General features: G+C 36.6%; 4 protein-coding genes across 6 annotated transcripts in view; 1 reads left to right on the forward strand and 3 right to left on the reverse strand.

Annotated features, from left to right (window-relative positions):
* Positions 1–4,926: 4,926 nt before the first annotated feature.
* LOC136800349 (uncharacterized) lies at positions 4,927–35,208 on the reverse strand. Of its 2 annotated transcripts, none has more exons than XM_067056984.1 (23): positions 35,028–35,208; positions 32,654–32,694; positions 31,595–31,756; positions 31,369–31,417; positions 29,553–29,635; positions 23,708–23,945; positions 22,711–22,799; positions 21,821–22,070; positions 21,568–21,629; positions 20,798–21,066; positions 19,694–19,837; positions 19,155–19,277; positions 18,483–18,659; positions 16,802–17,380; positions 16,102–16,133; positions 15,359–15,609; positions 13,325–13,451; positions 12,025–12,086; positions 10,526–11,582; positions 9,599–10,156; positions 8,809–8,901; positions 8,228–8,388; positions 4,927–5,830 (listed from the first exon to the last, which is right to left on the reverse strand). In XM_067056984.1, the coding sequence occupies exons 2-23, from the start codon at positions 32,684–32,686 to the stop codon at positions 5,315–5,317; spliced, it is 5,115 nt and encodes a 1,704-aa protein (XP_066913085.1). In that variant the 5' UTR covers positions 32,687–32,694; positions 35,028–35,208; the 3' UTR covers positions 4,927–5,314. The 2 variants fall into 2 exon arrangements, with proteins under 2 accessions (XP_066913085.1, XP_066913084.1); XM_067056983.1 differs by lacking the exon at positions 35,028–35,208 and adding an exon at positions 32,957–32,976.
* A 7,403-nt stretch (positions 35,209–42,611) lies between these two features.
* Positions 42,612–44,315, reverse strand: LOC136800409 (uncharacterized). The gene has a single exon (XM_067057067.1). It carries the CDS (start codon positions 44,313–44,315, stop codon positions 42,612–42,614), a length of 1,704 nt encoding a protein of 567 aa, XP_066913168.1.
* A 10,045-nt stretch (positions 44,316–54,360) lies between these two features.
* On the forward strand, positions 54,361–62,484 carry LOC136800351 (solute carrier family 38 member 10-like). Of its 2 annotated transcripts, none has more exons than XM_067056985.1 (12): positions 54,361–54,469; positions 54,917–55,034; positions 55,320–55,365; positions 55,757–55,850; positions 56,361–56,498; positions 56,934–57,055; positions 57,977–58,079; positions 58,917–59,016; positions 59,607–59,698; positions 60,286–60,403; positions 60,797–60,912; positions 61,937–62,484. In XM_067056985.1, exons 1-12 carry the CDS (start codon positions 54,380–54,382, stop codon positions 62,387–62,389), a joined length of 1,590 nt encoding a protein of 529 aa, XP_066913086.1. In that variant the 5' UTR covers positions 54,361–54,379; the 3' UTR covers positions 62,390–62,484. The 2 variants fall into 2 exon arrangements, with proteins under 2 accessions (XP_066913086.1, XP_066913087.1); XM_067056986.1 differs by having other exon boundaries at positions 60,797–60,832; positions 61,937–62,063.
* A 4,390-nt stretch (positions 62,485–66,874) lies between these two features.
* The window catches only part of LOC136800352 (uncharacterized), a 9,314-nt gene continuing 4,365 nt past the window's right edge, over positions 66,875–71,823 (reverse strand). Inside the window, exons 2-5 of the mRNA XM_067056987.1 lie at positions 70,027–70,160; positions 69,446–69,589; positions 68,956–69,189; positions 66,875–68,532 (exon numbers count right to left, since the gene is read on the reverse strand). Coding sequence (XP_066913088.1) covers positions 67,475–68,532; positions 68,956–69,189; positions 69,446–69,589; positions 70,027–70,160 — 1,570 coding nt within the window. The 3' untranslated portion in view covers positions 66,875–67,474. The remainder of the gene's footprint in view (positions 68,533–68,955; positions 69,190–69,445; positions 69,590–70,026; positions 70,161–71,823) is intronic.

The raw sequence follows: 71,823 nt of genomic DNA on the forward strand, positions 1-71,823 counted from the left end.
AAGAAATTCAAAATCCTTCATGTTCAAATTAGCTGGGAGACCCGTCTACTCTGTACGTGTGGTTTCGAAGTATAGCATTTAGATAAGACGAGTAATACCTTATTACATGAATATAAGTATGGAAAGTATTTAACGGGCTTGAAATTAAAACGGAAAAAATCAACACGGATTTTACTGCTTTTAATTAGAGGTTTTAATTTCACGTCTCCTAATATTCGTGTAATATAATAAGGTAATATAGAAATAACAGAGTAGCCGGGTATTTTTGTAGATGTCAAATCTAGTCGCAGAATTCTATTGGGTGTTAAACAATTGTTGAAATCACTCAAGAATATTTTAAATTTTTGAAAAATCGCTATTCTAGATATAAACTTTTTATTGTATCCTCTTTAGATCTAGAATGTTAAGTTTAGGCCAAAGTTTTATGAGTAGAACCAAACTACAATAGGACTACAATTCCGATTTTCAGGATCTAAGAGTGGGTTCTAGGGGATTATGAGGGATCTGAAAAAACGAAAGTGATCTGGTTTGGAAGAATAAAATTAAATATTTGAGAGGAAATGCTTCTTTAATATGTTATTTTCAAGTGTCTGTCAAATTTCTGTGGACTTTTCAAGACTGAGATCGTTTTTTGAGCCTAAATATGTTGAAATTCCCCCAATTTTTCATAATCAAACACAATAACACCCCTGTCTCAGTGCCCCGGTGGCATGATTTCAGTACATGATTTTTTTCAGTACATGGTTTCAGTACATGATTTTTTCCTACGTCACTGCAGTAATCAAATTTTTATTGCACTCATTTGTAATCATCCTAAATGGCTTGGGAATTCAAGAACTGTTTTTTATTGTCGCTGTCTTTATTCAATTTATATCTCAATTCACAAATGAGTGCAATAAAAATTTGATTACTGCAGTGACGTAGGAAAAAATCATGTACTGAAACCATGTACTGAAAAAAATCATGTACTGAAATCAGGCCACCGGGGCACTGAGACAGGGGTGTACAATATGGCCAAATTGGCCATGGCCAAATTGGCCATTAAGAGGTATTTTTGGCAATATATTGCTAAATAAGAAAAACTGCTCAAAAAAGCACAAATTTGGAAAAATACATGAAATATTTCAAATTAGCTGAATAGGGTGGGAATTAGGTTGAGATTTCAGGACAATTTTGAGGTTAATTTTTTTTCTGCATAAAAATTGATTCCCTTAACCCTATTAATAACCCAAAGCTTTTTTGGATTTTTGTATCCCCATAGGTCCGGTGTGACATAATTAAATAATAACCTAAAAATTAATTACTAAGAAAAGTGTGAATTATGACGTCGTCAAATTGTGACGTCATGAATTGTAAAATAGCCCTAACTCTATAAGTACATGTCGAATCTTTGTCAAATTTGGACCAAAGATGCATCTTAATGATGTTTAAGTTTCCAAATAAAAATTTTATTTTCTGACGTTATCAAATATTTCGATAATCTTTTTTTCAAAAAGTTGCATTTTAGTTAGATGCATCTTTGGTTCAAATTTGGGAAGATTGGATACAGTATGTGGCCCCCAAAACGGCCATCAAATTTGAAATTTCTCTCAAATCTAGAGGAAAAGAGTTTTTCAAAAATTTTTGCTGTATGAAAACCTTTAACATCTCTACTTTACTTCCTGGAAGTTCTTTTTCAAAATTTTCAATTTCAACAATATTTTTCAATCGCTTAAAGATAGGTAGCTTTTTTCTAATGGCCCCCAAAACGGAGGTTTGAAATTTTAGCGATTTCTCGAGATATCTTAAAGATATGAATACAAAATTTTGACCATAGCTTTGAAATATGATTTAGAGGGTTTTGGGCATAAATTTATTTGATAAAATTTTTACAGTATACCCCTGGTTGTCAAAATGCAGGTTTGGGGCCCCCAAAACGGAGGTGTAGTTAAAATCAAATTATTAAGCTCAGGGGTAATAGGGGGAAAAACTATGAACATATTTGTGTTTCCGCTTAAATTTACGACCCGATGGATGTAAAATTTATGATTTTTATGAAATATTTCAAGATTTTCGATATTGCAAAGTCCAAACTGAAAATTTAGAAATTTTCAAAATGACAATTTTGATTTAACAACATCTTAATCAAGTTTTTGAAAACAAATCTCTTTTGAAAATAGTTCCATTCATGTATGGAATAAGCTGTGAAAATTTTAGAAAAAAAGCTTAACTGAAACTGAAAATATTAAGCTTCAAAGATTCAGCGAAAAATTTTATATACAATGTTAATTTTTTGTTATAAACTATTAACTCAAGGTGATAGGAATAGAATTCCAAGATTTTTTGCTTTTTCTCATATTTAGAATTTTCGGTTTTGTCAATGCTGATTCTAGGGCTCCAAAATACTGGTTGACCTTCAAGATGCTATATCTTTTACCCATCCTCTAAAGTCACAGATGTATTTGCATTTTCTGAACGGCATTAGGTGTAGAAAGTTTCCTATACCCCGTTTTCATAACTTATTTTCAATATCCAAGGAGCTAGACTGAGCTATATGCAATTTTTATCTAATTTTGGTGTTAAAATATTTCCTTTGGACGCAAATATGTTATTTTCAATCAGTCTCAAACCAGCAAAAACATGCTCATTTTTAAGTATAACCATCATTCTTTCAAAATAAACAAAAATCGTTTAATTCTGATAAATCTACAAGTCAGAATCTTCATTTTAATGAAAACCTCCGTTTTGGGGGCCGTCTCCGTTTTGGGGGCCATATACTGTATGTATTTTTTATTTTTTTTGTATTACAATTTCTTTAATTATGGATTTTTTGGGTGATATTTAATTAGTTCACAAACTGATTCATAAACTTCAATGTATAGAGGTACTTTGAAGTTTTAAGTAGATCTCTGAATCTGGCTGCTATTGGTCGCAAAAACTTAGGGTAAACTGTTAGGTTTTTGAGACTTGCCCTAAGTCACTCGAGCTCCTCAATCTAAAGGGCTTTAAAAGATATATGACCGCCATCAAGAGTCGCCCATATTTTACATCAATATGGGAATTTTTTTCTTCACTTTTATCTTTTGAAAAAGAGCAACTAATGCTCGCAACATCCATCGTTTTCGAAATATAAACGTAGATAAACTCGTTATCTGGCACTTAGGTGCAGAAATTCTAATCCGACATGCTAAAGCTCTGAAGTTCCTGAACATTTTCAACAACTGAAAGATTTTGAGATTACGGAACCATGCCTCGTTTTAGGGGATTGGCGGGTCTAACTGAAATATGTTTAGGTTTACGTGCAAGGGAAGTTGAACGCAACTGGGGGTGCTCCCACATCAAAGACCGACTATCAATCAACAAAATTGGCTCCCTCTTTTGGGCTTTAGCGTGGGCGGCTGGGCGTGGACGGCTGACAATACACCACTAGATAAGTAAACTCGACAACAAACGAAATAGTGAGGTTTGTCACAAAAATACTTCAGATGGTGATAAAAGCATGAAATTTAGCACAGATGATCCTTAGAGGGTCTAAAACTTAATTTCAAACAGTAACACTAAATTTTCCTATGAATTCATGTATATAACATCAAATTTGGTTAATTTGTTCCAAAATTACGAGGTTTTATTAAGTTTTGACTGGAAAAGCTTGCGATAACGCCATCACAAAACTTTCAATCTTCATAACTTTTGATAGGAAGATTTTCAAGGCATGTTTTATACCTCAATTTTCATCAGCATTTCATGCTCTTTCCGCTAAAACCATCAGATTTTTAATATTTTCAAAAAAATAAATTTTTGCACAGCCACCTGATGACGTCATCTAGCAGGTGGCCAGCTTGCAAAATTTAGTGTTACTGTTTAAAATTAAAATTTAGACCCTCTAAGGATCATCTGTGCCAAATTTCATGCTTTTATCACCATCTGAAGTATTCTTACGTTCTTATGTGCTAACAGACCTCACTAAAAAACGAACGGACATACCAAAGATTCACTTTCCTTTCCAGTATATACTCGTGAAGCCACAACAACTTTCAATCTAATACGCTAGAAATCATTAAGCAACCATGCCACCATGCAACCTCATACTCATTTAGCAAAAAACTTTCCAGTACGCAGCTTTTCATTAAAAAATGATTACTTATCAGAGATTGTTTTGAAAAACAAAACTTCGTTTTCAAAGCACAAAACAAAAGCACAATGGACAACGCCTGTTAAAAAAATGCTTCCAATTATTCCGCCTTGTTGATTTGCTATAGATTTTGATAAATGAATACATATAAAAGCTATTGTATGCTAAAAAGTCACGTCAATAAAAAAACAACTAAGGGTCGTGGCAAATATATCTTGCAACCAACTGTGACCTTATTCAAAAGAATTTCTTAATTATCATTTTCTTTGAGTTTATAATAGATCTAATCACCCAATATCCAATCAAGAGGCGAATTTTTCATGCTAGCATTGCCTCGATAGTAGACGATCCTATCATTCCAAAACTCTACCGCCACGTCAAGCTATTCTTAATTGCAAGTAATCCTTTTAAGTGTTCAATTAAAAGTCTCCAGAAGTGAGGAATAAATGCCTATTAATGATTGAAAAAGACAAAGAGAATTTTCTTCTCGTTGATTAACTCGTGAGTACTCCATGCGAATGCTAATAGATTTATGCACTTTTTCCTCAATTAGGGGACGACTTTTTTAATAAGAACTAGCATGAAATACAGACACAGACTCAGCTGTTCACATTTGACTGATATTTTTAAGTTTAGAGTTCCTGAGATGTCGATAAAAAGTCTTGCTATCTGCAAACTGAATATCTAAAATTGGCCAGGATGAGATATACTTAAGTATTTTGGATATCTAAGGAGCAGGTTGTCCTAAATGTGTTCTAAAGTACCATTCCAAAATTTAAGCCAAATGTTCTTATGGAAAGGATGCGCAATCAGTCGGTTGGAAGCAACTAAAATACTTTCCATGTGAGACAAACTCAAAAACCAAATGATTCGTAATATGATAACAGTATAGAAGACTATCTAAATTTAAAAAGCCATGTATAAAACTGACTTTTGTAAACCCTGCACAAAGGGTTATATCCAACATCTTTGATGGGCAACCTCAAAGAAGTCAGTGTCTAGCGTCAAACGGCGCTAGATCACAAGTGTTCAAGGAAAAGTAGATCTCGATGCATTACACAGCTTTTGGGTAGTGCTACAATAGGGTATCAATTTCTAAAAAGTACACTTAAAAGATTTGGTCTCGAGGAACTTTCTCCATGGTTTATATATTAAGATCAGTGGACAAAACTGAAAAAAAAAATAATTATATCAAGATGTCCCCTAATTCGATTTGACGTCAACAACATCACTGAAATTGTTCTTTTGCAATGGAATGTCATCTTCAATGCAATGTCTTCCTGGAACATTTTCAAATTCCACAGCCTCTGTTTCAATATTAGAGGCCTCCTTTTCAGTATTTAAGACGTCGCTTTCAGTTCTCTCTTCTACAACGGGTTTTGAAGTCGTGATCGTCTCTGATTGGCATGAGTCCAGGAGTTTGGAAGAGCTAGATTCAACCTCTCTACTCAAAGTTGGCGTGCTATTCGGGAATTCCTCCAATGCAGTGTTATCTTTTCTCTCTTGTGACGTCATCTGAGCACGTGATACGTTTGGGACATGCGTAGAAGGAGTTCTATGTATTTGACGATTCGAAACTCGTTCAATGTTCAGGATTCGACTTTTAGCTCGAAGATACGCTGAATAACCGACAATTTTGAGAGCTGGACCTAAACGGATACCTTTGAATTCCATCAGCGCTTCGCGTGTTAACAAAAGAAATGATTTTCCATCGATTTCCTGCAGTGACAGAGAAAATTATGTATTCAAACTTCTTCCCCAATTCTAAGCTGGTTTGAACTTATAAAATTTCTAATTCTATAAAGTATCATTTTAGGATCAGCATGGTATAATGGACAGGTCCTAGATAGAAATTTAAAAGAGAAAAAAGGAAGGAGTTGATTGTATTTAGCGCCCCCTTCTCGCAAATCCACTGGAAACCCCTCTCACTGGAAGAATTGTCAAAAATATCGCCCCCAGTGGAAAATTATCCTCCAATTTTTGTCCCCACTGAAAGTGATCAAATAGACCAATCCTCGCTGCACAATATGACGCTTTTTTCCCATCCCCACTGAATTCTCTGACTTAAAAACAAAAGAATTGAAATCCTCGACCATAAAAATATGGGAATATCAATCCCTGTCGAGCTTCAGTCCGTTGTTTTTATCCCTATTAGCCTCCGTCTCAGAACGCGGTCAGAAAATTTTGCGGATAATTTCACAGCGAAAATGCATCCAGTGAAATGTGAGTAATGTATCATGATTCAAGTCGACTGACATAATTATACACATAATACAAGTTCTGCCTACGGATTCTCAAACTCGGCTATAATAAAACTATTACATGTTAGTAGCAGACCCGACTGACCAATGTTATGTAGCAGGTTGAAACATGAGTTTCTGCTGGAAAGATGCAGTTTGTTTTCAAGTTAAATCTTCAAAATAAAACAAACTGTGTGGGTTTCTTTACTTCCAAACAACCTACCAATAGTTTTGGAACACTCCATAATAAAGGAAGATGGCTCTTCTTGTGGATTGGCTTTCTGATACCCCATATAAACACGATGTGACATGAAAGTGAAGAGACATGATTTGTTGGTTTTTGTTTGATTTGTTGACTCATATATTTCATGGCAAATGGGATAGCAAATGACTTTGGCTTTGCTTGGCTCTACATATGATACCTCTAACTTTGAACACCTCCAGAATGTTGAAAAAAGCATTTTACGAGATAAGTTTCAATTATAATTTTCATGGAAATTTTTAATCAACAGATTTGGCTTGGCGTCAGTTTTGTTTGGTTGATGTTTGGTATCGTGATCATTAAAAGCAATGAAATGCCACACAGTCACTCTACACATGATGCCTCCAGCCATGATTGGTATCAGAGTGTCGGAAAAAAAACATTTTACGAGAAATTGTTGATAGAAACTATATTGACTTATTTTTACAATTTTGGCGGTGTGGGTTTAGTAAGGTTTAGTTGGTTGATAATGTTTACACTGTGGGATGGTTTTCAAAAAACTGTTATATTGATTGTTGTTTGTTGGAATTGATTACCAAAAAAAAGAGAACCTTTTTTTGATAAATACTTTATTTTTTTCATGAATCGAAAAAACCGTGTGGATAGTATGTCTTGTAGTAACCAATGCAGTGTCTGTTTTCAAATTTTGAAAGCTCTATACCTACTGAATTGAAGCTCTGACTAGCTCTAAAACTTTGAGCCATGTTTTTTTCTTTGTTGCTATTAAAGATAGATTTTTAAATTGTCGTAATGTAAATTTATGGTAAAGTTTTAGTTTTTGAGTTTAGTTCATCAGTAGTACATACAGTAGTATTTTTTCAGTAATCCTGTCTTGTAAATATAATAACATTTAACCAGACTTATTGCCCTCATTATATTCGAATTTGTATTTTTTTAGGACTGCTAAGTACATATTTTTAAACACCAAAACAAAGCAAACAACATGCCAGTTCTTTCTGGACAAATATATATGTATACTTTATTGTGTGCTTTGAGTTCTATTTTAATCAACCCTCTCAACTGCTGATCTTTCAACTATCATTTAGGAGTATAGAATGGGCTTCCATAGTACCATTTTCTCTAAGTATTTTGTGCAAATTTTCAACAAAGTAGACTTCTTGACTGTCCTTGTCCCTTATGTTAAAGTTGTTCTGATGGAGGACATTGCTATTTTTGGTAGCCTTCACATATCAATAAGGAGCTTTGGTATAAATGTTTTTTCTGATTGAAACTCTTAGGCCTTTCTAGAACAATAATCTTGCTCCAATCTTGAGAAACACTGGAAAAATAGGTTAGCATTCCCTGCCATAATTTCACAGATTTCCTCTGCTTTCTGCTTGAAAACGCTGTCGTATAGCCGAAAACGAAAGTGAAACTGTGAAAACGTCCGCAAATTCGGGCCCAGTCCTCTTCCGAGACGGAGGCTAATTGGCTGAAAAAATCCTACCGAGTCTGTGAGAAGGGGGTGTATTTTAGCGTTCCTTCTTTTTGGATATTTTCCTCCAGTTTTTATAAGTAAAAACGGCAAAGGGTACCCTCTGCAGCCATGCTACTGACCAAGAGTGAATATAACAAATTATCGTTCTCGTTCTCGAAAAAGAAAGACTAAATCACCTCGTCTTTCAGAATGTCGGCAAAAGAAGCACAATCCGTGACCGAGAGGAATTTGAGCAATTCACCGGACGTCCAATGTTCTGGGTTTTCCGGCAATTCCGGACATTTGGATAGTGGTTCATCGATGTAACTTTGTAGCTGGTTCTGAATTTGCTGTTGCTCTACGAATCAAACGAAAAAATATATATAAATTACAAACTGTTCATGAAAATTCCAGGGAAATATCGAGAAATATGAAACGACAATAATAACTACACGGTTCCCGTCGTCGCAAACATCAAAAGCCCTTGAGACTTATAACTAAATAGAGAGACGGCTACGGTTGCGGGCATGCGCGTCGTCACCAGAGGCGACATGTCGTTGTCTACTTTGGACTGTACGGGAAAAACACCAAAACGCCGTATAAGCAAAGTCGACATAATGTCGTACGTCAAATATCGAACTTGTTTACACCCGTCATTACTTGCCTTACTGGTCATTTCCCTCGCTGCTACTAACCGTAGAAGTAGAGAATTTCAGATACATAACCTCGCTAATGATGTTTGTTGAGGTGGAATAGAATCTACAATACATTGACTTACTTTTATAGAACGCATCTTTCAGGACACGGTTAGCCAAGGTGATAGGATTAGTGTTGTCTGCTGGTCGGAAACTTTTGTGTGGCAGTTTGCTCGCTGAAAACAGAAATAAATTAATAACCAATGTTCCATCCTTAACATTAACAAATGAACCCATATCTTACTATTCTAAGATTAGTAGCACGCCCCGTCCGTGGGCAAACATTTGTTCGAATAGTTTTGTTTAAGGATATTTTTAATGACAAAGATGACATAACTAGACAGGCCTGTAGCAGCCGGGAGGACAGCAATCTCATTTTAAGATTTCCTTGACTAGAGAATAATCTAGATACTCTCATTTGGAAATTTTTGGGTAATCGGTTCATGTCTCCCATATTATCCCTTTTGCACCATTAATGAAAATCCACAACAAATATATTTTTGATTTCAAATGCGTGTACACGCCCCAACTAAGAAAGAATGCCAATCTCAACTTGGCTTGGGCAAAAAAAATAGGACGGTAGGACGGTAAGGGTCATGGCGCTCCTAGGTCCACACCTAGAACTACCGGCCAAACAGGACCATAAAACATGAGCGATCTCAAATGACGTCATTGCCATTACAATGGGCTGACCAGTGGTCGAAGCAAGATTGTTCTCTGAGACGTCTTGCCGTCTTTTGGAGAATTATGCAGAATTTTGAGACGAAAAAGCCTCTTTAAATAATTCACTGAGACGGAAGAACAATGAACAATGGCTAATATGAAAATGCTTCCACGGGCCCTGAAAACAGACAAAAGATTCATGAAACTCACACGAGGGCGGTCGACCGCGTTTCTTCTTGTGCACTGGTACCAAGTCGTTGTTTTGCAAATGATTCTCATGGCTCATTTGTTGAAAGGTTCGTTTATTATTCTCGTTCTCTTTTTCCTCAACTCTTCCTCCTCTTTTAATGGAGTCATCATCCATACGCTCTATTTTGATAGGCTTATCACCTATCACGTGATCATTCTTTAGCTGTTCATTGGCTGCTGGATGTCGGACATTCGATGATGATGACGTCATTTGCGGACTTTGTACTGTGTTTTGAGACGTCCCTTGAATGCGAACCGTAGTGAAAGCACCATCCATTTTGTTGCTAGGCATAACTAAAACATTCTTGTTGCCTTGCAACAGTTGATGTGGTAATCCGATCGGTTTCCCATTTTTGATTGGCGGATTACCGGGATACAACATAACCGGTTGTCGGTGATTGGATGATTGACTGTGGACGGGCACGTAGAGTAATTTGTTGTTCGTGTTCGTCGTCTGGATGGGAATATACGTCATCGTCATGGTAACGGCCGTTGTCGTCGGAATGGATGACGAAGATCCTGCGATATGAGAAAAGTACTCTTAGGTTAGGTTGGAATAAGCGGAAAAATGATTCTTTAAATACATGTTTTTTTTTATAAGCAAGTGTCTCTCCCTATGTCAGGCTCGCATTATGCTTAGCATTCTATTGTTCTCAAACAATAGAGCCATTGTTTAGGTACCAAAAACTGAGCCTGCATATGCTTATAAACGTTATGCTTCTAAAAGAAAAAACATGTATCCAGAGATGGCAAGGATTTCATGAAAAAGTCCCTTTTGTGCTCTCTGTGCTGTTTCTACGTTTTCAGTTTTCGCAAATCAATTCCAAGAATAAAAATTGGAAGGGAATATTATTCAAAATTAAGTTACTAGAAAAAGATCGAACTGACCTGAGTGTTGCGGGCCCATTTTATCAGGCATAGTACGGAAGGCTTGAAGAACCGTCGGTTTTCCAGTGCCATTGTTCTTTTGGACGAAACGAGGCAAATTCAAAATGGTCTTTCCACCACAATGTTTCGCATTGACGGTGAAATTGGTGACTTGTACAGGACTTCGCACCCCTTGATGCGTGCGATAATCAAAGCGAGGCCTAACATCAGGTGAGGGGACCAAAGATGGCGGGCTATGTAACGCGATAGAGCGCGGTGGAAGGGCAGGTGGCGGTCGTAGAGCGGGTGGGCTGTGAAGCGGGCTTTTAGCCGAAGAAGGCGGTGCTTGTTGTTGGTGGTGGTGCGGGGTGTGAACAGATAAATGTTGTTGGTTGCTAGGGTTATAGTATTGAGTGTTGTGGCCCCCTTGCGCGGAGACGCCATCCCGTGCCGGTTTGAACTCTACGTATTTAACACGCGCGTTACCGTGTTGTACTTTATGGACGTGGATGTGATGTCCTTTATCTTTGGTCTGCACGATAGGTCCGTACTGAGAGCGTGACACGTCTTGCTCCTGTCGATCATCCATAGGTCGCTGGTCATAATGCATTGCTTGTTCCCGCTTCACCATAGTGCCGTGAGCCGAACTTTTTATGTTCGGCTGATCAATGTCTGAAACGAGATTCGATTTGGTAACATTTGCTAACATCTGAGTCACACCTGCAGCTGGTGGGCTAGTGATGTTTTTATGTTGAGGGTGATTCAATGTGGGTACATTTTGTTGATAAGGTGGACTCTGAACCGATGACGTCATCTTGTCTCTATTGGAGACCACCATGTAGGTGAGGTTGCCATGGTTTTGAGGGAGGAAAAATTGCGTCCCTTGAGGGAATCGTTGTTGTAAAGATGTTTGCACGACAATTTGCTGTTGTGGTGAGCTGGATGACATGTGAGGGGCGGAAGACATTGAGGGCGGAAGTTGGTATAACACTTGCACGTTGCTTGGCTGTCCGGGTTTCATGGCATGTCCGGGATTTAATTTGCCTGGTCTTTGAAGCGGTGAAGAATGATTGGTATGCTGAATGGAATATATTTTTTTTATATTTAAGTGTTTTTTTTTCATGGACAGAGAATGGTAAAATCTCATTGACATTAATAATAAGGGCGTGTGAGAAAGATTCAGAATTGATCGCGTCACCAAATAATATAAACTCCTTTTAACAGTAAAGTTAGACGAGAAAAATAATTTAGCGAGAAAGAACAATCACACAATCACACTTTTTCCTTTCATAGTTATGCCATTAAATTATACAGTGGAGTCTCCATAACTGGAACACAACTTTGTCCGAGTTATGGAGTAAGGTTTATTTGGCATTGTAAACTTAAGAGACTAGAACGCTTGTACGAGTTAAGGAGACATTCGAGTTATAAAGGTTCGATTTAAAGAGACTTCACTGTAGTAAGGGAAAAATATATATGAAATATAGAATTTAATTTGGGAAGTGTAACCAAGGCTTTACCTCGTCCATATAACCTATTGCGATATCCAGCTGTTTTTTCTTATGAAGAACATCATCTCGACCTAAAAAATGTGGGTGAATACATTACAGCCAATATACGCTTTTTTATAAGAATAGTGTACTTTGGATGAGGGTCAAGTATTCTTAAGAAAGTGCCAAAATTGAGGATGAAATATTCTTAACGTATTCTTAAACATGAGAAATTATCAATTTGAGAGTTTTGGATTTTTAAGTGAACATTTGGGTTAAAATTACATTTCTTCCTCAAAGCTTAAATTTATCTCTAACAAAGGAAGCAGTTTTTTCCGTTAACCAAATACAAGAAAAACCAAATACAAGAAAAAAAGCGAACGAAAACGAACGGGGGGGGGGGAGGGGGTCAAGTCGATCTGTGTACGTTCGCTTTTGCGGGGGATGCTTGTCACAAGCGTGACTTTTAACTTAGTCTATGAAGAATCTTTTTCTATCTATCTCCTAATTACATTTTTTCTTTGAATTGATAACCGAAGATAATTGTTACTCCCCTAAGCTCTAGTTTAGACGGCCCCCTTTTTGACCTGCCTATTCTAATTGTGAATTAAAGAATATAGCTAAACAATTGTGTATGTTATAATTGTTTAGCAATTATAAGATAATTAGAGAGCAAAAACTTAAGGTGCGATAAGATTAAAGAATAACGCTAAAATGGGGGGGGGTGGGTAAAAATTTTAAGATAAAAACGAACGTACAAAGGGGGGGGGTACTTCAAAACGAACGCTGACGAACAAGGGGGGAGGGGGGTCTGAAAATAGGGAAATTTGGACGAACTTACTTTTGAATGGCCCCTTAGATAAGGTGAATGGAGGAAACGTAAGAAAGTGAGGAAGATTCTGAGACCGTGAAAAATAGAAAACACCCGGAGCAGGGGGGCACTTAGGTAAGACTGGGTACGGAACGTGCCGCTGGTCAGGGTACCTTTGTTAGGCTCTGAAGATATCTTACAGAGTCAGAAATCTACTAATTTTCAAGATGTGTATCTGACAGGGTCAACTTTTGGTTATTTGGACAATTTTTCAGGGTAAAAGTTAGAAAATTTCTGTAAGGGTCACCATTTTACCCAAAATTCATATCTGACCGGTTTAACTTTTAGAAAAATTTTTCCAGCGGCACATCCCCGTGTGACGTCAAGGTCAGTGCTCCCCCATCCCGAGAGAAAACAGTCCCTGGCTCACAGTGTACAGGTTTTCTTCGATGCGAATTCTGACGCATCATAGTTTGGGTTAACTGTCAAAGCAAACAAAATTCTCCTTAATGTGCTTACCTCTGCAGTTTTCAGAACATTGGGTTGTTGTGTCCACAGAAAGAAACGTATTGCAACATTTTAAATATTTCGTTAATCGTCGAATGAAACGGAGCACTTTTAGTCGTGAATTAAATCGGAATAAGCCCTGGAAAATAAAGAAAACTTGGAGATCACATGACGGCCATTGAAAAGTAGCACATTCCACAGAAAACGTCGATTCATGTACGTTTAAATATCTTCGAGACAGATAACGACTTACTCCTTATCGGGGAAAACTTCGTCGGGGAAAAGTGACGAAATTTTGGACAAGCGACGAATATTTTCCCCGACGAAAATTTCCCCCGGCCTTAATGCGTTTACCAACTACCAGCAAGTGACGAATTTTTCCCCGACGAAAATTTTCACCGACGAAAATTTTCCCCGACGAAGTTTTCCCCGATAAGGTAAAACGCTAGATAGAGAGCTACTCCGTTCCTATTTGATTCAAAATAATCCACCATCTTTGATACGTAGACTATAGTTCGGTGTCGGCAATCTGATCGATCAAGCCTATCTTTCACCTCGTCGTTTCGGTTTTTGGCTTGACCGAAAAAATTGCCGGTACTGAACTGCGACCTACTTCCAGCAAAGATGTCGCATTATGCATTAGTTTTATTTTCAGACACACTGCACTGTACCTTTTTGATGACTTTATCTTTAGTTTTATTTTCGGACACACTGCACTGTATCTTTTTGATGACTTTATCTTTAGTTTTATTTTCGGACACACTGCACTGTACCTTTTTGATGACTTTATCTTTAGTTTTATTTTCGGACACACTGCACTGTACCTTTTTGATGACTTTATCTTTAGTTTTATTTTTTGACACACTGTACTGTACCTTTTTGATGACTTTATCTTTAGTTTTATTTTCGGACACACTGCACTGTACCTTTTGATGACTTTATCTTTAGTTTTATTTTCGGACACACTGCACTGTACCTTTTTGATGACTTTATCTTTAGTTTTATTTTCGGACACACTGCACTGTACCTTTTTGATAACTTTATCTTTAGTTTTATTTTCGGACACACTGCACTGTACCTTTTTGATGACTTTATCTTTAGTTTTATTTTCGGACACACTGCACTGTACCTTTTGATGACTTTATCTTTAGTTTTATTTTCGGACACACTGCACTGTATCTTTTTGATGACTTTATCTTTAGTTTTATTTTCGGACACACTGCACTGTACCTTTTTGATGACTTTATCTTTAGTTTTATTTTCGGACACACTGCACTGTACCTTTTTGATGACTTTATCTTTAGTTTTATTTTTTGACACACTGTACTGTACCTTTTTGATGACTTTATCTTTAGTTTTATTTTCGGACACACTGCACTGTACCTTTTTGATGACTTTATCTTTAGTTTTATTTTCGGACACACTGCACTGTACCTTTTTGATGACTTTATCTTTAGTTTTATTTTCAGACACACTGCACTGTACCTTTTTGATGACTTTATCTTTAGTTTTATTTTTTGACACCCTGTACTGTACCTTTTTGATGACTTTATCTTTAGTTTTATTTTCGGACACACTGCACTGTACCTTTTTGATGACTTTATCTTTAGTTTTATTCTCGGACACACTGTACTGTACCTTTTTGATGACTTTATCTTTAGTTTTATTCTCGGACACACTGTACTGTACCTTTTTGATGACTTTATCTTTAGTTTTATTCTCGGACACACTGTACTGTACCTTTTTGATGACTTTATCTTTGGTTTTATTTTCGGACACACTGTACTGTACCTTTTTGATGACTTTATCTTTAGTTTTATTTTCGGACACACTACACTGTACCTTTTTGATGACTTTATCTTTAGTTTTATTTTCGGACACACTGTATTGTACCTTTTTGATGACTTTATCTTTAGTTTTGTTTTCGGACACACTGCACTGTACCTTTTTGATGACTTTATCTTTAGTTTTATTTTCGGACACACTGTATTGTACCTTTTTGATGACTTTATCTTTAGTTTTATTTTCGGACACACTGCACTGTACCTTTTTGATGACTTTATCTTTAGTTTTGTTGAATAGTCGATTACCAAAAGCCACCTCCAGGATCTCCAGAAACTTGTCTTTGTTGATGGAAACTTCTATTAAGCGTTCGATTAAATATTTGAGAGCTTGGGGCGGTTTTTCTTGAGGCGTATGAGGGGCGATTTGTGAAATTTTATCTGGATTCAGAAGTAAACCCGGGTGACATGTTTTGTTGAAGAATATTTTGATTTCGAGGTTTGGATCTTCTTCATCTGGAAATGAAAAAGGATATCCTAGTAGTAACCTAATTTATACCTCATAGAAATCTAAACAACAACCTATCAGACCAATCAGTTCGAGTAACACGGCATTTCCATTTAATCATAGGAGCTCAAAGGTAAGAATTTCGAATCAGCAAAAAGAAACCAGGGATTTAGTGTCAAGTAACTAAAAGATATTCACGGTGAAAATTTATATTGAATTATTCACTTTCCTCTAACATTAAAGGTTTTATTTTTACATAAGTGTTCCCGTTTCATATCAGACACATATCTTATATCAAGACAGCGTCTGCCTATTGTTATATTATGCTATGTCTTTCTTTTCCTCTTTCTGATCAATCTTGCTCCACATCTGTGTCAGTTCAATGTGAAAAGCTTGTGAATCAAATTGATGAGTAAGCAAACGATATCACTCTTATTCAAAAACAAAACCGATAAAAACCGGATAGTATTAAAAAATAAACAAAAAGCAAAAAAGGTTACCTTTCATAGACCCAATGTCAAAGCCATCATCACTACAAAAAAAGATAATCCGATTTTAAGAAGAGTATGGTGAAAATATCATGGTTACTTCTCGATCTGCGATTATGATGTTCGATTGACAAATTCAGTCATCTTGGTAGAGGGGAGGTAGCGTAAAGTGAGACACCTTCAAATAAACTTGGCATGGAAATATTTGACTTTAGGAAGATTTAGTTTCCTGTTAGTTATAAACTAATATAAACTAAAAATATCTGTAGGGCAGGAGGAACACCGCCATCTTGAACCTTGTTTGGTCTTTCAGAGTATAGCCCATATCGTACGGAATCGAAGACGGTTTGAAATGAAACTTAAACTTTGATTTAAGCTTATGTTAAATGAAGATTTGAAGGCCTGGAAGATTGCTGTTTGTTGTAAGTATTCATTATTTTGTGACTCACAAATCATTTCAAGAGCCATACCCATACCTAACCTTATTTGCCGAAAAAACAATAGACTTTTTCATAAATGACGTTACGAACATCACTTGCCTCGTTTTGAAATTATTGTCATGATGATTTACTCCCAGTGGATTTTATTAAAACTACTTTATATTCATAAAAAATCATTTAATATCTCAAGGGACATAATCACCATGGTAATTGTTTGAATACGTGGCAAGTGATGTTCGTGACGTAATTTATGAAAAGGTCCATTGCGATACCTTAATGATTCTTCCAACACCTCACTCAAAACATCATATTGGGGTGGTTGTTGACTTTGACTTGAAGATGTTGATGCACTCGTTTTCCCTTTCATCATCTTACAATTAACACACCAGTTGCCTCGATGTGGGTATGCCACTATGCTACAATTGTTTGCCATCTTACGACCACGTGATAATGATTTGGTTGCCATGTCAACGCTATTACACAACGAAGCTTGTTTACATAAAATCATTGCAGCGCGAAACTCGTTGAAATTCGATAAACGTGGAATGGGCGGTGGGCACACGATTTGTTCAAAATGGAATGTGAAATTGACCAATGTAAAATCATTGCTATTCAAAGTTGCAGAAATGACGAAAACACCCGAACCCTCTGGTGCGTAACCGGTCGCGAAGATGTCTTGCGTGTTGTGAGGAACGTTGGGTCGTGTGACGAGCGACACGAAAGCTACCAATCGATCTGTACCTAATTGGACAGCAAAATTCTTCATGTTTAGAAACTCCACTGCATCTTTAACGTAAACAGCTCCAATATTTTTCTCTGGCGCCCTCTGTCGTAAAAATTTCAAACAATTTCTAATAGTGCAAAATATAACAACAGTCAAGGACAACAAAATGATTATTTTAGATCTCTTTTTTAGTTATTTTAAGCTGAAGATCACCACAGGCCTCAGTAGCTCACCCTACTAGATTACTGCCCTGTATCGCAAAGTACCGAGTTTATGTATCGGAGGATATCGAGGGCGACGGTAAGTGAAATCGATACAAAACAAAGTCGATAGTTGATGTATTGCTCTATGTCGCCTTTGCTCACCTAAATAGACGACGGTATCTTGGTGTTTTTACCGTCGTCGAGCAAAGTGGAATTTGCTTTGCTTTATACCGTCCCCCTCGATTTATCTCGAATACATAAACTCGCTAGTATGTACCCAACCCAGGAGCACTGTAACTGATGCCAAACTAATTTAGCTTACTTTATTTCTCTCCTCTTACCTGTTGAGACACAAAAACGTTTCCCTCCTTCAGCTACCTTAAGGGAACTAATTTTGGCGGGAACTAATTTTGGCGGGAACTTATTTTGACGAGCGGCAAAAATCCTGAAAATTTTTAATTTTGGCGAGAACTTATTTTGACGATTGATGAATTTTTTTAATTTTGGCAGGAACTAATTTTGGCGAATGACAGCGTAAATCTGTTCTATTTTGCCTTATTTGAGGCCTTATTTGTGAACTCAAGAAGTTATTTAGGCAAAATACCAAGAAATTTAATTTTGGGGAGAACTTATTTTGGCGAGTGAGCAAAATATTTAATTTTGGCGGAAACTAATTTTGGCGAATTTTGTCTAAATTCGCCAAATTCGCCAAAATTAGTTCCCGCCAAAATAAGTTCCCTTAAGCTATATTTTCTCGTGTTCTTTGACTTTTAGCAAATTGAATCCTTCCCTACTGGAAAGAAGAAAGATAAACTTAAAGTTTGGTAGGTCGTTTATCAAATTTGGTTCATTGAATCAAAAGTTTTGATAAAATGATTAAAACGTTACTTCCAGATATTGATCAAAAACGTCAAATATCGCCATATCATTTTTTTTGTTTAGAAACGACAATACTGATTTGAAATCATCAAGGAGGCGATGATAACTCATTCAAAGAAAAGCGAAACGGTTCCATGAAAAGGATACACGAATCGATCATTGACCAATTTCCGTGTGCTTGTTACACGAGGAAACAACTTATAGATGGAAGTGAACCAACGTGGCGATAACACACGATTCGTGTAAGCCTGGAAACTATCCACCAGGTCACCTTTCACTACGGAACATCTGTCTTCCGGATCGATCTCGTACTTGTTCAATAACCTGCGTTATGAGAGGAAGATAAGTTCTGCTTAAGTGGATTTTAGTAGTGTTTGCAAGGTAAGAAAGCCCAACGTATTTCAAACTAGCACTCAAAACCAGCGCTCTTCAACTCTCCGTTATAAAAGTTATAAAAGTTTGGGCACTTTGAACCGAAATAAAGCCGAAAAAATTATTTTGTACACCGTCAACCTGTTTCCTTTTCACTGCATGTTCATAAACACCGTCGTTTCGCATAAGATTCTACTTCCTGCACTAAAATCCCACTGACTTTTACGGCAACTTTCTGCTGTTTTTCCCGAGATAACCGGCATGAAATTGAAAAAGGTTTATTTCTAACGGTACGGAAAATCTAACGAAACAGCCTAACTTGCCGAAGCTTTCCTGCTTTTTTCCTGATAGAAAAGTGACAGTTGAATCTTATACAAAACGATAAACGGTAAACTTTAGGACACGTGCAGCTTAAAAGAAGCAAAAAGGAAGAGACTCGATCCTTACCACACGATGAACTGATCCAGATCACTTTTCTTTTGCTCCAAAGCGTTATGGAAACTTGGGCTGGCCGGTGATCCATGCAATATCTCAACTTCGGATGTCTCTTGTGAGTCGTTCATGACTTCCCTGAAATTTTCAGCAGATTTATAATATTCAATCATTTACCTCCGAGAATGTACTACTTAAGCCATTTTGAGTCATTTCTCTGCTGTTTCATACAGAGAACATGAAGTCAAAACAGAGAGTACGGTGGTCTTTAGTCAGTATAATCTTTATTAAGCTGTCGATAATGTTGTAACTTTACTTTTAAAGGATAGTTTTCAGAAAATCGTACGTTTAGAAAGCGATAATTTGATTGCAACGAAGAAACACAAGCCTGGATAAACTTCCCTTTAAGTCGTTCTTCAAGGAAAGTGGATTTCAAACACAAGCTTTTCATTGGCACAAGAAAAGAAAGTCGATTAATTTTCCCTAAAATCCCTTTAACATAATATAAGATATAAGAGTGAAACTGAGAAAATGAATATATTAAATATTCTCACATTGCATGACATGAAGAAGATGGTTTATCTTCGGACACAGGTTGTCCGACAGATGGTTTGGTTGGCGAATCACTGGCGGAATTTCCCGGACAAGTTTTTTGTTGGAATGTTTTGAAAGATGCTGCAGACGTTATCGTGTTAGGCCTGAAAAACAAAACAAACAGTTTTAATGCTCTTGTACAAAGTATCTTAAACAAAGAAACTCATTCTTTGTAGGGGGGGATGTTATTTTGCAAAAATGGCATAAATTCTTAACCCATTTGTCAAAAGTTGCCTTTGGGTATAAAAAGAAGAAAAAATTATGTTAAAACCCTGTGGTACCCTTTTCAAGGTTGCCACGGGCAGGGTGCCACCTTGGCTCCGCCAGCAAAATCGAAATTTCAAAAATTTTCAAAACATAGTGAAGTGACCCCTCATTTGAAAGGTATTTTCATGCTGGTTAAGAAAATCAATATAATGAGGTTGAATAACACTGTCACAAAAAGTAATTTCCAACAGTTGGCAAAATTTTGAGGATTTTGCTAAAAACGCAATTTTTTGATCGTTTTTCTTAAGTTACTTCTTGTGAGAGTGTCTTTCACCCTTACAATATTGATTTTCTTAATCAGCATGAAAATACCTTTCAAATGAGGGGTCACTTCGCTATGTTTTAAAAATTTTTGAAATTTCAATTTTGCTGGCGGAGCGGTGGTGGCACCCTACCCGTGGCAACCTTGAAAAAAGTTCCACAGGGTTTTTACATGAATTTTTCTTCTTTTTATACCCAATGGCAACTTTTGACAAATGGGCTTAAAAAATTAGTCCTAACATCCCCCCCTATTCTTTGCCACGGAAAGTCATGTGACATCCTTTTTCAAACAATAAGATTTAATAATTTCGAGGGTAAAATAAACACTATGGTTTAACTCACTAAAAGATTATGTTTACTGAAAACACATAATTAATCTTTAGTAAGTGTTCTGTTGTACCCCAGTTCTGACGTCATGCCGTGGCGAAGAATACAATTAGAAATTTCACTTCTTAAGTTTAGTTTAGTTCAGTCTACTCCATGATATCAATCGATCGATAGAAAATTAAAAAACGGGAAGAGTTAAGTAAACTTACTTGACATTTGGATTAAGGCCGACGGTCACCGTTTTATTACGGAAATCAACCGGCCCGTACGGCGTGTGAAGACATCCCTTGGTGCGCTCGCTCCAACAAATCGGATGCACTTCCGTTGAATTTTTATCGAAGAATTTCCTCTTGCTTGTACCATCGAAAACCAACATTGCGATGCGTCCGAAAATTTCCGCTACCGTTCCGACGCGCGTCGTTTCGCCGTCGACGGCCTCCATTTTATGTGCCAGACGGAAATTATTCACACGGCTCCTCTGTAAAATTCCAAGATATCAAGAAAAATTGTTATATTTAATTTGGAACAAAGCATAGTGTGAAATCTGGGGGGTCTGAAATCTTCCTTGGCATTCTTTTCAATCTGAAAGAAGCTTGTCGCCCAAGGTCTTCACGCTTTGTTTATTCATGGGAAATACTGAGTCATTTGATTGTTAACAAAGCAACCAAAAAGGCGCCAATCCCCCTTTTCTTGCCAGTCCCTACGAATAAGTGGCACCTTATGATCTTTGATGGGAGTTCTTTTGAAAGTGGTACCCGCAAAGAAGCCGTTGCAAGGTGGGTTAAAATAAACGTCTAACAAACGGCGCTACATCATCAAAAGTATTCGAGGAAAAGTAGATCTAGCGCTCTCGATGCATTTACACATACGACATTAAAATAAAACTCCGATCAAAAGAAGATTTTACTTGGCCGGTACTGAAAAACTGCCTCCAGGGTCTATAAAGCTCAGTGACTACAAAGTTTTCAGAGACACGAACCTTGCTGTTATTTTCAATCATGCTGTCTTTATTTCTGATCATCTCACCTTTCTCGTTTTGACCTGTTGAGAAAATAATTGCAGCTGTTCAAACGAATGATCGAAACTAAAGAGTTGAGTTGAGATGCCTGACAGTTGGAAAGAAAAACTATAATTCAAAGTTTTTAATTAAAGTTCACTTCTCACATCCATCAATTACAATTATTAAAAGTTTGTACGGTGCCGCAATAGCGGAATAACAGAAAAACTGGTACCTGTAAAAGTCAATTCCAGGCCTCTTGATTCACAGTAACCATGGAGATAAATGTCCGGACAATCAGCGTATCCGTATATTGTTTTGCTTGGAACATGCGGAAGAAAGTCGGTCGTCACCAAAAAGTAATACGGACCAAGGGATTTGGTGACCTTGGCCGGTACAATTAAGTCTTGACGTTCTGGATGTATGACTTCGACTCGGTCACCCGGTACAAAACTGTGACATCGTAATTGACGACGATTCTCAGGCTGTTATATACAGAAAAAGAAATTTAAAAGTATAGGTTGACTCTCTCTAATTCGATCTTCAAGGAAACAAAAATTTTATTCGAATTAGAGAAATATTCGAATTACAGAGAGTACTTTAAATCACTATCCAGCTGAGAAGGCAGATAGTTCAGTTCGAATTACAGAATGATCAGAATAATAGAAATTCGAATTGGAGAGAGTTGACGAATTTCCCTTGATGAAAAAAGTCTAGCATAGAGAACATTGAACCAAGTCATATAAAGTCTGGATCCTATCTATTGAGATTGTGATTAAGTCGAAGAGTCCGATTTGTAAATTCAGTAAGGTGACCCAATATATATAACTTAAACTACAGTAACAGAACATGGTATTAATCTTCTTGGACATTTCAAAAGTATTCTTACTGATGGTCTTAAATGAAAGAAAACTAGATTTATCTTCGTTAGATATTTGCAGTCAAACTAATAATTTGTTGACATGTATTTGTTGTTAAACCAATTTGTCAACAGTTGCTCTACTCTCAGTTTTTTCTTTGTTCATAGCATTCAGTAACAAGTCGCATGATTCGTCAAACTGTAGTTAGAAAGCAATTTTTCAATAATCAATCATTTAACTATACATGCAAAATCTATTACATTACCTTTTTGAAAAGCTCCTCTGGGGCGGCTAGGGCGCCAGTGAGGGTGGTGGATAGGAAGGCTTTCCATTCGTCATGTGTGCATGTTATCCCTGGAGAGAAACACAAAAAAGAAACATGAAATCATCATGTCCACTATGGGAAAGAAAGGGGGAAACTTTAGCTTTTCTTTGTTAGGGAAGCAAAATTTAATGTTTTCTGCTTTTTTCAAAATATTGTTTTAAAACAAAATTGTTACTCCCTACATGATACGCCACTTTTCAGATACACGAAGGTTGCTAAGTATAGAAAAAAGGTTATTGTAATGAATTGTCAAAATCATTTCTAAGCCTGATGGCAATTCAGTTAAAACTGCCAGAAACGGAACAAAAATCCGACTTGTTTTAATAGACCTTTTCATAAATTACGTCGCGAACATCACTTGCCTCGTTTTGAAATTATTGCCATAATGATTAACTTCCAGCGGGTTTTATTACAACTACTTTCTACTCATAAAAGCTTTTCCCATGGAAATTGTTTTTGAATAGGAGGCAAGTGATGTTCGTGACGTAATTCATGGAAAGGTCTATTGAGGGTCCTGGAGGGTCATTTTGTACGGAAGAACAGTTGAAGAAAGCTTTGAGACCATGTTCAGACGTTACGGTTCTGTTCCGTTCCGAAACGAAACGGTTCCGAAACAAGTGTGAACGTCAAAATTCGAAACGTCAAAACAGAAGACGTTTCAAAGGAAAACAGATCGAAACGCTTTCGCTTCACTTTTTTCATCAGAACGGAACTGCTCCGTTTTCTTGCTCCGAAACGTGCCGAAACCAATATGAACCCACTCAATCCGTAACGAAAATCAAACCGGAGCGAAACGGAACAGTAACGTGTGAGCATGATCTGAGAGCATCAAATAACTCATTGGCAGTGTTGTAATGTTGAATGTGCCAAGTGTCCTCTTAAAAGCAGACTCTTAAAAGATTACTTCATCGAAATAGCGTGCGAATTGTAAACTAACCTGTGGGCGGTTGCAGATGATAATTATTCCTTGCACACCATCCAATAGGAAACAATTCTTCTGCTTGGAAATTACACCAGAAATCGTGAGAGGGGTCAGTCCCAAACCCATCATAACGTAGACAAACACGATGTGATTGTAAGTTAATGATGGTAGCTACACAATAATTGATGGGGTTATTGATGTCCAAGCATTCAATTTTCATGCCTGCTTTTATACCGCTGACATGGTTTGTTACCTTGAGAAATGAGAGAAAGGTTTTTGGGTAAGAATGGAAAGGCAGATTATCCAGAGGCATCCAGAGGCGTCCAGCGTTAGTCTTGCTTTGGGAAAATCCGTGTTTGGAAGGGGCTCAAAAGTTGCTGGAGAATATGCAGAAATATTGAATTTCTCAGAAAAAAAGGACATAAAAATCCTCGACGATCCCTGCAGTGTAGTGATCCCTGTAGTGAACGGTCATGCTCTCGGATAACTGACGTGTCAAGGAAAAAGGGGCGTTTTGAATTTTATGGCTTAATCTTTTGGCTGGCTAATATTCTTGTGGTTTTTTTCTTATTGTTATTTGGCTTGTTGTATTGATTGGTTTTGGTAATATGAGTCAAGCAAAGACAAGGAGTTCTACTGAAGTCACAAAAATGTTTGAAGCCATTGACAAAAAACTTGAAACTGTTGCTTCGAAGGATGATTTAGCTGAAATCAGAGATCTATTCCAAACTTTAAATGACAAAATTGTATACCAGGATGCAAAGATTGCCTCTTTAGAAAAGGAATCTACTAACCACGAAGAGAGAATTCTATACTTAGAGGAAAATTTACAGATCCTTCAGGATAAAAACGCAGTACTAAACAGTTCAGTAAACTTTTTAACAAAGCAAAATGATGCTCAGGAGCAATATTCACGCAGAAGCTGCCTGAGGATCAATGGAATTCCAAAAGATGTAAACGAGTCAAGTGCAGATTGTGTGACTAAGGTGACTGAGGTTTGTAAGGATTTGAATATCAACTTAGAGGCAAGTGACATTGACAGGGCCCATCGTGTGGGAAAAGATCGTAAAACTATGATTGTTAAATTTTACTCCTTCAATAAACGAACAAGTATCTACAAAAATAGGAAAAATGCTACGAACAAAAATATAAAAGTTTATTTGGATTTGACGAAACAGCGTCTCAAATTGTTGGATGAGGCCAGAGAGTTGATCACGAGAGATTGTAACGTTGAGTACGTATTTGGAGACATCAACTGCAATGTGGTTGCGAAATTGAAATCCTCCCAGTACAAGTTCTTCGACAACATTCACACGTTCAAAGATATGATTTTGCGTACAGAGTAGTCCTTCTTTTGTCATTGTCAACACCCTTGATGTATAGCATCTATGTATCTTTGGTGACATAATCTGACATAATCTTGAAAACATAGAGTTTTTTCTCTGTTGTGTTTTTGTTTTGTTTTTCGTCAAACTCTATTTTTTTCCTTATAACATTTTTTAAAACCATCTGCCGTTTTTGCATTTTATATAATGCCCTTTTTCTACACTGAAAGTGATTATTAATTGCTTTTCTTTTGTCTTTTTATCACCTGCACTTTGATTACGGGTGTGATTATCATTACATTTGTGTTCGAGTATTTTCTACCTAATTACTTTTTATCAACTCTTTTTTTTTCTATAATGTCTTGTCGTATCTTTTTTACTATTTTATGTGTATGTTGGAGCTACATCTGTAAGGTTTGTTTTGGTTTTGGATTTGTCGAACCGGATGGCTTGATATGGGAATAAGTCTACAGCAGTATAGACCGTGCGTTGGAAATTTTAACTCTTGCAAATATCTTTTCGGGAGAGTAAGCCTGAGTCTATGTATTAATCTTATGTTTTGGGGGTTACCAAATCTTCTCCCCTATCGTTATCATCTTTTCTGGTTACAATATTTTTATACACTTTTTCAGCTTAGCCTTCTCCTTTTGGCAGGAGATATTGAGTCTAACCCGGGGCCGAGAGAGAAAGATAACACCTTATCAATTTCTCATTGGAATCTAAACAGCGTTTGGGTTAATAAATTTTCAAAGATTGCTCAAATTACTGCCTTTCTGAGTGCTCACAAGTTTGATATCTTCTGCGTTGGTGAGTCGTTTCTCGATTCTTCTATCGAGAGCGATGATTCGAGGTTGAAGATAGAAAATTATGAGTTGCTCAGATGTGATCACCCATCTAACTCAAAAATAGGTGGTGTTTGTCTTTATTATAGAGAGGGTCTTTCTGTTGATAGAAGGCCTGAGTTGTCTTCTCTTGACGAGTGCCTTGTTTGTGAAGTTAAATCTGGTTCGAAAAAACTTCTTCTTTGTCTTCTCTACCGAACTCCTAGTCAAAATGCAGAAGAATTTTCTGCATTTAAACAAAAATTGGAGGAAACTATCAGAAAAATTTATAATGTTTCTCCTACTTTAGCTATTTTTCTCGGTGACTTTAACGCAAGAAACTCAGTTTGGTGGACTGGTGATATCACAAATTCTCAGGGAGAGGACATTAGCGAGTTAGCTTCACAATATGGGTTACATCAACTGATTGATGAGCCGACTCATCTTCGTCCTGGGTGTTCTCCTTCTTGCATTGATCTTATTTTTTCATCTTCGCGGACTCCTATTTTAGACTCCGGGGTTTTACCTTCACTTAATCCACGTTGCCACCACCAGATACCCTTCGTAAAACTAAACTTTCAAACTACATTCCCTCCAGCCTATAAACGCAAGATTTGGGACTTTTCTCGTGCTGATGAGAGGGGAATCGTGCTTGCCCTGAATGCCATTGATTGGGAAACCTCCTTTCTGGGACTCAACGTAGAAGATCGTGTTTCCCTTCTCTCTGAATATATACTTAATATTTTTTCTAATTTTGTTCCAAATAAAACTATCACCATCAGAGACAAAGATGCGTTATGGATGACTCCTGAGATAAAGCAGATGCTTTTGGATAAGGCTAAGATATATCGTCGTTGGAGAAAATGGGGAAATCCTTTAGATGGTCAGGCACTTGTTGACATGGTTGACAGGTGTAGATTGGCCATCAAGACTGCCAAGGATAACTATTTTTCTCGTCTTGGCAACTCTTTAAATGATCCAAACATAGGAAGTAAGAAATACTGGTCTACTCTGAAGCAGTTTCTGAACGTACGTAAAACCCCGAAAATTCCACCTATTCGAAATGAAAGAAACGTCCTTGTAAGCGATGTTTCTGAGAAGGCCGATATTTTCAACTCTTTTTTTTCAAACCAATGCTCACTTATCGATACTGGCAGTGTTTTGCCACCTGAACAATTTCTTACTAACTCCAGACTCGATAATCTTGTATTTGAAGAAGAAAAAATCGAGTCTATTATTAATTCTTTGAATGTTAACAAGGCCCATGGGTGGGATAATATTTCTACTCGTATGGTCAGAATCTGTGGTAAGTCTCTAGTAAAACCTTTGCTTAGTATATTCAATCTTTCTATCAACTCTGGCATCTTCCCATCACAGTGGAAGAAAGGAAACGTGGTTCCTGTCTATAAAAAGGGAGACAGGAGCATAGCCAAAAACTACAGACCAGTGTCTCTTCTTCCTGTGTTTGGAAAAATATATGAAAAGTGTATTTATGATACACTTTACAGATATTTTGAAAATAACAACTTATTTTCTCCTTGTCAGTCTGGTTTTCGGGAGGGGGATTCCTGCATTTCTCAGTTGTTATCCATAACGCATGATATTTATACAGGGTTTGACAAAGATCCTTCTCTAGATACCAGGGGGGTGTTTTTAGACATTTCAAAGGCATTCGATCGGGTGTGGCACGATGGCTTACTCTTTAAACTCAAATCTTATGGGGTGACTGGACCGTTACTTTCCTTAATTCGCAGCTTTCTTGACGATAGGCATCAGAGAGTTGTGTTGAATGGGAAAACATCTGAGTGGAAGCGAATCAATGCAGGGGTACCTCAAGGCTCGATTCTTGGTCCATTGTTCTTCTTAATTTATATTAATGATCTTCCAGAAAACCTTGAGTCAAAACCCAAGATCTTTGCTGACGATACCTCTTTATTCTCTCTTGTGATTGATCAACTCTTGAGCCTTGATGTACTTAACAGAGATCTCTCCAGGATAACTGATTGGGCTCATCAATGGAAGATGTCTTTTAACCCTGACCCATCTAAGCAAGCTGTTGAAGTCTATTTTACCTGTAGACTCACTCCTCCTAATGCTCCAGTAATATCCTTTAATAACTCTAATATCGCGACCAGTGAGTACCAGAAACATCTTGGTTTAATCTTAGATTCAAAACTTTCTTTTGATCGCCATCTAGATGAGAAGATACAAAAGGCCAATAAAGGAATTGGTCTTATTAACCGACTTCGCAAGCATGTGCCTAGGAGATCTCTACTAACCATTTATAAATCCTTCATTAGGCCTCATCTTGATTATGGTGATATCGTATATGACCGCCCAGGAAATGCTACCTTTGTGCAGAAGCTTGAATCTATTCAATATAATGCCTGCCTTGCTATAACAGGCTGTTTTCGTGGAACGTCTCAAGAAAAACTATATTCAGAACTTGGTCTTGAAAGTCTTGCTGACAGGCGCTTTGCTAGAAGAATGACATTCTTCTATGGAATTATTAACAATTTAGCCCCTTCGTATTTATGTAACTACCTGCCAGTAAGACTTACAGCACCAGGTGGCCTTAGAACAAGAAATCCTATTTATCCTCTTAATATACGAACTGAACGTTTCCGTAACACTTTTTTTCCGTACTGCATATCTCAGTGGAATGTTCTGGGAGGTAATATACGAGATCTACCTTCAATTAAAACTTTCAAAAAAGCAATCTATGAATTTTTGAGACCCAAGCAATCCCATGTTTTTGATGTTCCTGACATTCAAGGAGTGATCTTTCTTAATCGACTTCGGGTCGGTTTCAGCCATCTCAACGAGCATAAATTTAGACATGGCTTCCGCGACACTTTAGACCCTTTCTGTGGTTGCCGAACTAACTCTGTTGAAAACACTCAACACTTTCTTCTGCACTGCTCTATATATTCCCATGCAAGACAATCTTTGTTCGACAAACTTCAGACCCTAGGCATTATTTTTCATCCGCCACTTAACCCTCCTTTTTTCTGTCGGCTTTTATTATATGGGGATGAAAGTTTGACTTCAAATCTAAATAAATCTATTCTTTGTTCTGTTGTTGAATTTCTTAACGAAACTGGAAGGTTTAGCGGTGCTTTATTTTAGGCTTTTACCTAACAACTGTAGCTTCCTTCTCCAAGATTTTTTCTTTTTATTTTCTTTATTTACTTATTTATTTATTTTTTACATAGTCTAGTACCTCTGGCGATATAACGTTAGTTCCTAGCGGGGGGAGGGACTATATTTTATGTTTAAGTAATGTTTTGTAATATATGTTCGTAGTGTACACGTGTCTTTGTTTCAATAAAGAAAAAAAAAAAAAAAAAAAAAAAAACGATCCCTGCTTCCAACAAGAGTGTACTTTGTTTATTACTTATTAAAAGTCTCTCGTGTCTCAAACATCCCTGCTTCCAACAAGAGTGTACTTTGTTTATTACTTAATAAAAGTCTCTCGTGTCTCAAACATCCCTGCTTCCAACAAGAGTGTACTTTGTTTATTACTTATTAAAAGTCTCTCGTGTCTCAAACATCCCTGCTTCCAACAAGAGTGTACTTTGTTTATTACTTAATAAAAGTCTCAAATGAGGAGCAAACGTAAACCTGGAAAAACTCCAATCAAACTATGTATTTGGAAATAATACTCAAACCATTAAAAATTTTCATTCTGGAATGAAAAAAAAACAATTGTACCTGGTAGAAAGCGCCAACTGGGGCAGCTTTGTCACGGATCACTTCACGATAGTAATTCCAATCTTTCTCATTTGAAAATACATCTGAAATAAATCAATGTTAAAAAATTCATGTTAAATAACACAAAAAAAGAGAAAGAAGAAATCCAGGGAAAAGATGGCACCCTCCCTTATCTTTAGGTAGACAGCAAAGAAAAAGGGAACATTATTCATTCCAACAAGTGGTTGCAGCACAAATCTGGAGTCTAAGGGGAAAAAGATGAAAATTCAAAGGAATTGTATAGTAATATCATGGCGTCCTCCAGCTTTTTGGTCCCCCCTAATATGAGCTAAAATCCCCCATCTGGCCTTTCCCCCCCACCTGTCTTTAAAATTCGTGCTCCCCCCCCTAACTGGGAAACCCCCCTAGCCGTATTGTATAAGGGTTGCGAAGTGATGATCCAGACTCGCCTCAATTCGCAAGCTACTAGAGCAAAAAAAAGACTCTCAAAATCCCAAGAAAGACAGGCTCATAAGCCTGAATGCCCAAACACACCAGGAAGGTCTGTATTTATCCTATTACTCCCCCCACTAGGTAGAGGACTGAATATACCCCCTATTCGCCTTTCTCCCCCCATCAAGCTTGAAATTTTCACTTCCCCCCTGGCACCAAAATCTGATTCCCCCCCCATCTTCCTGGGGGGGGGATGATCCCATGAATATACTTATGCATTAAAATGGACATGCCTTTCTAACCATTCACTGACACTGTAAGTTGGTAAAATCATCAGCAAACTAATACGTAACATGATTCTTTTGCCCGCTAAAGCTTTAGTTTAGACGGCCCACTTAGGCAGATAGTTAGATGTCTAAAGTCAATGTATTGTCCTCTTTAGATAGCAATACAATGTTTTCTTTTAACCCTATTAACCCCAACCTTTTTTGATTTTTGTAGCCCCAGAGGGGGGCTAGAATCTACCACGCTCGATTATTTTTTATCTAGAAGAGCTATGGTCATATTAATTGGTACAGATGTTCTCCATCAGAAGTTATCACAAAGTTTTAGCCAATTTTAGCTTGGTTTTATGTCCATAAAGTCATTAAACCTGATCTAGAAGACCTATTAGTACTAGTAATCGTATGGTTTGGAGTGCAATTAACGATTAATCACGAGTAACAAAGGAGAAAATAGTAATTTGCACGAGTCCGAAGGACGAGTGCAAATTACGGTATTTTCTCCTTTGTTACGAGTGATTAATCGTTAATTGCACGACAAAACATACGATTTCGAGGTAATCGTCAGTAAACATTCGAAAACCTCCTTTTTTTCTTTTGTTTAAAAAGAAAACATTGCAGTGTAATTTTTCTTTGTTTTCAATTAAAAGAAGCTATTGTAACGTAAAATTTCTTTGTTCTTTTTTATATTGAAGAAAAAAAATGTCTTTGTTTTTTATTATATAGTAAAAAAAGTCTCTGACACAGGACTTGGGAGAGAAAAGAATAAGGGGACAAAAGTGTCCCCCCGCCGAAGAGTGCAAAAAGTGGTAATAGTGCAATTAACGATTAATTGCACTCCTCTAAACCAATCAGATTCGAGTAATTTTGCACGGCTGACGATTACCCTAAAAATTTCCAGAAGTAAGTCAGAAAGTTTCAAATCGTCTCAAAAACTTTTCTCTGAGATATACACAAAGGAACACCAGTGTGGTAGATTCTACCCCCCCCCTGGGACTAATAGGGTTAATTTTTGCTTTTCTCCTACTAAAACAATTAGAATAGGCAGGGCATAGAGTCGACTATCTAAACTAGAGCAAATAGAGAAATGGGTAACGACTTACTTTTGACTTTGACTTTGCCAGTCTCTGGACAGGTTGTTTCACTTGGTACCTATTAATAATAATAAGCGATGAAAATTTGAAAGATTTTGAAAAATGCTAAAACATGAAAAGTCTACAAGTATAAAAAACGAATGACTCCTCATTTTTCATGATTAGAGAAATACTCTTATGTAAACAAATTTTTTTTAACAATAAAAAAACAGCAGATAAGAAAACAGTATCTTACCATTTTGTTTGTCTCCACACATATTTTTGAGCAATAACTTGATGATCCTCGCCGCAAATTCTTCTGAATGATTCCTCTGCAATATTTGCAAGTGTTGAATTTGAGCGAGCAATCATTCTCTTCTTTATTATTGAATAATTCTTCTTCTTCTGGGAGTGAAGGCTACAAATAAAATTTCAATTACAAAAAGCTGAACTCAATTCCTTATATTTACCACTTCTCTTAATATTGTTGAATTTCTGTTGTATATAATTCATCCTTCAATATTTTTTATAAGAATATGATGGTTATTGATGAATCAAGTTTCATTTCTTAAATACTCGGTAAACTTTATCCTAGTGACGGGGGATAGCAACCCAACCCATTATGGAACGAGTCCTTCTTACGAAAGAAGAATTTCTCCTTTAAGTAGGAACACTTAGTACTCTCCAGAAACCATAGTTCCAACACACAGTGAGTCACCATGATAGAATAGGAGAGCCTAGAACGGGATGAGAGCCACAGCGTCTGGTATATCACTCACGCTGTTTGTGGATAGCAGAAAAGCCATCTTTAATGAACTTTAAAAATTAGTTTTTAGGCAAGGACAATTACCGGTAGATACTACAGATCTGGACCTGCATCACACTATAATTCTGTACTGTACACATTTTTTTTTTTATTAGAACACCTAAAATTTGGCTGAGCCTGGATGTGCTTATTATTTTAGCAATTTTCAGCCTTAAATGTTCTTAAATGCGTTCTTAATTTTTCAGACTACTCTAAATCGACAATATCATGCAAAATAAAGAGCATACAAAATTTGACTCTCGATTTTAGAAAATCCATGCCTAAGTTGTAGTTTCTTGTCATTTTTTCCCAAACTGAGGCTGGGCATGTTCTTACGATGTTCTTAATTTTTTGACGAATTTCAGCCTAAATGTTCTTATAACTGGGTTCTAATAAAAAAAAAAACGTGTATACACACAAAATAATTATGTTTGGTAACCCAAAGAAAAACACATTTTGGGTTTGATGGCAATTGCTTCCTAACTATATGTATATACACAAAATACTTACATCAACAAGGCTCACATTTTCCTCCTCCATCATTGATTACCCTAAAAAGAAATTCAAAAGATTTCTTCTGGTGTTATCAAAAAAATCATATCCATTACTAGCGAAATATTTTCTCTACTATCTAAGATTTAAGACAAAAATTAGCGAAGGAAAAATCAAACCTTTTAAACACAACAACACAAAACAAACACAAAAGCTTTTTCCAACGAAAAACTAAATAAATTTTAAACCCTCACCCTTCCATATAGAAGCTTTTACTACTATACTAATTGAAATAGAAAATGAGGAAAGATAAGACAAAACCTTTAAATAAAACAAGAATTCACAATCTTTCATCCAAAGCCAAAAGATATATTCTTGTTGCCATCTTGTTTTAAATGAAAATAGACCAAGCAGCTTAATGCATAGTTATTCTAACTATGCACTAAGTTTTTTCTTGTCATTGTTTTGTCGTTGAAGTTTTTAATTATTCAACATAACATCCTGATAGTGAAAGGTCTACAGACCTTTAGGAAACTGTGACAGTCTAATGAATAACTGATTACTACAGCATAAATTACTTTCTCCAAGCAGTGAAAATATGATATGTTATTTTGTTTCTAGGCAACAGCTATCATGACCAAAAATACAAATAAATTAGATGAAATCATCATTAAATAAAAATATGATGTAGTAATTGGTCATTCAATAGACTGTCACATTCTCCTAAACAAATATCATTTCCTGTACTACCTTATTGGAACTAATTTTTGCGGGAGTTAATTTTAGCGTTTTTCGTGGTTTTTCATTAAAATTGCAAAAATTTGAGCCGCAAAAAAATTAGAAAGTTAAAAAACCGTGAAAATTAATTCCCGCGAAATACAATTTTTTCCAATTTTATAGAAAAAATTGAAAATTCCTTAGGAAAATAAAAGAAATTTTTCCAAAAAAGGGCAAAACCGCAAAAATTAAAACCCGCGAAAACTCCAGAATGAAAAAAACCATGAAAATTAAAACTGTGAAATGTAATTTTTCGGATATTTTCTTTCGATCGCAAAAATTAGTTCTGGCGAAAATTAGTTCCAATAAGGTAATACAGCACAAAAGGGAAACATATTACCACCAAAAAGATATGGGCGAAAAAAGAAACTTTTAAAATAGTCGTTTAGAAGTAAATTATCCCAGCATACATTTCTTTCTATCATAGCCAGTACAAACGGGATAAATCCCTTGTCCCTAGCTAGATGACAGCTGTGTTGTAAAAGATAAATCAAAGACGTTTACTTTAAAGCAACTTTGTTGAATATAAACCATGAGTGCTCATTGAATCTGCTCAGACTGACATTAAAGCTTTAAAAGAAGTTCTCTGTCAAGATCCTTGTAAACATACTCCAACAACAAGGGGATGCTGTGGTATAGTGGTCAATAACCTTGGTTACTGCACAGGCAACTGAGATTCGATTCCCACTTGCAGTGGTTTACTTGGCAAATGAATGAACCTTCATCGCCCGGGTCTATCCGGGTAGTTAGTCCAAGGTGCTGACAGGCGCTCATTGAAAGCATCTATAGTTGCAAAATTGGGCATCAAAGCCTCCGGCATCCCAACAACTATTACAGTATTAGCTAGGTAAAAATTAGGGTTTTTGAACATTTTTGACTGCAGGTTTTAATGATTGAGTATGTAGTATATTCTATGTAATGTTTGTTATCAAATTCACCTAACAAACAATCACACACACACACACACACACACACACACATACCCAACAACAACAACAAACGGCACAAAAAAATCTAGAAAAGGAGAAAATTAATAAAGGATAAAATACTTCTCTTTCTACAACTTCTTTCTTTAAAAGATGCAAACTGAATCTATTCAATGAAAAAAATGAAAGCATCTAGAACCTTAGTGTCTAAGTGTCTCTGTATATAATTCAATTAAATTGGAATAAAATTCTGAATTTTACTGATTTTTGTTCTTTTATCCTCATTTTGCTTTGAAAAAATCACTTTCGTTTTTCGCGCTAGAAAATTTTTTTAATTCATGCGAAAAAGATAATTTATGCAAAAAAACACACTTTGCCGTTCTGTAAAATAAACAACACGTTCGAAAAAAACAAGATGGTAATTTCAAAAGTTGATATAAATTTTGTTTTCCTTGAAATATGGAAATACCAACATCTTATTAGTTGTAACATCAGTAGTACATGTTTAAAATGGTAAATTATTGTAAAGATCAAAAAAGGTGTGGACGAAGAGAGAAATTAGTGCAAGAATGATAAAACGATCTTTCACCAAAACACAGCCTTCTTTTTTAGGATATAATAAGGAACAAAGGAAATGTTTAGAAATTGAAGTATTTCGCGTTTTTGTGGATGAAAAGGTCTCGACTTACCAGATATTTTTGCCTCCAAAACAGTAACTAACAACTGGCGCAATACCAGAAACACACACTCTATTGATAAAATTTATTTTGTATTAAATGCAAAACTCAATCAAATTTGTATCTCTGCTCAACACTGCCATCAGCGAAGACAACTAAAAGCAATCTCGTTTTTATTAAGTGCGCATGCGTCGGAAATCAATCTAAAACAATATCTTTAACATGATTGGTTAATTTGATTGGCCCAGGCCAAAATATGAAAACGAAAGTAGGAAAAGCTGAGTTACTAGCCTAGAGTGTGTTTGTCAAGATGGCTGATTTGTTTTGATGTTTTGGTTTTTGATCTAAAATTTTGTGTTTGATTTTCCATGTTTTTCATTGATTTTCTATACACCACCACCAAAAGCAGATAAAGATTGCAATTGGCTTTAACAGCTTGGTAAAATTTATGTGTTTCCATTTCAAGATATTTTGCATCGTTGACACAAGAAATCAACAAAAGAAACCAGGAATCCCAAGAAACCAATCAAAGATCAAAGACAGAAAGAGAAAAGCCGTAGTATAAAGTGGGAAAAAATTATTGTTATCGCCATCCAATCTTGGGGATTTTCCAAACTCAAGATTAAGTTGGCGAGTTTCATGAGTTTTCCTGTGGTATATATAGCTTGGCTCCAAAGGAGTCAACAAAGAATTCCGTAGGGAATTTCCCTTCTGTCCACTATTTCTCTCAGTTTGAACCACAAGTGATTTTGTGGTTTAGAGATGCTGGCTAAATCGATCTAGCCTGCCAGGGTGCAGTATGCAGTGCTGACGAGTCCCAATAAGGACGAAATGCATATGCTGCTCTGCCACCCAAATCTCCTGAGTGAATATAGTTGGACAGAAATTCTTATTTCTTCACATATATATTCTTTATCTCCTCTCATGCAGTGTTGAGGCTTTCCTCCCTCTTGAGACGGTAAAGCTTGGCTCCAAAGGAGTCAACAAAGAATTCCGTAGGGAATTTCCCTTCTGTCCACTATTTCTCTCAGTTTGAACCACAAGTGATTTTGTGGTTTAGAGATGCTGGCTAAATCGATCTAGCCTGCCAGGGTGCAGTATGCAGTGCTGACGAGTCCCAATAAGGACGAAATGCATATGCTGCTCTGCCACCCAAATCTCCTGAGTGAATATAGTTGGACAGAAATTCTTATTTCTTCACATATATATTCTTTATCTCCTCTCATGCAGTGTTGAGGCTTTCCTCCCTCTTGAGACGGTAAAGCTTGGCTCCAAAGGAGTCAACAAAGAATTCCGTAGGGAATTTCCCTTCTGTCCACTATTTCTCTCAGTTTGAACCACAAGTGATTTTGTGGTTTAGAGATGCTGGCTAAATCGATCTAGCCTGCCAGGGTGCAGTATGCAGTGCTGACGAGTCCCAATAAGGACGAAATGCATATGCTGCTCTGCCACCCAAATCTCCTGAGTGAATATAGTTGGACAGAAATTCTTATTTCTTCACATATATATTCTTTATCTCCTCTCATGCAGTGTTGAGGCTTTCCTCCCTCTTGAGACGGTAAAGCTTGGCTCCAAAGGAGTCAACAAAGAATTCCGTAGGGAATTTCCCTCCTGTCCACTATTTCTCTCAGTTTGAACCACAAGTGATTTTGTGGTTTAGAGATGCTGGCTAAATCGATCTAGCCTGCCAGGGTGCAGTATGCAGTGCTGACGAGTCCCAATAAGGACGAAATGCATATGCTGCTCTGCCACCCAAATCTCCTGAGTGAATATAGTTGGACAGAAATTCTTATTTCTTCACATATATATGTGGTATATATCTGTGGTATATATCTTGTCTGAGTGTGTGTCCTTTCTGATAAAAAATTGCTTTTTCAAAGTTGGCAATTCTATCCTTAAACAGTGCATTGGAATTCCCATGGGAATAGATCCTGCTCCTTTTTGGGCAAATCTGTTTTTGTACCATTTTGAATCTGAGTATGTCAAAGGTCTCATTTCTGCTAGTTCGCCTAGTGCCTATAACTTCCACTCTGTAGGTAGATTTATTGATGATTTGTGTGCCTTAAATGACAGAGATGAGTTTCATAATTGCTACAAACAGATTTACCCTAAAGAATTAGATCTCAAAGTTGAGCACCATGGAAACCATGCATCGTTTTTAGATTTAGATATCACCGTTGAAAACAATATTTTTAGATATAAACTTTTTGATAAGAGAGATGCCTTTCCCTTCTTCATTGTAAGGATGCCACATGCCGACAGTAACATCCCATCGTGCATTTTTTATGGATCCGTCTTTTCAGAAATTTTACGGATAGCACGTAGCACACTCATGTTTGAAGATCTGACTCCTAGAGTCACTGAGCTTTTCATTTCGAATGCGAAACCAGGGTGCTTCAAACGCTTTCTTGAAGAAGCAAGTTGTCAAATGTTTTTCCAGGTTTCCTGACTGTTTTATGAAGTATGGGAAAACCGTCGAAGAATTTTTACATATTTTCAAATTGTGAAATTGAAATTGTTTCTTGTGTATTGTATGTGTGTTTGTTTGTTTGTTTTTTCTTGTTTTGTTTCTTTTTTTTTTTTTTTTTTTTTTTCTGTCTAAAGAATTAGCATTAGCATCGGAGGTATTCATTTCCTACTTTTCTTTGCCCTGTGCAGTCCTCCCGTCGCGGCACGCCGAACCGGGTTCTCGGCCAACTTACGATTCTATTCTTTTCAGTTTTTGGGTGATTTTTTCTATTTTTATGTAAGATTGTGTTTGTTGTAGTGTCTGTTTGTTGTCTGTTATTTATTTGGAAGCTGCTGGTCAGTTCCTTTTTACTATGTTTTCCGAAGGCGACTGAGTGTGGGCCCTTAAACACGTGGAAAGTCACTATGCCAGTCACAAGTCTGGGACTTCGGGTTTTGTTTTGTTTATGTATCTTTTTTTTTTTTTTTTTTTTTTTTTTTTTTTTTTTTTTTTAAATTTATTTGATGTGTTTGCTTTTGTATTTGTCCCAAAGTTTTTTGCAATTCATTGTTTCTCCACTATTACTTTTCTTCTATCTTTATTTGGATTAGGTTTTTCTTTCACATACCACTATTTAAATTCCCTTTAACTTTTTGCTAAATTACCCTCTGTTTCGGAATGATTAAAAAATAAAAAATACCAAAAAAATCGTAAATACACACAATTAACAAAAATATTCTTAACTTTTTTCGTTTTTATCAGTTTGAGTTATTTATATATCAATACTTTTCTTTTTCTAAAATGACAGATATTACATATCTTCACTATATATATGAAGACTCCCCAGATTGGGGCGCGAACATGAAGAAATAGAAGAAAAACTAAAAATTCACCCCCTGGAAAATATTTAGATTGTTTTATTTTGTTCAATTGCAATCAAATCCTCTCGTGAAAGCGCAAAATATTTTATTATCCAATCAAGAAGGTAAAGTGCTTTCATCAGAAAGGATTCTTGGAAAAATAACGCTTGCATCAAACAGTCAGGAGTTCTATCCTAATTAAGCATATTTTTTTCGATCGCACGGACTTTCTTAATTAGGATTATCCCTTTGTTTTTCAATCCTAATTAAGAATATGATTTTTTAAATTCAGATTCTTCACCAACAAACAAAATCCGCAAATTCTAACTATGAGCAATACACCTTTTCGACCGTAGTCGCGCGGGCGCCGCGGATGACGCAAAAAAAGGACTGGTACGAGTTTAGGGTGATAAAAAATCAAAACATTGCAGAAACGAGGATAAATTAAGTAGAAATTAGTTGGAAGCCAGTTATAATGACCTTTGAATGCAGTTAATTAAGTGAAATTTTGATCAATTATTGTGGAATTTGAAGTTTTAAGAAGATGGATTACAACACTGTGAAAAAAATGAAAGTTAATGAGCTGAAAAGTTTTCTCAGACTTCGAGACATGAGACTTTCTGGGAATAAAGAAAACCTCAGAGCTAGAGTGTTGGTTGCAATTGAAAATGGGGTGAAGCCTGTAAAAACTGCAGAGGAAATTGAAGGAGAACTGCTCAGAGAATATAATGATAAACTGACATGCAAAGGTATCTCAATCCCCGATCCATTCAATCTTCAAGATGGTTGGAAACCTGAAGCAATTGGAGTCAAGGAGTGGCCAATGATATCAACATTATATATCATAAAATTTCTTATGTTGGATGAAACCATCGGAGACTTGAATGACTACAAGAAGTCTAAAGCATATAGCTATTTCGAGAGAGGATGGCTTGGAAAGATAGACTTTCATCCCTTGAAAGACACACCATTTTGTCTGATGAGAACTGATTGCCGTCCATCACAGAGAATATCAGACACTCTTCATAAACTTTGGCTGCTTTTTTCAAAGGACACAGGAAATGTGCTTGAAGCCCACTGTACATGTATGGCAGGTATGGGTTCTTCCTGTAATCATGTTGCTGCTGCCTTGTTTCGCATTGAGGCAGCTATGCGTTATGGTTTGTCAAATCCGTCATCAACATCTCTACCAAACGAATGGCTACCTAATCGTAATGAGGTACAACCATCTAAAGCAAAGAATATTGATTTTAATAGGGATGATTTTGCTAAGCGAGGCAAGTCGAGAAAGAAGCTTTTTAGTACCCCTAAGAAGAATTATCATCCATTACCAATAAAAAGAAAAACTACAAAAACACTATCTTTTGAAAAAATTGTGGAAACGCTAAAAGAAAAAGACCTAATGAAGGACACCACACTCTCAACAGCAGCTCCTCAACCTGAGATAGACTTTGTTGTTGAATCTGTAAGAAAACCAGATCACGTTTCAGATTTACCATGTATTGATGATGTTATTGTTGTTGAATCTGTAAGAAAACCAGATCACGTTTCAAATTTACCATGTATTGATGATGTTATTTTAACCTCGAAATCGACAGATGAATTTCTGACAAATGTTACCAATGATTTGACCAATGATATTATTGATAAAATTGAGGTAGCTACTAAAGGACAGAGTACCAATGAACTATGGTATCAACATAGAAAAAGTGTCATAACTGCTTCTAAAGTGCATGAAGTGAAAACTAAAATGGAGACTATAAAAGGATATCAGAAAGGGGATGAACGAAGTGAAGTTTTAATGTGGAGTTTAACGAAAAAAATAGCTGGGTTTACTTTCTTAAACCCAAATAATCCTGCGTTGAAATATGGTAGAGAAATGGAGGGAATGGCATCTTCAAAACTTCTTGATTTTCTAAAAACTAAACATAAAGGAGCCAAAATCAGAGACTGTGGTTTGCTTCTTCACAAGAATAAACCTTTTATTGGAGCTAGTCCTGATGGCATATTTTCATGTGATTGCTGTAAGGAGGAAGTGTGTATCGAAATCAAATGTCCGTATTCAATAAGCTACCTTTCCCCGACTGATGAAAATGCAAAGCTTCGTTACATGATAAAAACTGACCAAGGACTGAGATTGAGAGAATCTCATCAATATTTCAGCCAGTGTCAATTTCAAATGGGTGTGTGGAACTTGAAAAAATGTTTCTTTTTCGTTTATACTGCCCATGGTTTTATATTAAATGAAATTAGATTTGATACCAATTTTTTTTCTGAGTTGTCAGAAAAGTGTAGTAATTTTTATAAAGAATATTATTTACCATCAATTTTCTTAGCTTGATATTCTTAAAGGCAAATTATAATCTTTTGAAACTTTTGGAAGTCTCTACACCCTGTTGAGAATTAAAAAGAAGCAAGATTCAACTTTTTCAACGACAAGATCCAATTCAAGATTCAACTTTTTTATTCAGTCTTTTGTTTGAAAAATAAGATTAAAAAAAAAACATTTTTAAAAAGGTTTTATGTACATGTAGTATATATTTTTATTTTTACACATTCTTTCCATTCTTTACAGGCTTTTTTAATTCCAATTTGTCATTAATTTTTCAAGAAAGTTGTCTTTTTATGTTTGTTAGTCTTGGGCTTTATTCACTCTTTATTTTTTTGTATTTTCAAATAAATTTCCTTTGTTTTTAAGCCATTGAAATAGGGATTTGATTTTGAAGGTGGGCTCAAAGTTAAAACTACATTCATTTAAATTTTTTTTTAACTTATCTATTGTCAATTGTGTTGAAATTCATTGACAATCAACTATTCGTCTTTTGTTCTATATGACATTTTAAAAGAGTAAAGTATACTAGTCTTTTTTATTTACTCATATCACTCTTTTTATTAGGATCTTTATAACAGTGAAAAAATTCTTTTAATTTCTCTTGATGAGAGATCAATTTAATTATTTTGTTGTTCTCGCCCAGTCCCTTATTATAGGCGGTAATCACTCAAAGGAAATTAATTTTGGTTTGGCAATTTGATAATTGCACATAGGTCCCAAGACATCTGACATGTCAGAACATTTTTTTCTTTGAAATCTTGTCACCGAAATTCAATCTTTTGAAAAAGCGTCTTTTTTATTCATGTTACCGATGCCGAAGCATTTCTCTGTTCAAAGTTTGTTGATTTGTTATTTAAAATGTATTGCCTCATTTCCCCAAGTTTATTTTTTCACCTGCGTAAAGAACATAAAGGGATGCTTTGGAGTTTTTATAAGATACTTCAGTAATTGGTAATTTAAATTAATAGAGATGACGCGTTCTTTAGAAAAAGTAACAAAATTGTTGTATTTTTTCCGGCCCCTCATTTATTAATTTTCAAAATATTCCCAGTTACCAAACGAAAAGTCCCTTGTTTTGCTCTTTTGAATCAAAAAGAGTCGTTGCAATAAATAGACTGTACCTTTATGATCATAAAGGTTGGTGAGTCCAGTCAAAACACAGATTTGATCTGCAGCGTCACGCTTCACCTTGCAATAGCCGTCCCCCCCCCCCGATAATTAATTTTTCGAAAATTTTCCACCCAGGACATTCTTATTCCAACCCCCTCTCCCCCGCTTATTAATTTTTGGGAAAATATTTTTGAAAGTTCCCTTTTTGTCTTAATTCTACTGTATTAGCCTCCTTTTCAAACATTTTCCACCCAGGACATTTTAATTCCAACCCCCCTGCTTATTCCAAGCCCCCCGGCTATTAGGTACCCGAGAGTAGTTAACTCAAATTGAAACAAACCATTGCCAAACAAACTCTACTGTAGACATACTGATTTTTTTGATAAAATAATTCTTAACCAAAAAGATGAAACTATTAAGAATTACAAAAAATAGACAAAATGTAAAAACAACACAAAAATAATGGTTTCCTATGCTACAAATGATTAATTATGGCTAATATAGAATTTTCTTTGAGCCTGGGCAAATAGGGTTAAAAGAAAAATCAAGTTAAAAATATAAAAAACTTTGTAAATTTCAAACTCAAAAATCAAAACACAAGAGCCATGAAGGTAGAAAGTACCCAAAATATTAATATAATAGTTTAAACTATCACTGCTTTGGAAGCAAAAGGTTAAGTTTTAGAATGCTTTTTCTGAGTGCTGTAAAAAATCAGTGAACAAAATAGAAGAAAAAAGTCTGGACTAAATCTTGCAATAAAAAAGGTCCAATCGAAGATCATTAACACAAGATATTGATATAAAATTTACATACACTAAATGTTGACAGATCAACTAAATTAAAATCTATTCTGTATTTGTTTTTGTTGCCTCCTTGAATAAAAGAGGCTTCAGATTACATAAAGCAGCACAAATTTTAACCATGTCATCACACTGATGAATCATAGTGATGGGTAGAGAACTTTTAAAAATTCTGAAAAACTTCAGTCTATTGATTGCACGTTCCACGTGAATTCTTAAATTAGCAACCTTTTGAGTCTTTTCTGTCTCTGCTTTGGTCATTTGGGCTTTCAGGCGTTTCCCAGGAGGGACAATCAATTTGCAAAACTTTAGCATTAGTTCCTCTTGGATCTGAAAACCACGATCAGCCATCACATCATCATACAAGTCCAGAAAATTAAAAAAACCACTGTCCTTACATATAAATTTATCACTGGCTCGTCCACCATAGCACTCTGATAAAAAAGATATAAACCCAGTTGGGGTAATTCCAATCAAAAATTTCAGAGTATTATGACTCTTGTAGTCTGACCAAGTGACGGCTTGAGCTTCCAAATTTTTAGGTCTTTCAATGAATATTTCACTACAGTCAATAATGACACGTACATTTCCACACCCAGCTTTTTTGAATTGCTTTGGCATGTTTTCCATTACAGCCTCTTTTGGAACCCATTTCACTAATGTTCCCAAAGTTTCAGCAAGAAACCGAATCCATGTTTTTATTGTTTCTGAACATGTACCAACAGAAATTTGAAAACGATCTGCTAAATCTTCAGTGAGAAGTCCAAGGCGTAACTTCATCAATGTTAATAAAAATTCAGTTTTAGCATTCAACTTCTTTGAAGACGCCCTGGAAAAAATTTGCCGTTTGACTTTCGTAGATACCACTTTCTTGGGGCCTCGCCAGTAGGTCATTGATGGTATGTACGGTTCTAGTAAATTGAATATGGCTTGAAATAATAGAATTGATTCAATACCAGTGTAAAATTTCATCTTCTCATCAGTTTTAATGTCCTGAAGTGAAAATGGTTTGGATGAATCACGGATTTTCTTGTTTGTGGATCTCAAAGAATTTAATTGCTTTGTGAGTCTATCTATTTTAATTTCATAAGTATTAATAAGTTTATCTTTTTCCTTGCAGTCTAGACATTCATTTTTCTCGATAGTTTCATCAAATGTTTGAGGTAGATGGGGTTCAGCTGACATTAGAGGTGTTGGCTCATTAGAAATTTCTAAGGTAGGTGTATCCAACGATGCTGAAGGTATTTGTTGTGGTGGTATCTCGTCAGATGGTGTAGATGTTGATGATGATGGCATCGGTTGTTCAACAACTGGATAGGTCAGTGGAGATAATTGATCAGTGTCCGAGTTACTAGTGTTTCTAGGTTTTTTTGGAGGAAGATCATGTTTAATAATGGCTCGTCTCGACTTAACTGTCTTTGGATCATAACCAAGTTCAAGCTCTGGACTAGGGTGCTTTACAGTTGGAAATCCATCTACAAAATGTACACTGCAAACTCTGTCACTTTCAACTGGCACCCACGATGATTTGTCAGCCTTAACTCTGTTCATCTTTTGTATCCATATTTTTCTTTTGTCAAAGTTCAGTTGTACTGATGGAAATGCAAATAGCTGAAATGGAGGGCTACAACCACAATCCATCTTCATCATTCTGTTGTGACCTGGCTCATAGCATGTTGATGTTCTCCACTTTTTGAGTCGATAAGTACTGTTTTTACAACCAATAACAGCACAATTACCATGCCCCATCTCGTAATATATTAGGAATCAATTATACTTCATTAAATCTTTCACTAATCACAATTAATTTCCACTTTATATAATCACTTTTACTCTCTTCAGCCAAGCCACACTACCAACTACTAAGCAATTTTGGTTTGTTTTGATTTTTTATCACCCTAAACTCGTCCCAGTCTTCTTTAAATTCACGCGCGCACGCTGCGCGGCGATTGGCGGCTACGGTCGAAAAGGTGTATAGATAGAGCAGGTCAAAGATGATATATTGAGCCAAAAATTAAAACAAAATTTGGGCGGAGGGCTTCAAAATGACGCCATAAGTAAAAATCTGCCTAATTAGGCACGTTAGTTCTAATTAGGAATATTAAAGCCTGTGCTACATTATAAATGTTTATCTGCAATGGTGTAGATAGGGCAATACACCCGCGTTTTATACGCGTTTTTGTCGCGGGTAATAGAACATTTTTCTAAATGTCATAACTCAAGACTCCATCCATATTACTGTATCAAACTTTCAAAATCTGCTCTACACACTAAATTCTTTCATTGGAGGCTGATAAGAATCTGCGGAAATTTGTATTTTTGGAAAAAAACTGGAAATTTGATATATATTCTTAATTAGGATTGAAAAACAAAGGGATAATCCTAATTAAGAAAGTCCGTGCGATCGAAAAAAATATGCTTAATTAGGATAGAACTCCTGACTGTCAAATTCCCGTTTGCGTTTGAGAACTAAAGATGAGAAAAAATTCATCCCTTCAAAGAGTTAAGTCTCTTTTGTTAAGGCACCAGGGGGTAAATAAAACACATACATTTATTGTTCGTTTCAACATGACGATTTGTTTAAAACTCAGCCTCCTAAATATTTGGGGTAGGTAAAATATGTACAAAGAAATTCATACTTTTCCAACCCGGCGAATCTTTAAAAAAGGAGCGAACAATAAAATATAATTACCCTTTCCAAATAAACCTCTTCGGTGGCGGCGAGCGTAGTCTACTCTGACGTACTCTGACGTAATTGTAAAATTTATGTGATGGGAGTTTGACATAGTACCGTGAGAAAGGGTAACTTGCATCAGTGGAGGCTAACATGCATAGCCCTCAAATGAATGACCTGGCTAGTTATTAAAATACACATACGCAGCTCCGCTCGCAGCTCTACTCTACCATAGCCATTCCAGGGTCAAATTGAAACTATTCTGATGGCAATCAAACCTAGTTCATCTTGTAGAGCTTCAAAAAAGAAAAAAAATGAGGGGTCATACACCTCCTAATGATAAGCGGTTCCAGAGATATTGAGATTTTGGTTCCGTTAAAATAGCACCTTTTTAGACATTTGAGGTTGACAATTTAGCCCAGAAATGGCATATAAAATGGCACCGAAATATGCTGCGAAAATTGAAAATTCAAGCTTTTGTATTGAGTCAAGATATTCCAGATATCTTCATTTTGACTGCAGACTTTTATCAAATTCTTTTCATAATGGCTTGCTAACACTTCAAGGAAGAAATGAAAAGACATCTTTTTGAAAAGAAGACATTGCATTGCAAAAAAACAATAAAAACGTTATAAAGCGGAAGCTAAAATTGCTGAACCTACCTATCTTTGTAATGAAAGCGCTGTGGAGGAAAAATTCCCCATGGCATATAAAATATAACTGGTTTTAGGCTAAAAAAGAGTCAAATTTTTCAGTGGTACCACTCTCTATAATTCTAGTCCTCATTTTCAGGCTGAAAATGCTTGCCAAAGTATGAAAAGTAAAAAATAATAACTTTAATGAAAGAATTAATTTCAGAGAGTAGCACCATTGGATTTCTCAGGTATTTTCTGATAAATATGGAAAGTTTCAATGTCTGAACATTTTTTCCTCCGCAGCGCTTTGAAATCAAAGATGAGTTGTGAAATTTGTGTGTCCCGCAGATCTAATTTTTCTAAAAATGGCCTTCGTTGAAACAAATTTTTAGACAAAAGTGTTGAATATTACACCTGCTTATTATATATGGTTGGAAAGCTAAAAGAAAGCTCTAAATTACTCGAAAATAATTAATTTTATAGCTCAACTACACAAAGAACAATTGCTTGTCAAAGTTTGACCTAAAATTGAAGATTTTGATAAGCGTCAAATAAAAAACAAGCAAACCCGGAATGGCTATCTACCATTTTTGTTTTGATTTATTTTCGTATTTTAATGACCAGCCGGGCCTTTCATTTGAGGGCTATGCATGTTAGCCTCCACTGATGCAAGTTACCCTTTTTCACGGTAATGTAATGTTGTTTGGGGAATTATGAAGTTCTCTGGAATTTGGATTGCATTTATTGATTTTTTATGACTTCTAATGGTACTTTTTCTAACGAGTTTGATTACTCTGTTCTCACACTTATAATATGTCTTTTTTTTTTTCGCGTCCTTTTCCGTGATTACTTTTATTTATATTTTTAAAGACAGGTAAGAAGGCATATTGATGTAACTGATTGAAACAAATAATAAAGTTAAATGACTACTTGTTATCCTAGGCTCCGATAAGCAATTAGCGCCAAAAAGTAGGGCCATTCATTGCCCTTCATCATACGGCAATCTCATTGGTTGAAATTAAAAAAAGACACTCAGATGAATGAATGAAGCAAATTACAGAAGCAACTGAGAAGAAGAGACCCACTTTCGTTTTTATTGCAGATTTTGATATAAAAATTGCATGGAGAATACTTCTGTCAATGTGTATTATGTGTCAACTATGTAAGCATTTATTGTTAGAATAGAAAAGAGAAAAGAGGTACGTCTAGTCTAGCCTAATTGTCAGCTGTCAGGGTTATCTGATATTCCGATGGTGTATTGGCGGCCGCCAACCCTAAGACTCTAAGGACCAATATACCATCGGAGAGGTTTAGTAGTGGCCCTTTGATGTGCCGACAACAGTCGGTTCAATGGCTATATCTTCACTTGCTCAAAGAATTTTGTTTGTCCCGACTGAACAGAAATTTAGCATGAAAATGTCTGCTGCGCCGACCGTCAAAAACTAAGTAATTTTATAGTTTCGACGCTTCAATGACAAAGCAAATTTCGGATTCAACATTCAAAAAGGAAGGGCAAGTCTGCAAATAGTGAAGAACTTTTGTTAGATTTTGGTTGTTTTTTGGTTTGTTTTGGTGGATTTTTTAACAATATAAAATGTCTGCTTTCTTAGTATTACTTTTAGTATTTACAGTAGTGTAATTTCTGTAAATGCACCAACCTTTTAAAGAGTGTTTTATACACACATCACAAATGTAGATTCTTTTTTGTTTGTTTTGGTGACTGATTTTTACTGAATTTTCTCAAAGGCAAACTCAAAGATCATAAAGAAACAGTAACAGGTAAAGTTCTTTTTGCATTTTCAGTAACTTTTGTTGGCATAATCTTGTGTGGTCCTATCAAAACGACTGTTGACCGCCAGACAACTGAACACAACCGACTGACCGACAACAGTCAAAGTCTCTAGCAGTAGTACAAACGTGTATAAAACAGACAATTTTGTCTTCAGAAAGATCTACAGACTTGTTAAGAATAATATGACCATTGGTGGTTTATTTGTGTTTGTATATATTATATTGACCCTGACTGAAAATAGAATAAGTATTACAGATTAGTAAGGAATATATCATGACCACCATTATCAAAAAGGTATATTGAACTTGATGATACATTTAAAAATAATTATTTATAAAAGTAAATAGTGTTGACAAACATAAAAAACTCGAATAAGGGAATGAATGTATTATAACGGTAAAGAAATTATTTAAAGTCATTATCAGAGGCATTGATTGAAATTGCATCATCGCTATGCACTTTATCTAACACCTCCTTGGTTGCTTCATCTTCCTTGGCTGATATTGGTTTTTCCTTAAGGACGACCCTCCGTTTGTCGACTTGGGTTGACATCTTCTTCTGGCTTTGTCGAGCCAAGTGGCGGTAGTATTTCTGTTGTTTCTTTGTTCTTCTGTGTAATTTTGTCTTCCCCATATCTAAGAACAAAAGAGTAGTTTAGTCAACACATCTCAATGTAGCGTTTTCGCGTCTTTCGCACCCTTGTTGATACCCTTTGTGGAATAAGATCCATCCTTGTATCTGGTAGGGCAGGGATGTCATTTGGTAGAGGATCATGCATGTTGGATAATTTCTCCGTCGTCTTCCTCCTCGATGAAGCTTTTTGCTGCTTCTTCTAGATCTCCAGTGTTTGGTATTTCTTTGTAAGGGGCTTTATCCGGTACGGGTTCATTAAAAGGAAAGTGATGTTGCTTGACGCCGTCAAGGTGCCTTAGTAGAGTTCTTGCCGAATTTAGATCTTTTAATAGTACGTTCTTCATTTCTTCGTTTCGTTCCTGAACTAGAAATGGTGAAGGAAGAAATATGGGATCGAATTTGGACCTCCTTGTCCAGTCCCTAACAAGGACTAAATCCCCAGGAAGAATGGTAGACTTTTTCCTGTATTTTGAGGCGTTAGTTGCTTCCTGTCGTTTGCATTTCTTCTCCTTGTCTGCCTCTCGTGCATTGTCCACCTCCTCGTTGGTGGATGCCTTTCGGGGAAATTTGTGTTTCAAGCCATCCCTGAAGAGCATGTTTGCTGGTGGTATACCTGTTGCTGGGTGTGGTGTTTGTCTATATGTTTTTAATGCCTCTCTCAAGGCTTCTGCCTCGTTTTGTCTGGAATGCCTGTTTATTTTCATTGTCTTTCCTACTGTTTTCATAAAGGTTTCTGCAGGGTTTTGGCTAGGGAAATATGGCGTTGAAAACCTAGCAGCTGTCCCATGAGTTTCATTGAATTCCTTCATTTTTTTGCTGTTGAATGGTGGACCATTGTCCGATATCTGATTTTCCGGGTAGCCATACTCATCAATCCTCGAGCGCTGGAATGACCTTTTCTGCTTTAGTGGACGTTACCAGCTTAGCAGCCGGGTATCTGGATCCTAGGTCCTGTACGACAACTATGTGTTTCGAAGAAGGCATAGGTCCAAATAAATCCACAGCCACTGTTTCCCAGGATTTGTTAGGCACCTTATGGCTTGTTATGGGCTCTTTGGTTTTTTTGTCAACAAAGATTGCACAATCTTTGCATGAAGTCACGAACTTTTTAACCTTGTTATACATTTCATGGAAGAAGAAGTGGAATCTGAGCCTTCTCTCGATTCCACTTTGTCCAGGATGTGAGCCTCGATGTGCTAGTTCTATGGCCAGGTTATGTAATGATTCTGGCAGAACAATTCTGTCATCTTTAAGTATAATGCCATTGGCAACCATTGTTAATTCCTGCATGATAGGACCGAATCTTTTTGTCTCCTTGTTTGCGTTTTTGGGAATTTTCGAGTAACCCATTCTTAGACACCTTTGAATTTCATTTAAGTTTCTATCCGCACTTGTTTCTTTGGCTATTCTTGCTAATGTAATGTGGTCCATTACTTGTGTTGTATGAAGTGTATAGAGTAGATTGTTTATATCATTACACTCCTGACGTTGTGCAATGGGTAGGCTTGAGAGCCTCCTTGCATGTCTGCTCATGTAGTCAACTTGGTTGAGTGAGCCCTTCTGATATTCAACAATGAAGGGAATATCTTGGTGATTCAATTTTATCCGCCTGGTCCTGATTGAGCCATGACGTCGTCCGTTGAATATGTGTATCAAGGGTTTATGATCAGTAATCACCTTGATAAGTGCCGGCGAACCAACAACATATTCTCGGAATCGTCTAAGGCCAAAATCAAGACTAGCCGCTTCTAAATCTAGTTGAGGGCAACTTTTCTCTGATACGTTAGTGGTTCTTGAGGCTAGTGCTACTGGCCTTGCGTCTTCTGGTGTTGGGCCTTGTGCTAGTATTGCTCCTAATCCAGTCTTATGTCCATCAACGATAATGAATGTTCGGGCTTCTGGGTCGAAGTAACGCAGAAGTACATCCTTACGGAACGCTTCTATTAAAGTGTAGAAGGCGTCATTATGTTTCTTTTCCCACTTGAATCTTACTCCTTTCTTTGTGAGCTCCCTGAGTGTCGATGCTTTTTGAGAAAATCCCTCGATGAAATCAGCATTACTCTGCATCATGCAAATGAAACTGATTAACTCCTCTTTATTTCGAGGAGTGGTCAAGTAATTTAAAGCTTCGACTTTCTCAGGATCAGGACGAATTCCCGAGGCTGAAACGATCATGCCCCAAAATTTAATCTCCTTTGCACCGAACTTGCATTTGTCTTTATTTAGTGTAAGACCATTTTCGTGGAGTATGCAGAGGACCTTTTCTATTATTATCACGTGCGATGATTCGTCATCTGTAGCAATAACGATATCATCATGTATTACATGGACCTCCGGAAGGTTAGAAAATAGGGGTTGTAAGGCTGCGTTCAACTCCCCTTGTGATGGCTTGAGTCCCATAACCAGTCTTTTGTATCTATAGAGCTTACCATTCACATGGAACACTGTCAGGTTTCTGGCTTCCTCTGCTATTTCGAGTTGCCAGAATGCTGATTTTAGATCTATTTTGGAAAAGATCTTTTTGCCTGAAAGTTGTGCTTTAATATCCTCCGGCCGTGGGATTGGGAAGTTTGATGATAGGAGTGCTTTGTTGACATTTTTGGCATCAAGTGTGATCCGTATATTCCCGTCATCCTTGGGTGCAATGACAATGTTAGATATCCATGGGGTTTGTTGTCCAGGAGGGAGCTCCTCAATTACATCCTGGGATTTCATGTCTGCAATAGCCTCCTCAATACGACTTTTTAAGTGGTATGGAATTCGTCTTGGGGCTTCCGCTATCGGCTTAACCGATGGATCAGCAGGAAGCTTAACAACGTAATTCTTTAACTTACCAATTCCTTTGAAAACAGACGACTTTGATCCAATGATTTCTTGTAAGTTCTCCTTTAATGGGTTGTCTTTGAGCTCCACCATTTTAATTGGGACTAGTACCTCGGGTCTGTGGTTAAACTTGACAATATCCAGTTGCATTGCCTTTGGACCGGAGAGTATGGACTCACACGGTTCTTCAATGATATACCATTGCACTGGGACTGTTCTATCCCCGAATGACACACTACATGTGCTCATCCCTATTGCTGGTATGGGTTTGCTTTTATATGGCTTGATCTTGAGGGTAGTATCGCTCATTCTCTCAAGTATGTTCCATTTGCTGGCTGTGTTGCGACTGCATACGGATATTCTTGCCCCAGTGTCTGCAAGCACTGTGTCCAGGTGGTTGTTGATGAGTACTTGTGTTTGGAAGTCTTCGTCTTGGTTGCTTTCGCTGAAATTGTTGATCCTGAATAGATTGACATTGTAGACCTCATTCTCTTCATCAATGGATGATGCCTCTTGCATTTCATGTATTGCTTTCTCTTTGGACCCGCTTTTGCATACTTTTGCATAGTGGCCCGTTTTATTACAGTTACTACAAATGGATGTCTTGGCAGGACATTGTCGTGCATGTGTCATGATGTCCTGTCTTTTTCCTGTTAAGCCACAGAAGAAACATGCTGTGGGTTTGTCTTGTTTGATTGTTGGGATTCCTTTCTTCTATTATGATTCTGGTTTTTCCTGGAGTATTTCCCTAATACTTTATTAACTTTCCCTTCGCCGGAAATTTCTGATGCACTTTTAGCTGCACTTTCAAGGCGCATTCCTTCTTTTCGAAGTGAACTGAGTTCCCATGAGTTTTTGAGGGCTTCCTCACGGATTTCCTCGCTTGATAACCCGATTACTACTTGGTCTCGAACCGCGGTTGATAAGGCTGTACAATCTGGGTTTATACATTGAAACTGACAATGATTTGCCTCTTTTTCAACTCTGTTGCAGAACGCAATGAATGCTTCACCTCTTTCTTGGCAAAGAGACCTAAACTGGAAGTGTTTCAGTGTCAGGTTCTCAGTAGGTTTGTAGTATGCCTGTAAGGTGTCTTTGAATTGAGTCCATGTGGCATCTTTTCTAGCCTTCTCATTTGGTAAAGCCATTGTCCAGTCACTGACAAGGCGTCTGGATGAGTAGATACCTAAGAATTTGGCAATCATATCCTTTGCTTTCCATTGTTCAATCAGGTCGTCGTACTCCGTCATTGTGGGGTTTCTATTGTTGTTTCCCAGTTTCCATCTCTGGAGCGCAGAGTCCAATGAGACTTTGGGAGGGTCCGGGTACATTGCGGCATAACGCAGTTCGTAGTCTTGAGTGAATTCCAGGAATGATTTAAGAGTATCATCTGGATGGCAGTCAGGGTCAAAAAATAGTTGCGATGCGTTATTAGAACTCATTACTAACAGACCAGCCACTCGGGTCTGGTAGTTCACCGTTAGGTGAAAGCTGAGTGTACTATAAAACAGGAAGGAGTAGTTTGACTTACCCTTGAGTGTGGATACCGTCAATCTTTTAGAAGCAAGCTGACCAGTCAGTGGGGCTGGTAGTTCACCGTTTGGTGAAAGCTGAATGTATTAATAAGCTTGACTTACCGCACTGTATTGGGTGAGAGATCAAATGTAAGAAACAAGAACAGGTTACCACTTGGAATTCTTGACCTTGTATGCAATTGATCTTATGTCTGTTGTGGTGTCCTGTGTACTTTCTGATGTGGTTTATCTTCGTCGCCAAGAATAATATGACCATTGGTGGTTTATTTGTGTTTGTATATATTATATTGACCCTGACTGAAAATAGAATAAGTATTACAGATTAGTAAGGAATATATCATTGTTTACAGACTTCTGTATAGGTAGTTTGTATCTTATTAAAAAACGATTAACTTCACTTTTTGTGTGCCAACAGAACAGCCCAATTTTGTAATTTTACAGAGCACATTGAAATTCACTTTTGAGGTCCTGAAAACTATGAAGGTTAGTGTAATAGTTACTGAGTATGTCTAGGTAAATAGGAAAAAGCAAGAAATTTATGTTTTAAAGTTGTATTTTCATGTAAATGAAGCTAAAATAAGGATTGTTTATGTTTGTTTACTTTTACATAAGCAAGTTAGCACATGATCCCAAACCATATGCGAATATGGTGTAAGTCAAAAAATGTAACAAATCTGATGCGAATCAGATTTGTTTATATTTTCTGCCTAGCACCCGTATCCAATTTGGAATCAGATACAAGCCTGCTGTAAATCGTTTCCAAGCTCTGAGAAAAATCTTTGAACGCAGTCAAGTCAAATCCCGTAATGCAAACCTTCGAGATGTTAAAATATGCTGACCTTCAGAGCAAAGCGTGTTGTAGCATAATTCCACATCTGGTACCAGATAATTGCCAGGGGGCGTGCCTAGTACCCGTGTGCAATTTGGAATCAGATACAAGGCTTGCTGTAAATTGTTTCCAAGCTCTGAGAAAAATCTTTGAACGCAGTCAAGTCAAATCTCGTAATGCAAACCTTCTAGATGTTAAAATATGCTGACCTTCAGAGCAAAGCGTGTTGTAGCATAATTCCACATCTGGTACCAGATAACTGTCAGGGGGCGTGAAAAGAATGTGAGAGCTCATTTGTATCATAAGCAAAACACACGGATTTTACCAAGCTGTTTAAAGCAATAAACATTGATATACATATCAAGGATTTTCTCCCTTTTAAATTTAAAATTTAGAATTATGATTGACTTTTAAAACTAGAAAACCTCAACATTTCGAAAATTCCCCCCTCTCAAAAGAAGTTTGCAATTATGATTGGATTGAAACAAAAACATCAATGTATCGAGGAATCGAAAACCCTTCCTAATGGTTGAGATAAAAAACATTTTTGACATTTTTTTTGTTCAAAAATTATCAACTTTGGTGGTATATAGCTCAAAGAGAATTGGAACCATTCTTGAGAAATTCAATTCTTAGTTTTCATGACTTCTTTTAATCAAGTTTTTACCATTTTTTGCAAAAACGAGTGAAAAAAATAATTAGGTTCACACCCATTTATAAACCACTATAGTAACCCTTCATGTTCAGTGATTTGTTTGGTCATTTGCAACTTAATAATTATCATGGTAATTTTGACGTATTTGGTACATGCTATAACTTATGCGAGTTAAAGAATGTTATTATGATAAAACTTATGATTGAGCTTTATATACAATAATAGGATTAATGTAAAATGGCAATAAATAATTTATCATGGGTTTTCAGCTTTGCAAACTCAGTCGTTGGTGTGGGAGTTCTGGCAATGCCTTTTTGTTTTGAAAAGGTATGTATATATGGATGAATATAATATTGGATGAATAGAAAATTTTATGTTTTCACTGAAAAGACAACAAAAAAACCTTCTATTCGAAATGATATTCCTTTTTAAAGTAACCCTCAAAACATGGCTGCTTTTTTCTGATAGAAATGATGAGATAATGTTGAATTGAATGAATTAGCAATTTAATGAACTTTTTTTTTTTTTTGGTATTTCATGGTGTGTCATTCAGTCAGTTAAAATAACGCCAATCACTGTCTAGAAATAATATGATTTTAATGGAAGCTCTATCTTTGGTGTCGAGCACTTTTTTTGTTGACTTGTTCACCAAACAAAATAATGATATGTATTTTATTTTATTTGACTGAACTGCAATTTTTCCTCATTATTTTTAATCTGGTCTGATACTTGCTTCAGGCATACTTTTTAACATGCCTTTCCATTATTTTTCAGTGTGGATTGGTGCTGGCTTCTCTCATGATACTATTTTATGGTTACCTGACCAAGAAGACTTGTGAATACCTATTGAGAGCTTCCAGTGCTTCAAGAAAGCCAACTTTAGAACAGATCGGTAAGAAATTTTGCTACTTCTAAAATATAGGTCACTTAAAAAATACACATACAAAGATTTGTTAGACTGAGGCAAGTTTGGTTCAAAGAAAAAGAGATGAATCTTGTCTTCTTCTTCACTAAGGTTTTAGTAGATTTTTTTATATTTATGTACATAATAATTGCTGGTTTTAGTATTTTCGACCTTTGTTGCATTCGTATCGTTGTCTACATTATGGAAATCTTAAAGATTTTAAAACTATATGAAACAAAAATAATTTTTATCGCTATTTTTTCTTTTATTCAGCTCAACACAGCTTTGGTGACCTTGGAAAGCTGATAGTTGAAGTTAGGTAAGCCCCCTTAATGAGAACTACTTTTTCTTCATAAAGATTTGAATTGTTTTAATGCATTTTCATGGCAATGAAAGTAAAATAAATAGAATCACCAAGCACTTTTCATTTCGAAAGATTCGAGCAAAACATCGAGAAATGAAGACAATTGCTACATGGTGTTTCATGCCGGTGCAATCTTCAGAAAATGAAGTGTATTGAATATTATTATGGACTAGTTTTTAGAAAAATATTATCCAAGAAATACACTACATGCTCTAAGATTGCGCCAGCCTAAAATATTGTGGAGCAAGTCTGTTATTCTCGTTGAATGACTCTTCAGAGTGAATCTCTGCGTCCACACGCGGAATCAAATACACAATTTTGCAGTGAAAAACCTTTTTTTTTTCAGTACAATAGCATTGCTGTGTGGAACGCTGATTGCATTTCAAGTTGTCATTGGAGACTTAGCACCATCAGTTGTTCATTCCTTCTTATCTTTTGAGGTAACTATACAACATCCTAAATATCACTTGATCATTGAATTTTTCCTTTGAAGTTACATACACAATCATCCATAATTTTATCAATCAAGCAATTTGTGTATTGTGCATGCCCTTAACGTACGTGTAACGTAACGTTAGGAATTTCTTCATAGTAGATCACTTATCAATCAAAAGATTTTGTTCAATTTGCTTGAGAGCAATCCCCCGAAAAGATCAAAACAGTTTTTCTGTGTTAGATAGTGAAAAAATCTGAACTTGAATTTTGGAAAAAAAGTCCCATTCTTTGACAGTTTTTTATCGAAGGTTAAGTCTTTTTAAAGGACACCTTTAACGTAGATCCTACTATTTGCTTACTCAGCATTTCTTGAACAAAAGAAAGGACAACTTTCTCCCCATTAGCACCGCACGAGCACAAGTTTTGAGGACTTCTTTTGTTCAGCCTAGAGACGCACCTCCTATCTTTACAATAAAAAAGAATATCTTAAATTCGTATTTGCTTTTGCTCTACAGAAAACATGGACGCTGAGGACGTTTTTGATGGCGCTGTCTTGCGGTGGCATTCTTCCCTTGGCGTTGATGAGAAACATCTCTAGTTTATCCAGCTTGAACATGCTCTCCATTTGTTTTTATGGACTTTTCATTGTCATTGTAAGTGTTTTTAATAAAATTGTAAACATTTCTCGAACCAAGTGTCTCGAAGTCGAAATGAAAAAATCTAAATCATGTGTCCAGTTCATTTTATCAAGTTTGTAATTAATACAAAATTGTAGCGATAGAAATTTCTTGATTGTTTTTTGTGACATACTGTTTGTTTCAAATTTTCGTAACAACTTCCATTATGGCCTTTTAAAACCAGATTAATTATGGTCTACTATTAAATGAAAAATACCCTTTTCATAAACTGCCATTTTTCGCGCCACCAACAATCGTAGAAGCTTTAAAAAATTTAAGACAGCTCTTTTGACAGGTATCTTCATGCTTATTCTCTAAAGACATTATGCCAAACCCCTTCGATTGTTTCGAATACCCTAAGTAGAATTTTGACAGCTGAGTTAAAGTCGCCTGCTATCTTTACTTTTACAGATCACTTTGATGGCGTTACCAACTTTTTTATCATTTCAATGGGTTCACAAAGCAAAGCTATGGGATCCATCTGCTATTTTCCAAATCCTACCCATTATTGCGATGGCCTTTACTTGCCAAACGTAAGTCTTTGTTTTCCATTCGACTGTTTCTCTCTCTCTCATTCGAAGCTTTTATAATTCAGGGGAAGAACCTAATTACCGGTGGGGATGAAAGTGTACCCCTAAATACCTCAAAATGGGGTGCAGTTGACAGTTAATTCTCGCTAATTCGAACTCAAACGGAGAATCTTATTTGTTCAAATAAGAGAGAGATTCGAATTTAAGAGGGTTCTCCCTGACGGTTAAGCTAAAGAGAGATTCGAATTGAGGAGATCTTTGAAGGAGTCTCTATGAACGGAAACTGAGAATAAGTTCGAATTAAAGAAATATTCGAATAATAGAAGCCCGAATATGCGAAGGTCGACTGTACACTAAAACCAGGCTTTTCATCTTTAGAGCAAAATAAGGAAATCTTATTTTGACAAGTTAAAATATTTTCAAAATTTAACAAATGGGGATGGAAAAAAAATCGGAAATTAACAACAAACGGGGCGAGAAGCGTTTACAGTCAGCTCGCTGTAATTCGAACCTCTATTATTTGAGTCTTTCTGTAGTTTAAACTTTCTTGAGTTAAATTACTCTCTGTGATTCGAATCTTTCTCTAATTCGACGAATACTTTTGGTGTCATGAAGATCGAATTATAATGTGTTTATTGAACAACCATTAAAAGAGTACTTAATACTCATCGTAGGTGAGTTTTGAAATATAACTTTATGAAGATCGAATTAGAGAGAATCCACTGTAGTGAGTACCTGAAAGTACATCATTTGTTCTCTGCACAAAGCTTTTCATCTTTCATCGCAGAGCAAAATAAGGAAATCTTCTTCACTAACAAATGGGTCGGGAGTTGGACACAAATTAATAAACGGGGCGGGGGTGGAGAAAAATTACAAATGGGTTTTGAGGCGTTTAGTAAGAACATTTTTTTGCTCTCTACACAGGCAAGTACTGGTGATGTATGCAGCGCTTCCTGATCCTAACATGCTGACAATGACAGGGATTATCAATCAAGCTGTTGATCTTGTCTCCATCATCTACGTGTCGGTAAGTAAGGCTATAATCACTGACATCTATGTATAGACCCCTGGACGATTGGGGATGTAGCTTAGTCTAAGGTTTATAGAGGTCAGTGGGATATTATTTCATTTGATAGCTGACGATTCGATAAAGATGAAACTTGAAGTACTATAATTCAAATTTTGTTTTTCTTCTACACTGTACAATTGGGGATAGCCACTAAATGTGTTAGGGTAAGTTACTCAGAACCTGAATCACGTTACAATCACTTACCTCTGTAGACCCCTGTGCTTTCTCAACCCTAAGCAAACAAAATCCTTGGTCGGAGATTTTTTTAAAGTGGTACCATGTGGGTCAAAACACTTTTTAAACTGAAAATTTCATTAAATTAGATATTTACCCACATTAAAAGGTATTACGTTTCTTGAAAACTTCGATCATTCAAAGATGGCGAATGTAGCTTAGTCTAGGGTTTATAGAGGTCAGTGGTTACAATTAGAGGTTGGAGCGATTGGAGCCACTAAATATGCTTTGGCTTCAATAATTCTTTCTGTAAACCAAATCGTGATCATTTTTAAGTCTCCTCATCTACAAAGTTTTGTCGGTTGACATAAAATCATAATCTCCAAGCTTAAGTCGGTCTAAAATCAGGGAAGTTTACCTTTTCCTTTTCCTTCTTTTTTGAATTTAAATTTTTGTTCACTTGTCATTTCCTACTCAACTTCGTGTTCCAAAAGACGCAAATAAAGGGGGTTTCGAAGTAACACGTTAGTTAAGTTAATGCTAGCGAGTGTTTAAGATTTGTTGTTGAGATTTTTTCTTGATGCGTCTTTAATACTCTCCCTCACTCACTCTGTTCCAAAGGTTGGCAGTTTTGGATATTTGGCGTTTTACCAATCACATATCCATGGAGATATTTTGGAAAATTTTGTACCAGGTGTTATCACGCAGTTCATCAAGCTAGGTGAGTGTTCAAACAATCATACTAGATTTTATAAAGTGTTGAACGATATATGAGATTCTGCGATTTCTTGACTTTCGCACTTTTATACACCAGTCAAGAGAAAAAGAGAATTTAACCTGACTCTGGCTAATTCTAACTTTTATTTTTCAAACCATTCTTTAATTCGAACCGACTGTGCCACTCGTGAAATACTTTCTTTAATTGGAATATTCCTGTAATTCGATCACGATTGGTCGACTTCAAATTAACGACAATTATCTGTATCTTGGATATTTTCAAATCTTTCAGTTTCACGTGTTAGATAAAACATTATTGAACAGGGCAGGACGTCCGACTTATTTTAAATTCTCGTTGAAAAAAAACCACTGGTTTACAAGGAAAGTATTTCGTCTATTCCTGATTTTTTAGGCTGAAATTTTCATCGATGATGGACTGGAACCTGCCAAACTTCTCCCATTCAAGCCATTTTTTACTACCCAAAGGCCAATTGCCCGCCGTAAGAAGAAACACACCCCCAGACTTGAGTACTCAGCACTCACCTGACTTTTCTGGATTTCTGATTGTTCAATATTTGTTGATTTTATTTTCAGGATTTTGGTGTTCAGTCATCATCAGTTTTCCGCTACTTTCTTTCCCCGTTCGCTCTGCTATCAACTCTCTCGTCTTCTCCAAAAAGAAACAGGTAACCCAGCAAGCTCTTTTCTTCCTTTTTCCCTAAGGGAGGGTTTTCGTCTTTTTTGTTGTTTTTTAATTTTATGACAAGGCAGATGTAAGAAACATCCATCGTCTTAAAGGTTGATGAAGTTTATGCTTTGTAATTGTTTTGTTGAAATTCTTCACTTTGTTGTAATGTGATCAAAACAACGTTACGCCAAACCTTTACTCTTAGGTTCCAAATGAACAGATGGGGTTGGAAAATTTTCGAGATTTTAATAAACGGGGGACCTAATGGCCAGGAGGGGTGGAAATTGTACTTCTGAAAACCCAAAAATAAGGTAGCTATAGGCTAAATTCAGGCTATTTAGAGCAAAATAAGGGGCCTTCTCTTTGACAGCAGGAAATGTTCTTAAAAATTGATAAACGGGGGGTCCTAATAAAACAAGGTCCGGGGGGTTGGAAAATTTTCGAAAAATTAACAAGCGGGGGGCGTTTATTTGAAACCTAAGAGTACACTAAAAAAACGAAACACTCTCTCCCTCATTATATCAACTTTACCTTTTGGAAGTTGGTATTTTCAAAGACATTGAAACATGTTTCAACTCCACACAGGGTGTTCTGGAAGACATGATTTCGTCAGCCTCAGATTACATCGCTCCACAGGTTTTCAACTTGATCACTTTCAGTGCGGTCGGAGTGACCCTCATTATCGGTATTCTCGTTCCGAAAAGTAAGTTTTCTTATATGTCTACAGTAGATATTTTCCTTGCCATTGATATTTTGACATTTTTTTGTTGGATATAAACTTTAAATATCCAACAGCCAGAAGTTATGTTTAAACGATCGAAAAGATCTCATGGTTAATTTCTTCGTATTCATTCATTCATTCATTCATTCATTCATTCATTCATTCATTCATTCATTGATCCATTCGTCAATGCGTTCGTTCGTTCGTTCGTTCGTTCATTCGTTCATTTGTTCGTTCGTTCATTTGTTCGTTCGTTCGTTCGTTCATCGTTCATCTCATTTGTTCATTCACTCGTTTATTCGTTTCAATTAATGTTTTCTTAGAGAAGGGATTTCATTTATTCGCTTATAAATTCTCCACTTCTTTTCATTCCAGTTGAGATGGTGTTATCAGTAACAGGAGCCTTAGTAGGTACATTCTTATGTTTGATCGTTCCCACGTGTTTGTTTTTGGCCAATGGAGCGAAGGATAGGGCCAAGAAAATCGCACAGGTTTGTAAAGATGATTATCCTGAAGTTTTTAGCCTCTTAATAGGATTAAAATATTTTTTTTATGATAAAGAAAGGAGTTGTACCTCTATGCTTACAAAGCAGAGATTCACGTGCAATATAGCCTGGGGTCCACTTAAAGCTTTTTTATAGACTTGATTTGGGAATTAAGTGGTCCGGTAGTATATGATAGTTCTCAATTTTTAGTTTTTGCTTACCGTCCGCCGAATTTTAGTTGTTTTTGGAAGGTAAAAAAGGATAAGGCAATGTTTTTATATCAAAATAACAGATCTGTTATTCATGCTTGTTTCAAAACAGCTTAATTATCCAAGTACCTTAAGTGGATAAATTTTCGCGTGTACTAATTTTAGCGAGACGAGAATTTAAAGATTTCGCGTGGATTAAATTTCGCGAATCAAGGGTCTTTAAAATTTTCGCGTGGATTAAATTTCGCGAAAATGGCCTTCTTTATTTAATTTTGCTACTATATAAATTGTAACTAGAAAAGAGATGTGTGTTTTTTAATCGAACAAAGGCAGACAGTGTCACTAAAAAGCCTTCAAAAAACTTAAAAGAAAATACTTTAAGAGGTTACTAGAGTTTACAATTGAAATGGAGAGTTGAACTTGTAATATGTTTTGATTGTAACATGTTATCTAGATTTCGCAAACTTTTATTTTCGCGATTGTAAAATTCCATTTAATTTCGCGTGGACTAATTTTTGCGAATCAAAGGCCTTCAAAAATTTCGCGTGGACTAATTTCGCGAAAAATGGCCAAATTTCGCGAAAACCGCGAAAATTTATCCGCGCGAAAATTTATCCACTTAATAGTCTTTCTTCTGAAATTTTGGTGTTTTTCATTCAAAATGGCAACCTCGTCAAATGCTCCCCTTGTCTACTTCACTGGACTCAGCATCATCAAAGATTATTAAAAAACAAAGTTCAGCCAGAATTAGACTCTATTATACGTAAAATATCGATTCTTTTATCTATCTTTACATGCGTTTCATCGTTCTTTCTTTTTAGTTCATTTTGGTGATCAGTGTTTTCAGCATGGTCTTTAGTACCATTTCTGTCCTCTCGTCCATCAATAACGTGCAACAAGAACCTGTTGTACAACAGCGGCAGCAACAACAGCAGCAGCAACAACAGCAACAGCAACAACAGCAGCAAAAGCAAGTTGAGCTCCAACAGATCCAGCGTGCGATCCCATCAACAGGGAAATTTGAAATCCATCAAGCTTCTTTACAACGAATAGCTAAACAGTCAACCACAACCACCTCGACTATAAACAAACGCATCACTGATAACGTCATAACTTCTGAAAATATGATTGAGAAAGGAAAAACAGTAAAAGACCATCAAAATGAAGTAGTTACGAAAGGACAAGGTCAAGAAAGCGAGGGTGTTATAAACATTAAATCGAGCATACCCCTTGGAAAGCCTTTAGCAGGAAAGAATAGAACGGTCGGTTCTTGAAATCGCGTTCATCCCTTGCCACAAAAGTAAAGGTTTGATTTTCTATTTATGATATTCACCACTTCACGAAATTATGCAACTTTTCTGTTTTTGTTCCACCCAATACGTCACTTTTTCTATTGTTTAAGTGACGTATTGGGTGGAACATTTTAAGCGTTTTCAAAAGACTCTCTAGTGGCGCATAATCATGAATACATCGTTTTGATAAAATTTTAGATATTTTTTCATATACATTTTGTTTCATGATGGAAAGCGCCAACGTGTGTTATTTTTTCTTGATGATAATTATTGAGGGTTACGACTGTTTGAGTAAAGAGAACACAGTTCGCGAATTTCAAGGGGAATTGGATTTTCATCCGAATAAGGGAGTATGTCGAACGTCGACCAACGTCATTTATGAGAGTTTTTTGTTGACAGTGGCTTTCAATATTGTAACTGTTTTTATGGGTGCCGAGAGGATAGGGGCACCCAACTCGATTACTAATTCGCTCCTTGCCTTTTTTTCCACTCAATCTAGTAATTTTCAAATTTTCAAAAATAGAGAAAATTACCCAAAAAGCACCGCGCTACCTTCACGCGTGGAGCCTAGATTGTGCCAAAACTGTCTTTACAGAATTTTAAGCAATAAAGTTTTGCCTGGCTAATTTTTAGGGTCTTCACTTCTCAACCAGTTAAGTGTTTTATACATGAAAAGACGGTCCAAGAACTTTCTATATATTGATTGAAGAAAGGAAATATACTTCAGTGCCGACTGGTCTTGCACTATTTTATCATTTTTAGTCGATATTTTAAATTGAATTTTTCGGTCTAAACCTTTCGGATTGTTTTGGAACTATCTCGGGGGTCCTTTATTTACTCTGGATTTGTTGCTTTTTTAATGAAAAATGTTTTCTTTCGAAAAATTATATTTTTCGAATCGGGTCTTTTGATTATGTGTGGTGGTATCTGGTAGAATTTTTTTAGGTACAAAATATAGTATTTATCTTATCGAATTTTTTTACGTATTTATAAATAGCTCAAAAAAATAGAGATTTAACAGAGTGCAATTTCTTTTAAGTTTTGTTTTTTATGAGTCATCTAAGTAAGACTTTAAAGGTTTTGTTTTTAAATGAGAGTGATATCGTTTGCTTACTCATCAATTTTAATTCACATACTTTTTGGACCTACCTCCGGGTACCCCGGTGCAGTAGCGGCCTGGCTTAATTTTCTTGGTGGTGCAAACTATGAAATTGGCGCCCCTGGTATTTTTGTCCTTATTTGCGCCCTATACCATTAAGTGAAACTATTAAACTGTAAGAGCAGTGACTGGTTGAAAGTAACGCCCGGAATCTCTGAGTTAACAAACTTTTATTTATACGAAGGTGGTGTCAGTGATAATTTGATATCTATTTCCTTGTTATTTCCTGGTCTTACTTTACTCTCCATTAAAGATCAATGGCTGAAAGAGGCCCCAAACATTCGAAAGTTGGCAAGAATAAGGGTTCTTTGTAATTCTGGCGCCGCAGGCAAAAAAATTTGGTGTAAGAAAGGTCAAACAGCTTATAAGATATTCTAAAAAGGAGAAAGTTAGTCCGCATAAGACCACAAAAACCACAGCGCGCAGTTTCGATCAATCTCTCATTGTGGGGGTGAGCATCCTCTTTAACCCCTGGTGGATACACAACACTTCTCTTGCTTTGACCTTTCGCAATTCAATGATGATAGTAGTTTTGGAAAATTTGGAAAATAAAACGAAGCGCCGCAGGCGAAAAAAAAATTACATTGCACTTATAGAAGGCGCTAAAAACGTGTCAAAGGGCGCAAAATCGCCCTACCAAACATCAAAAAGAATTTTGGCGCCCCCTTGAAAAGCTTTTTTGGCGCCCCTCTCAGGTCTTCTGGGTGGTGCACTGTACACCCTACACCCCCTGCCAGGCCGCCACTGCCCCGGTGGAGGTTCTATAAATTAACCCTCGTCCGTCCGTCCGTCCGTTTGTTCGTCTGTCTGTTATCAGCTTTTCTCAGGATTGGCTCATTAGTTTTTTCTGATTTTTTGCACAATGATGCAAAATGGCAATGCCCAGAACGTGACGGAGCCCGATTTTTGAGAAAAAATTTATTTGGGCAAATTTGGGCCAAAAACTACCTATAAATAGGGTTTTTTGGACTTTGTGCAAAATCCTGTCATTACTTTTTTCTGATTTTTTGTACAAAGATGGAGGGCAAGATTCTCTAAAGAATGGCTGAAGTGGTTTTTCCCGGAAAATTCTTATTCGCCTTGAAAAACAGATTTTCGCATTTTGGGGGAAATTCCCTTTAACCAAATAAGAAAATATAGCTTTTCTCAATGTTGACTTATTATTTTTTTCAGATTTTTTGCACAATGATGCAAAATGGCAATGCCTAAAATGTGTCGGAGCCCGATTTTCGAAAAAATATATATTTGGGCAAATTTTGGCCAAAAACTGCCTAAAAATAGGATTTTTTGGACTTTGTGCAAAATCCTGTCATTACTTTTTTCTGATTTTTTGTACAAAGATGGAGGGCAAGATTCTCTAAAGAATGGCTGAAGTGGTTTTTCCTGGAAAATTCTTATTCGCCTTAAAAGACGGATTTTCGTATTTTGGGGAAATTCCCTTTAACCAAATAAGAAAATATAGCTTTTCTCCATGTTGACTCATAATTTTTTTCTGATTTTTTGCACAATGATGCAAAATGGCAATGCCCAAAATGTGACGGAGCCAGATTTTCAAGGAAAATTTTTTTGGGCAAATTTGGGCCAAAAACAGCTTAAAAGGTTTTTTGGGCCTCTTTTAGGTTTAAGTGATTTTCGTATTTGGGGAAATTCCTTTTTACCATTTTACATTATTCAACACACAAGCTTTATTTTTCCATTCTGAATTTTTGTACGATTATTGTCACTTTTTTCTTATTTTCATCTGATGTTAATCATTAGGTAGGTCAATTCAGCATGTTGCTTGTTCACATTGGATTGACACGGATGTGGAGCAAGATTGGTCAGAAAGAGGAAAAGAAAAACATTTTTTTGCTTATATCAGCATAATATAACAATAGCAAGACACTGTCCTGGTATGAAATATGTGTCTGATATGAAACACTTATGTAAAAAGAAAACCTTTAACCCAATAAAGGGATAATCAGATAAAAAGTAAAACTTAACTCGAAGACTCCTTCTATGGACCTTGGAAAGACCACCAAATATTCTTCGAATTTCAGATTTTCGTACTTCACACGTACCTCACGTTGAAATTCTTTTTTCTTTTTAACAAAAACTAAAAATCACGAACCTAATTATCTTGAATTTGAAAAGCAAGTAGCCAATAAAATTTGGAGGTTCCAGCGCACGGAATCTATTTTCGTGCTCCGAATATTACCAGGACTATGGAAGGGATCTTTTGGATGAATTTCATTTTTTATCTGGTTACTCTCGGGTACCTAATAGCCGGGGGGATTGGAATAAACGGGGGGGGGGGGTTGGAAAAACTCTCAAAAGTTAATAAGCGGGGTGGTTGGAATAAAAATGTCCTGGGTGGAAAATTTTTGAAAAGGAGGCTAATACAGCAGAATTAGGACAAAAGAGGGGAACTTTCAAAAACTTTTTCCCAAAAATTAATAAGCGGGGGGGGGGGTTGGAATAAGAATGTCCTGGGTGGAAAATTTTCGAAAAATTAATTAGTGGGGGGGCGGTATTAGGTACCCGAGAGTATCGCTTTTAAGTGCCATCAAAAGTGATAACTCGGTTCCGGACCGAGAAAGTTGAGCGATCCCATATGATGCCAGTGGTATTTAAAATGTTAAATTTTTCATTTTGTTTCAACAAAAGCTCGTCACTTCAAATACCACCCCGTCAATGTATTATTATTAACATCTCTTTTATCACCAAGAAAATCAATGGTATATAAATAACTAAAACTAAGTATAAAGCTCTTTCCTTTTATGTACATTTAAAAAAGTTTTTTCTGTTTTCGGAACAAAATATATAGTATGTTTACTGAAAATAAAGACTGTAAGGCCGCCCAAACGGTAAGGAGATAAAGAGAGTAAGATAACAGTCTAGCATGGGAATCATCAAAGTGTCAAAATAAGAGGCCGGCTGAGATCATCAGCGAGGGAATCGCCAAGCAACTCGAAAAAAAAAAAATTATGTTATGAAGAATAAACCATTAGTAGATTAAAAATTTGTCAGGATTTGGTGCTCAAATATGACACACTTTAACCGTCCATAAATCGTATCGTTCTATTTCGAGATTTCTTTTAGATTTACATCGAACTCTCACTATTTCGAACTTCCGGGTATTCGAATCTTTCTGTAATTCGAACTAATTCTCAGGTCCTGCAGGGGATTATCAAACCCTGCGCATTTTATGAATCAATTTGATGAATTTGTTTTTTCAGGAAGTTTGTGACTTCAGAATCAATTATTTTATCCAAATACACGCTTTTTTATTAGAATAGTGTACTTTGGATGAGGGTGAGCAGAATCAATTATTTTATCCAAATAATGTTTTTCTTTCAACACGGATAATATATTATATGAAATCTATATCTATATACACGTTTTCCCCTATTTATATTTTTAAGTTACAATTACTTTTTCTGCCCGGATTAAACGGTGATCAACCCCTGGAAACACCCACTTCTCACATACCCGGTGGGATTTTTTCAGCCAGTGGGGATAAAAATAACAAAAAAAAGCTCGATGGGGACTGATATTCCCATATTTTTTATGGCTGGGGATTTCAATTTTTTTGTTTTCAAGTCAGAAATTGGACAAAAATTTTCTACCGGGGACGATATTTTGGCCAAATTCTTCCAGTGGGAAGGGGTCCCAGTGGGTCTGTGAGAAGGGGGTGTCTGGATTTTAAAAATTTTCGAACACCTCGACAAGCATCAAAATGAAAATTTCACAATATTTTTCTCGACAACCTTGGACAGTTTTTGTTCTAGAAAAGTTTGATCTACGGAGCACAGTCTGTCTTACCAACAGATAGCCATCTAGGGTCAAAACCTCTTCGAAACTCACGACAATACCTTACAATATCATCATTTCAAATCGCTGCTACTGTACGTCCTTTTGGTATTACCTTACTTCGAACAAACGACACATTTCAATAGTTCGGCATGATTCAAAGGTGGGCATGGGAAAGTCGTACAATCTACCACAATGTGGGATAAATATTTGGAAACGATTTTTCGGATCCCCGCATCAGAGCTAGGTGAGATACCTAACGCTTGATCATTAACACAGATGATATTAGCAGCCTGTGTTCCATGATGATAGTTCATTAAATAGCCTTGATACTGCACTTCATATTCTGGCGGGCAGCTAGTTTGGGCGGGGATCATAATTTGTTCGCTTTGTTCTTCAACGTCACACACAGCGCACGGGATGTATTTTCGCGTTCCGATCATGCCGGCGTATTTCGGGATATATTTCGGTTCTTCGTTATACTCGTTATCATTTGTCGTTTGTTGTCGGCTAGGGCTCGGGTTTCCAGTATTGGTTTGACCTTGCCCTCGTGAAGGCGACGAGCTTTGTTGTTTTGCAGTCGGTGAGGTCTCCTTTCTCGTTGGGGTGTCTTTTGATGCTGTTGTTGTTTCTCGTGTACTTGTTGTCGTTGTTTTTCGATGCGATTCGGTCGGAGCTGCTGTTTCTCTACGAGTTCTCGTCGTTTGTGATCTCGTAGGAGAATGAACGCTTATTTTTGAACCTATTGCTTTTGAAGTTGAAAGTGATTGACCTGTCGTTTTCTCACCTCCAAGAATATCTTGATTGCTTACCGAACTTTTCGTCTGTGATTCAGTAGGTCCTTCAATTTCCTTTGTTGTGATGCTTTCGTTATTCGTTTCATTTGTAGTCGTTTCTCGTTTTCCGTCGTCAACAAACGACCCTTCTGTCGTTCGATTTGTCTTTTCGAATTTGAGAATCGGCTCAGATTGTTCGGTCGTTTTATTCACCGACTCCCATTTTTTGGTCGGCTTATCAACTCTCGGTTTCAAGAAATACGAATACGCTTCGTTATTTAAGTCGGCGAAGATTTGTCGTTTTGTGATTCGTCGTTTTGAATTGACGGGAACACAGACGACATTTGAACCGGTATACTCGCCATTTGGTTGTCGGTATTTGCTCATCCCGATATGTCCTATAAACAAAAATAACACAAACTTTTTAAGATGCTTTAACCAAGAGCTGGAGAAAATTATCCATTTGTGCTTATGTGTATAGCCTGTAACAAAGTCTTCTCTCGTTGAAAAGTATCACACGGCAAGATTTTACAAAATCCCTAATGGGGGATGGTACAGGCTATTATCGTTTTCTTTTAGCATTTGATATTATCTCATTCGAATGTTCGATTTGTCTACCTTATCGGCCGAAACTTAGTCGGCCCTAAGTGACTAAATTTTGGCTTGGTGACGAAAATTAGGGCCGACTAAAAATTTGGGCCGACTAAAAATTTAGAAATGACCAAAACTTAATTATTAGTCGGCCCTTAGTGACTAAATTTTGATGAGGTGACTAAAATTAGGACCGACTAAAAATTTGGGCCGATAAGGTATCTCCTTACCTGAGTACAGCAATTTATTCGCTACTGGACAATTTGAAGATCCCCATTTGGTATACGTAACATGAGGCTGGATTTGCTCTCTCTCCTCATCGCGGATAGTTTCGGCCGCGCGTGGAAAGTTGAAATAGCAGGGTCCGCACTCCCCCGGTTCTCCTTTGGAGCCACGTACACCTTGACGTCCGTTCTGTCCGGTCGGCCCCATGGGTCCTGGAAGACCATTGTTACCATCTCTCCCTGAAATCAATGAGAAATATGATTCAACAATACTTGTTGTATTTCTTAATTTACTCTTTTCTCTTTGTGATTTTTATGATCGCGAACACTTGCAGGGCTATTTGTTAACAAGAAAGTTAATTCTTCTCATGGTTCCTCTAGTCTTAAAAAACCGAAAAGAAGAGGCAAATCATATTGACATACATTCATTCCTATCAAATTTGGTCAGTATCTGAACTAATTACCTCTCCAACGAGAGGCTCATTGAAGTCCTTACCGTTTCTTCCGGAGCTTCCTTTTTCACCTTTCTGTCCTTTATATCCGGGTAGGCCAGGAATACCGTTAATTCCGTTCAAACCATCTTTACCAGGCGGTCCGAGTGGTCCTTGTTTTCCTTCTGGCCCTTGTGAGCCGATTTCACCTATTTGATAAAAAATTTGAGTGTGAGTTGAGACTAATTTGGGTCTGCGCAGCTACGCATGGTCTTTGACGCCATCACCACAACTCCTCTCCCCCTGCCTCCAAAACGTCATAGAGGAACTGTCAATATATAATACCTATGGCTACCTTGGGCATTAAGGGATAGGTCCTGTCCTGTGTCCCCTTGAAAATATCGCCTCTAAAGCTGTAATTATGAATTATAATAATTCGAACTAAAACATTAGTCCCCTCAGTTTGACTATTGGTATGAAATACTTTTCTTAATTCGAATGTTTCTCTAATTCGAAGAAAATTATGGGCCCCTTCATGATCGAATTAGAGAGAGTCAACTAAGCATCTTCAATCTAACGTCAGTTTATTAAAAGGACGAACTTTTCAACTTAATTCAGAAAACAACGAATGAATAAAAATGCATACCTCTTGTCCCATGATATCCATCTCGTCCGTTGTTTCCAGGTAATCCTGGTGGTCCGGGCTTGCCAGGTAATCCGGGATTTCCCGGTGGCCCTGTGACGTCCGTTTTGTCATTATACCTCAATAATGCTCGTAATCTAAAAAATTACAAGGAATTTTCAAATTTTGTCATCCGCGCAAAACGAGTTTTATATGTTTATACGCAGCTAATATGTTCCCTCTTTTTATCTTAATTTAGCCGAATTCCGACGTTTTCGGGTTTCGGGTCTTAGAAAAACATCTTAATTACGCATCGCAGCCTGTCATTTTAGAATTGAATGCGATGTCAATGAGACAGGGGTTATTTTTCATGTTTTCACTTTAGTTCTTGGCTGTTTTTGATCGTTTTGCGAGCATTTGCTTTGTAACTCGTCCTTCCTTTATCGCTTTAAAGGATCTAACGAACTATAAGGGTACTACCCTTGCCGACCGACGGGGGTGCTCCGCTGAGGTTCGAAAAATGGACCCTTCGTGGGACTCGTTTTTTCAAAAATTTTACCGAAATTTGCGAAACGAAAAAAGTGACCCTGAATAAGACTGAAATTCCAAAATTTTCTCAAACTTTCTACTTTTTCCCCAAATTTTCCAAAATAGGTACCCTACGAGGAACTGATTTTTCTATTTTGGTATTTTTGCGACCCTAGCTAATTAGGACTCGTGGATGTTAAAAAAGGTACCCTGACCAGCGGCGCATCCCCGTAAACCATTCAATTTTGCCTTAGTACTCCCCTCAAGATTATAAAATCAAAAAGACGGGGGTTTCGTCATCATCTTAATTGATTAAATATAAGCAATTCGATCTCATCTACTCAATGACAACCTAAACCACTATCGACCCTTATTCGTCGTCATAAAGATTATATTTCTAATATAATAGCCCTGAAAACTGAAATGTCTGATGCACAGCTTAAGTTGTGGTTTTTCCTGTTCGATGAATGGAGAGTTTTGATATCACTTTCTGCGTTTTGAACATCTATGATTCAGTCTGTTATTTTTTTTTTTTTTAAAGACAAACTAACTATCATATCAATGAGTTGCTTTCGGAGGCTTAAACACCGTCCGAAACGTTTGTACACTGTGTTGACAAGTTCGCTCTAAATCATTTTTCTACGTCAAGAAATGAAATGTTCGTATTACAATAAAGGGAACCGTTGTCTTGAGAGGTGTAGTCCACAGATGTTTGTGCATTGGTGATGAAAAGCTCTTCAAATAAACAATTTCATCAAGAACTTTTTATAAGAGTTTTGGAATAGACGATATCGGCTTTCGATAAATGCAATGCATTCTGGTTTCTCGGGACTCTCAAAGGAATTATAATCTATTATAATTGATCTATTATAATTCCTTTGAGAGTCCCGAGAAACCAGAATGCATTGCATTTATCGAAAGCCGATATCGTCTATTGCACTTAAATGTATTGAGTGGGGCTGTTTGAATACACTCAAATGGATGAAAGGACCTCTTCAGGGCTTAGCCGTTACATCGCTCTATGGTTTATTTTGTAAAATCATTTTCTTTGTTTAAATCCTCTCTTCAAAGTTGACCCACTTGAAATGAGAAATGAAAAGGGCCCTTCAAAAAATAGTTGTTCTCAGATCACTTCCAAAGGAAACTATGCTATATGCTAAGAGGAACCACTATCTAAGAAAAAAGCCCAAAGCGGAAGAAAATTCGCAAACGGGTTTTTTTGCCGAAAAGAGTTCACTGTCGGTAGAGTTGCCAGTCTTCTTCGAAACTCTCCCGCTGATTTTTCCCGTATAC

Source organism: Clytia hemisphaerica, unplaced genomic scaffold (assembly GCF_902728285.1).
Source record: "Clytia hemisphaerica strain Z4C2 unplaced genomic scaffold, Clytia hemisphaerica genome assembly, whole genome shotgun sequence".
NCBI lineage: Eukaryota > Metazoa > Cnidaria > Hydrozoa > Leptothecata > Clytiidae > Clytia > Clytia hemisphaerica.

Excerpts from the sequence above, each read along its gene's own strand:
- LOC136800349 (XM_067056984.1), bottom strand. The coding sequence starts at position 32,686 with ATGATGGAGGAGGAAAATGTGAGCCTTGTTGAT. Across the intron at positions 23,946-29,552 it reads CAGTTGGCGCTTTCTACCAG|GTAACAAACCATGTCAGCGG; the intron begins GTACAATTGTTT and ends TCATTTCTCAAG. Across the intron at positions 5,831-8,227 it reads CCGACATTCTGAAAGACGAG|GAAATCGATGGAAAATCATT; the intron begins GTGATTTAGTCT and ends CTGTCACTGCAG.
- LOC136800351 (XM_067056985.1), top strand. The coding sequence starts at position 54,380 with ATGGCAATAAATAATTTATCATGGGTTTTCAGCTTTGCAAACTCAGTC. Across the intron at positions 59,017-59,606 it reads CACGCAGTTCATCAAGCTAG|GATTTTGGTGTTCAGTCATC; the intron begins GTGAGTGTTCAA and ends TTTTATTTTCAG. Across the intron at positions 59,699-60,285 it reads TCTTCTCCAAAAAGAAACAG|GGTGTTCTGGAAGACATGAT; the intron begins GTAACCCAGCAA and ends AACTCCACACAG.
- LOC136800409 (XM_067057067.1), bottom strand. The coding sequence starts at position 44,315 with ATGGGGCATGGTAATTGTGCTGTTATTGGTTGTAAAAACAGTACTTAT.